Below are 72,089 nucleotides of genomic sequence, written 5' to 3' on the forward strand. Positions count from 1 at the left end.
AATGGTTCAAATCATAGACAGTAAGATGAGTCAATCTTCTTGTACTTAAGTCGACATTGTCCTGTTTTATTTAAATCCGATGCAATTTCTGTGTTTCATCGTCAATAACAAGGTCCAAGGGATACAGTAAACCTAGAGTGAAGCTTCGGAATCTATAACTAGTGTCAAAGGAATGGTTCGAAAGATAGACAGTAAGAGGAGTCAGTCTTCTTGTACTTAATTCGGCAATGTGCCATTTGTATTTAATTCCGACGCAATTTCTGTGTTTCATCGTCAACAAGAACGTCAGAGGGATACAGTAAATCAGAAGTGAAGCATCAGAGTCTATAACTAGTGTCACAGGAATGGTTCAAAACATAGTCAGTAAGAAGAGTCAGTCTTCTTGTACTAAAGTCTGCATTGTGCCTTTTGTATTTAATTCCGATGCAATTTCTGTATTTCATCGTCAATAAGAAGGTCCAAGGGATACAGTAAATCTGGAGTGAAGCATCAGAATCTATAAGTAGTGTCACAGGGATGGTTCAAACATAGACAGTAAGAAGAGTCAGTATTCTTGTACTTAAGTCGGCATTGTGCCTTTTGTATTTAATTCCGATGTAATTTCTGTGTTTCATCTTCAATAAGAAGGTCTTAGGGATACAGTAAACGTGAAGTGAAGCATCAGAGTCTATAACTAGTGTCACAGGAATGGTTCAAATCATAGACAGTGGCAAGAGTCAGTGTTCTTGTACTTAAGTCGGCATTGTGCCTTTTGTATTTAATTCCGATGCAATCTTTGTGTTTCATCTTCAATAAGAAGTTCCGAGCGATACAGTAAACCGGAAGTGAAGCATCAGAGTCTATAACTAGTGTCACAGGAATGGTTCAAAACATAGTCAGTAAGAAGAGTCAATCTTCTTGTACTTAAGTCGGCATTGTGCCTTTTGTATTTAATTCCGATGCAATTTCTGTGCTTCATCGTCAATAAGAAGGTCCAAGGGATACAGTAAACCTGAAGTGAAGCATCGGAATCTATAACTAGTGTCACAGGAATGGTTCAAATCATAGACAGTGGCAAGAGTCAGTGTTCTTGAACATAAGTCGGCATTGTGCATTTTCTATTTAATTCCGAAGCAACTTCTGTGTTTCATCGTCAATAAGAAGGTCAAAGGGACACGGTGAACCTTAAGTGAAGCCTCGGAATCTATAACTAGTGTTTCAGGAATGGTTCAAGGCACAGTCAGTAAGAAGAGCCAGTCTTCTTGTACTTAAGCCGGCATTGTGGCTTTTGTATTTATTTCCGATGCAATTTCTGTGTTTCATCGTCAATAAGAAGATCCAAGGGATACAGTAAACATGGAGTGAAGCATCGGAATCTGTAACTAGTGTCACAGGAGTGGTTCAAAACATAATCAGTAAGAAGAGTCAGTCTTCTTGTACTAAGTCGGCATTGTGCCTTTTGTATTTAATTCCGATGCAATTTCTGTGTTTCATCGTCAATAAGAAGATCCAAGGGATACAGTAAACCTGGAGTGAAGCATCGGAATCTGTAACTAGTGTCACAGGAGTGGTTCAAAAGATAGTCAGTAAGAAGAGTCAGTATCCTTGTACTTAAGTCGGCATTGTGCCTTTTGTATTTAATTCCGATGCAATTTCTGTGTTTCATCTTCAATAAGACGGTCCTACGGATACAGTACACCTGAAGTGTAGCTTCAGAGTCTGTAATTGGTGTCACAGGAATTGTTCAAAACATAGTCAGTAAGAAGAGTCAGTCTTCTTGTACTTATGTCGGCATTGTGCCTTTTGTATTTAATTCCGATGCAATTTCTGTGTTTCATCGTCAATAATAAGGGAAGAGGGATACAGTAAACCTGAAGTGAAGCACCGGAATCTATAACTAGTGTCACATGAATGGTTCAAAACATAGTCAGTAAGAAGTGTCAGTCTTCTTGTACTTAAGTCGCCATTGTGCCTTTTGTATTTAATTCCGATGCAATTTCTGTGTTTCATCGTCAATAAGAAGGTCCAAGGGATACAGTAAAGCTGGAGTGAAGCATCAGATCTATAGCTCGTGTCACATGAATGGTTCAAAACATAGACAGTAAGAAGAGTCTGTCCTCTTGTACTAAATCCGGCATTGTGCCTTTTGTATTTAATTCCGATGCAATTTATGTGCTTCATCGTCAATAAGAAGGTCAGAGGGATGCAGTAAACTTGAAGTGAAGCATCAGAATCTATAACTAGTGTCACAGGAATGGTTCAAAACATAGTCAGTAAGAAGAGTCAGTCTTCTTGTAGATATGTCAGCATTGTGCCTTTTGTATTAAATTCCGATGCAATTTCTGTGTTTCATTGTCAATAAGAAGGTCCAAGGGGTACAGTAAACCTGGAGTGAAGCATCGGAATCTATAAGTAGTGTCACAGGGATGGTTCAAACATAGACAGTAAGAAGAGTCAGTATTCTTGTACTTAAGTCGGCATTGTGCCTTTTGTATTTAATTCCGATGTAATTTCTGTGTTTCATCTTCAATAAGAAGGTCTTAGGGATACAGTAAACGTGAAGTGAAGCATCAGAGTCTATAACTAGTGTCACAGGAATGGTTCAAATCATAGACAGTGGCAAGAGTCAGTGTTCTTGTACTTAAGTCGGCATTGTGCCTTTTGTATTTAATTCCGATGCAATCTTTGTGTTTCATCTTCAATAAGAAGTTCCGAGCGATACAGTAAACCGGAAGTGAAGCATCAGAGTCTATAACTAGTGTCACAGGAATGGTTCAAAACATAGTCAGTAAGAAGAGTCAATCTTCTTGTACTTAAGTCGGCATTGTGCCTTTTGTATTTAATTCCGATGCAATTTCTGTGCTTCATCGTCAATAAGAAGGTCCAAGGGATACAGTAAACCTGAAGTGAAGCATCGGAATCTATAACTAGTGTCACAGGAATGGTTCAAATCATAGACAGTGGCAAGAGTCAGTGTTCTTGAACATAAGTCGGCATTGTGCATTTTCTATTTAATTCCGAAGCAACTTCTGTGTTTCATCGTCAATAAGAAGGTCAAAGGGATACGGTGAACCTTAAGTGAAGCCTCGGAATCTATAACTAGTGTTTCAGGAATGGTTCAAAGCACAGTCAGTAAGAAGAGCCAGTCTTCTTGTACTTAAGCCGGCATTGTGGCTTTTGTATTTATTTCCGATGCAATTTCTGTGTTTCATCGTCAATAAGAAGATCCAAGGGATACAGTAAACATGGAGTGAAGCATCGGAATCTATAACTAGTGTCACAGGAGTGGTTCAAAACATAATCAGTAAGAAGAGTCAGTCTTCTTGTACTAAGTCGGCATTGTGCCTTTTGTATTTAATTCCGATGCAATTTCTGTGTTTCATCGTCAATAAGAAGATCCAAGGGATACAGTAAACCTGGAGTGAAGCATCGGAATCTGTAACTAGTGTCACAGGAGTGGTTCAAAAGATAGTCAGTAAGAAGAGTCAGTATCCTTGTACTTAAGTCGGCATTGTGCCTTTTGTATTTAATTCCGATGCAATTTCTGTGTTTCATCTTCAATAAGACGGTCCTACGGATACAGTACACCTGAAGTGTAGCTTCAGAGTCTGTAATTGGTGTCACAGGAATTGTTCAAAACATAGTCAGTAAGAAGAGTCAGTCTTCTTGTACTTATGTCGGCATTGTGCCTTTTGTATTTAATTCCGATGCAATTTCTGTGTTTCATCGTCAATAAGAAGGTCAGAGGGATACAGTAAACCTGAAGTGAAGCATCGAAATCTATAACTAGTGTCACATGAATGGTTCAAAACATAGTCAGTAAGAAGTGTCAGTCTTCTTGTACTTAAGTCGCCATTGTGCCTTTTGTATTTAATTCCGATGCAATTTCTGTGTTTCATCGTCAATAAGAAGGTCCAAGGGATACAGTAAAGCTGGAGTGAAGCATCAGATCTATAACTCGTGTCACATGAATGGTTCAAAACATAGACAGTAAGAAGAGTCTGTCCTCTTGTACTAAATCCGGCATTGTGCCTCTTGTATTTAATTCCGATGCAATTTATGTGCTTCATCGTCAATAAGAAGGTCAGAGGGATGCAGTAAACTTGAAGTGAAGCATCAGAATCTATAACTAGTGTCACAGGAATGGCTCAAAACATAGTCAGTAAGAAGAGTCAGTCTTCTTGTACATATGTCAGCATTGTGCCTTTTGTATTAAATTCCGATGCAATTTCTGTGTTTCATTGTCAATAAGAAGGTCCAAGGGGTACAGTAAACCTGGAGTGAAGCATCGGAATCTGTAACTAGTGTCACAGGAATGGTTCAAGTCATAGACAGCGGCAAGAGTCAGTGTTCTTGTACTTAATACGGCATTGTGCATTTTCTATTTAATTCCGAAGCAATTTCTGTGATTCATCGTCAATAAGAAGGTCAAAGAGATACAGTGAACCTGAAGTGAAGACTCGGAATCTATAACTAGTGTCACAGGAATGGTTCAAAGCATAGTCAGTGAGAAGAGCCAGTCTTCTTGTACTTAAGTCGGCATTGTGCCATTTGTATTTAATTCCAATGCAATTTCTGTGTTTCATCGTCAATAAGAAGATCCATGGGATACAGTAAACCTGGAGTGAAGCATCAGAATCTGTAACTAGTGTCACAGGAGTGGTTCAAATCATAGTCAGTAAGAAGAGTCAGTATCCTTGTACTTAAGTCGGCATTGTGCCTTTTGTATTTAATTCCGATGCAATTTCTGTGATTCATCTTCAATAAGAAGGTCCTAAGGATACAGTACACCTGAAGTGAAGCATCAGAGTCTGTAACTAGTGTCACAGGAATGGTTCAAAACATAGTCAGTAAGAAGAGTCAGTCTTCTTGTACTTAAGTCGGCATTGTGCCTTTTGTATTTAATTTTGATGCAATTTCTGTGTTTCATCGACAATAAGATGGTCCAAGAGATACAGTAAACATGAAGTGAAGCATCGGAATCTATAACTAGTGTCACATGAATGGTTCAAATCATAGACAGTGGCAAGAGTCAGTGTTCTTGTACTTAAGTCGGCATTGTGCCTTTTGTATTTAATTCCGATGCAATTTCTGTGTTTCATCGTCAATAAGAACGTCCAAGGGATACATAAAACCTGAAGTGAAGCATCGAAATCTATAACTAGTATCACAGAAATGGTTCAAATCATAGACAGTGAGCAGAGTCAGTCTTCTTGTACTTAAGTCGGCATTGTGCAATTTGTATTTAATTCCGATGCAATTTCTGTGTTTCATCGTCAATAAGAAGGGCAGAGGGAAACAGTAAACCTGAAGTGAAGCATCGGAATCTATAACTAGTGTCACAGGAATGGTTCAAATCATAGACAGTGGCAAGAGTCAGTGTTGTTGTACTTAAGTCGGCATTGTGAATTTTCTATTTAATTCCGAAGCAATTTCTGTGTTTCATCGTCAATAAGAAGGTCAAAGGGATACAGTGAACCTGAAGTGAAGCCTCGGAATCTATAACTAGTGTCACAGGAATGGTTCAAAGCATAGTCAGTAAGAAGAGCCAGTCTTGTTGTACGTAAGTCGACATTGTGCCATTTGTATTTAATTCCAATGCAATTTCTGTGTTTCATCGTCAATAAGAAGGGCAGAGGGATACAGTAAACCTGAAGTGAAGCATTGGAATCTATAACTAGTGTCACAGGAATGGTTCAAAACATAGACAGTAGGAAGAGTCAGTCTTCTTGTACTTAAGACGGCATTGTGCGTTTTCTATTTAATTCCGATGCAATTTCTGTGTTTCACCGTCAATAAGAAGGTCCAAGGGATTCAGTGAACCCGAAGTGAAGCCTCGGAATCTATAACTAGTGTCACAGGTATGGTTCAAAGCATAGTCAGTAAGAAGAGCCAGTCTTTTTGTACTTAAGTCGGCATTGTGCCTTTTGTATTTAATTCCGATGCAATTTCTGTGTTTCACCGTCAATAAGAAGGTCCAAGGGATACAGTAAACCTGGAGTGAAGCATCGGAATCTGTAACTAGTGTCACAGGAGTGGTTTAAAACATAGACAGTAGGAAGAGTCAGTCTTCTTGTACTTAAGTCGGCATTGTGCCTTTTGTATTTAATTCCGATGCAATTTCTGTGTTTCATCTTCAATAAGACGGTCCTACGGATACAGTACACCTGAAGTGTAGCATCAGAGTCTGTAATTGCTGTCACAGGAATTGTTCAAAACATAGTCAGTAAGTAGAGCCAGTCTTCTTGTACTTAAGTCGGCATTGTGAATTTTGCATTTAATTCCGATGCAATTTCTGTGTTTCATCGTCAATAAGAACGTCCAAGGGATTCAGTAAACCTGGAGTGAAGCATCGGAATCTGTAACTAGTGTCACAGGAGTGGCTCAAAACATAGTCAGTAAGAAGAGTCGGTCTTCTTGTACTTAAGTCGCCATTGTGCCTTTTGTATTTACTTCCGATGCAATTTCTGTGTTTCATCGTCAATAAGAAGGTCTAAGGGATACAGTAAACCTGAAGTGAAGCATCAGAATCTATAACTAGTGTCACGGGAATGATTCAAATCATAGTCAGTCAGAAGAGTAAGTCTTCTTGTACTTATGTCGGCATTGTGCCTTTTGTATTTAATTCCGATGCAATTTCTGTGTTTCATCGTCAATAATGAGGGAAGAGGGATACAGTAAACCGGGAGTGAAGCATCGGAATCTGTAACTAGTGTCACAGGTGTGGTTCAAAACATAGACAGTAGGAAGAGTCAGTCTTCTTGTACTTAAGTCGGCATTGTGCCTTTTTTATTTAATTCCCATGAAATTTCTGTGTTTTATCGTCAATACGAAGGTCAGAGGGATACAGTAAACCTGAAGTGAAGCATCGGAATCTGTAAGTAGTGTCACAGGAATGGTTCAAATCAGAGACAGTAAGATGAGTCAGTCTTCTTGTACTTAAGTCGACATTGTCCTTTTTTATTTAAATCCGATGCAATTTCTGTGTTTCATCGTCAATAACAAGGTCCAAGGGATACAGTAAACCTAGAGTGAAGCTTCGGAATCTCTAACTAGTGTCAAAGGAATGGTTCGAAAGATAGACAGTAAGAGGAGTCAGTCTTCTTGTACTTAATTCGGCAATGTGCCATTTGTATTTAATTCCGACGCAATTTCTGTGTTTCATCGTCAACAAGAACGTCAGAGGGATACAGTAAATCAGAAGTGAAGCATCAGAGTCCATAACTAGTGTCACAGGAATGGTTCAAAACATAGTCAGTAAGAAGAGTCAGTCTTCTTGTACTAAAGTCGGCATTGTGCCTTTTGTATTTAATTCCGATGCAATTTCTGTATTTCATCGTCAATAAGAAGGTCCAAGGGACACAGTAAATCTGGAGTGAAGCATCAGAATCTATAAGTAGTGTCACAGGGATGGTTCAAACATAGACAGTAAGAAGAGTCAGTATTCTTGTACTTAAGTCGGCATTGTGCCTTTTGTATTTAATTCCGATGTAATTTCTGTGTTTCATCTTCAATAAGAAGGTCTTAGGGATACAGTAAACGTGAAGTGAAGCATCAGAGTCTATAACTAGTGTCACAGGAATGGTTCAAATCATAGACAGTGGCAAGAGTCAGTGTTCTTGTACTTAAGTCGGCATTGTGCCTTTTGTATTTAATTCCGATGCAATCTTTGTGTTTCATCTTCAATAAGAAGTTCCGAGCGATACATTAAACCGGAAGTGAAGCATCAGAGTCTATAACTAGTGTCACAGGAATGGTTCAAAACATAGTCAGTAAGAAGAGTCAATCTTCTTGTACTTAAGTCGGCATTGTGCCTTTTGTATTTAATTCCGATGCAATTTCTGTGCTTCATCGTCAATAAGAAGGTCCAAGGGATACAGTAAACCTGAAGTGAAGCATCGGAATCTATAACTAGTGTCACAGGAATGGTTCAAATCATAGACAGTGGCAAGAGTCAGTGTTCTTGAACATAAGTCGGCATTGTGCATTTTCTATTTAATTCCGAAGCAACTTCTGTGTTTCATCGTCAATAAGAAGGTCAAAGGGATACGGTGAACCTTAAGTGAAGCCTCGGAATCTATAACTAGTGTTTCAGGGATGGTTCAAAGCACAGTCAGTAAGAAGAGCCAGTCTTCTTGTACTTAAGCCGGCATTGTGGCTTTTGTATTTATTTCCGATGCAATTTCTGTGTTTCATCGTCAATAAGAAGATCCAAGGGATACAGTAAACATGGAGTGAAGCATCGGAATCTGTAACTAGTGTCACAGGAGTGGTTCAAAACATAATCAGTAAGAAGAGTCAGTCTTCTTGTACTAAGTCGGCATTGTGCCTTTTGTATTTAATTCCGATGCAATTTCTGTGTTTCATCGTCAATAAGAAGATCCAAGGGATACAGTAAACCTGGAGTGAAGCATCGGAATCTGTAACTAGTGTCACAGGAGTGGTTCAAAAGATAGTCAGTAAGAAGAGTCAGTATCCTTGTACTTAAGTCGGCATTGTGCCTTTTGTATTTAATTCCGATGCAATTTCTGTGTTTCATCTTCAATAAGACGGTCCTACGGATACAGTACACCTGAAGTGTAGCTTCAGAGTCTGTAATTGGTGTCACAGGAATTGTTCAAAACATAGTCAGTAAGAAGAGTCAGTCTTCTTGTACTTATGTCGGCATTGTGCCTTTTGTATTTAATTCCGATGCAATTTCTGTGTTTCATCGTCAATAATAAGGGAAGAGGGATACAGTAAACCTGAAGTGAAGCACCGGAATCTATAACTAGTGTCACATGAATGGTTCAAAACATAGTCAGTAAGAAGTGTCAGTCTTCTTGTACTTAAGTCGCCATTGTGCCTTTTGTATTTAATTCCGATGCAATTTCTGTGTTTCATCGTCAATAAGAAGGTCCAAGGGATACAGTAAAGCTGGAGTGAAGCATCAGATCTATAACTCGTGTCACATGAATGGTTCAAAACATAGACAGTAAGAAGAGTCTGTCCTCTTGTACTAAATCCGGCATTGTGCCTTTTGTATTTAATTCCGATGCAATTTATGTGCTTCATCGTCAATAAGAAGGTCAGAGGGATGCAGTAAACTTGAAGTGAAGCATCAGAATCTATAACTAGTGTCACAGGAATGGCTCAAAACATAGTCAGTAAGAAGAGTCAGTCTTCTTGTACATATGTCAGCATTGTGCCTTTTGTATTAAATTCCGATGCAATTTCTGTGTTTCATTGTCAATAAGAAGGTCCAAGGGGTACAGTAAACCTGGAATGAAGCATCGGAATCTGTAACTAGTGTCACAGGAATGGTTCAAGTCATAGACAGCGGCAAGAGTCAGTGTTCTTGTACTTAATACGGCATTGTGCATTTTCTATTTAATTCCGAAGCAATTTCTGTGATTCATCGTCAATAAGAAGGTCAAAGAGATACAGTGAACCTGAAGTGAAGACTCGGAATCTATAACTAGTGTCACAGGAATGGTTCAAAGCATAGTCAGTGAGAAGAGCCAGTCTTCTTGTACTTAAGTCGGCATTGTGCCATTTGTATTTAATTCCAATGCAATTTCTGTGTTTCATCGTCAATAAGAAGATCCATGGGATACAGTAAACCTGGAGTGAAGCATCAGAATCTGTAACTAGTGTCACAGGAGTGGTTCAAATCATAGTCAGTAAGAAGAGTCAGTATCCTTGTACTTAAGTCGGCATTGTGCCTTTTGTATTTAATTCCGATGCAATTTCTGTGATTCATCTTCAATAAGAAGGTCCTAAGGATACAGTACACCTGAAGTGAAGCATCAGAGTCTATAACTAGTGTCACAGGAATGGTTCAAAACATAGTCAGTAAGAAGAGTCAGTCTTCTTGTACTTAAGTCGGCATTGTGCCTTTTGTATTTAATTTTGATGCAATTTCTGTGTTTCATCGACAATAAGATGGTCCAAGAGATACAGTAAACATGAAGTGAAGCATCGGAATCTATAACTAGTGTCACATGAATGGTTCAAATCATAGACAGTGGCAAGAGTCAGTGTTCTTGTACTTAAGTCGGCATTGTGCCTTTTGTATTTAATTCCGATGCAATTTCTGTGTTTCATCGTCAATAAGAACGTCCAAGGGATACATAAAACCTGAAGTGAAGCATCGAAATCTATAACTAGTATCACAGAAATGGTTCAAATCATAGACAGTGAGCAGAGTCAGTCTTCTTGTACTTAAGTCGGCATTGTGCAATTTGTATTTAATTCCGATGCAATTTCTGTGTTTCATCGTCAATAAGAAGGGCAGAGGGAAACAGTAAACCTGAAGTGAAGCATCGGAATCTATAACTAGTGTCACAGGAATGGTTCAAATCATAGACAGTGGCAAGAGTCAGTGTTGTTGTACTTAAGTCGGCATTGTGAATTTTCTATTTAATTCCGAAGCAATTTCTGTGTTTCATCGTCAATAAGAAGGTCAAAGGGATACAGTGAACCTGAAGTGAAGCCTCGGAATCTATAACTAGTGTCACAGGAATGGTTCAAAGCATAGTCAGTAAGAAGAGCCAGTCTTGTTGTACGTAAGTCGACATTGTGCCATTTGTATTTAATTCCAATGCAATTTCTGTGTTTCATCGTCAATAAGAAGGGCAGAGGGATACAGTAAACCTGAAGTGAAGCATTGGAATCTATAACTAGTGTCACAGGAATGGTTCAAAACATAGACAGTAGGAAGAGTCAGTCTTCTTGTACTTAAGACGGCATTGTGCGTTTTCTATTTAATTCCGATGCAATTTCTGTGTTTCACCGTCAATAAGAAGGTCCAAGGGATTCAGTGAACCCGAAGTGAAGCCTCGGAATCTATAACTAGTGTCACAGGGATGGTTCAAAGCATAGTCAGTAAGAAGAGCCAGTCTTTTTGTACTTAAGTCGGCATTGTGCCTTTTGTATTTAATTCCGATGCAATTTCTGTGTTTCACCGTCAATAAGAAGGTCCAAGGGATACAGTAAACCTGGAGTGAAGCATCGGAATCTGTAACTAGTGTCACAGGAGTGGTTTAAAACATAGACAGTAGGAAGAGTCAGTCTTCTTGTACTTAAGTCGGCATTGTGCCTTTTGTATTTAATTCCGATGCAATTTCTGTGTTTCATCTTCAATAAGACGGTCCTACGGATACAGTACACCTGAAGTGTAGCACCAGAGTCTGTAATTGCTGTCACAGGAATTGTTCAAAACATAGTCAGTAAGTAGAGCCAGTCTTCTTGTACTTAAGTCGGCATTGTGAATTTTGCATTTAATTCCGATGCAATTTCTGTGTTTCATCGTCAATAAGAACGTCCAAGGGATTCAGTAAACCTGGAGTGAAGCATCGGAATCTGTAACTAGTGTCACAGGAGTGGCTCAAAACATAGTCAGTAAGAAGAGTCGGTCTTCTTGTACTTAAGTCGCCATTGTGCCTTTTGTATTTACTTCCGATGCAATTTCTGTGTTTCATCGTCAATAAGAAGGTCTAAGGGATACAGTAAACCTGAAGTGAAGCATCAGAATCTATAACTAGTGTCACGGGAATGGTTCAAATCATAGTCAGTCAGAAGAGTAAGTCTTCTTGTACTTATGTCGGCATTGTGCCTTTTGTATTTAATTCCGATGCAATTTCTGTGTTTCATCGTCAATAATGAGGGAAGAGGGATACAGTAAACCTGGAGTGAAGCATCGGAATCTGTAACTAGTGTCACAGGTGTGGTTCAAAACATAGACAGTAGGAAGAGTCAGTCTTCTTGTACTTAAGTCGGCATTGTGCCTTTTTTATTTAATTCCCATGAAATTTCTGTGTTTTATCGTCAATACGAAGGTCAGAGGGATACAGTAAACCTGAAGTGAAGCATCGGAATCTGTAAGTAGTGTCACAGGAATGGTTCAAATCAGAGACAGTAAGATGAGTCAGTCTTCTTGTACTTAAGTCGACATTGTCCTTTTTTATTTAAATCCGATGCAATTTCTGTGTTTCATCGTCAATAACAAGGTCCAAGGGATACAGTAAACCTAGAGTGAAGCTTCGGAATCTCTAACTAGTGTCAAAGGAATGGTTCGAAGGATAGACAGTAAGAGGAGTCAGTCTTCTTGTACTTAATTCGGCAATGTGCCATTTGTATTTAATTCCGACGCAATTTCTGTGTTTCATCGTCAACAAGAACGTCAGAGGGATACAGTAAATCAGAAGTGAAGCATCAGAGTCTATAACTAGTGTCACAGGAATGGTTCAAAACATAGTCAGTAAGAAGAGTCAGTCTTCTTGTACTAAAGTCGGCATTGTGCCTTTTGTATTTAATTCCGATGCAATTTCTGTATTTCATCGTCAATAAGAAGGTCCAAGGGATACAGTAAATCTGGAGTGAAGCATCAGAATCTATAAGTAGTGTCACAGGGATGGTTCAAACATAGACAGTAAGAAGAGTCAGTATTCTTGTACTTAAGTCGGCATTGTGCCTTTTGTATTTAATTCCGATGTAATTTCTGTGTTTCATCTTCAATAAGAAGGTCTTAGGGATACAGTAAACGTGAAGTGAAGCATCAGAGTCTATAACTAGTGTCACAGGAATGGTTCAAATCATAGACAGTGGCAAGAGTCAGTGTTCTTGTACTTAAGTCGGCATTGTGCCTTTTGTATTTAATTCCGATGCAATCTTTGTGTTTCATCTTCAATAAGAAGTTCCGAGCGATACATTAAACCGGAAGTGAAGCATCAGAGTCTATAACTAGTGTCACAGGAATGGTTCAAAACATAGTCAGTAAGAAGAGTCAATCTTCTTGTACTTAAGTCGGCATTGTGCCTTTTGTATTTAATTCCGATGCAATTTCTGTGCTTCATCGTCAATAAGAAGGTCCAAGGGATACAGTAAACCTGAAGTGAAGCATCGGAATCTATAACTAGTGTCACAGGAATGGTTCAAATCATAGACAGTGGCAAGAGTCAGTGTTCTTGAACATAAGTCGGCATTGTGCATTTTCAATTTAATTCCGAAGCAACTTCTGTGTTTCATCGTCAATAAGAAGGTCAAAGGGATACGGTGAACCTGAAGTGAATCCTCGGAATCTATAACTAGTGTTTCAGGAATGGTTCAAAGCACAGTCGTTAAGAAGAGCCAGTCTTCTTGTACTTAAGCCGGCATTGTGGCTTTTGTATTTATTTCCGATGCAATTTCTGTGTTTCATCGTCAATAAGAAGATCCAAGGGATACAGTAAACATGGAGTGAAGCATCGGAATCTGTAACTAGTGTCACAGGACTGGTTCAAAACATAATCAGTAAGAAGAGTCAGTCTTCTTGTACTAAGTCGGCATTGTGCCTTTTGTATTTAATTCCGATGCAATTTCTGTGTTTCATCGTCAATAAGAAGATCCAAGGGATACAGTAAACCTGGAGTGAAGCATCGGAATCTGTAACTAGTGTCACAGGAGTGGTTCAAAAGATAGTCAGTAAGAAGAGTCAGTATCCTTGTACTTAAGTCGGCATTGTGCCTTTTGTATTTAATTCCGATGCAATTTCTGTGTTTCATCTTCAATAAGACGGTCCTACAGATACAGTACACCTGAAGTGTAGCGTCAGAGTCTGTAATTGGTGTCACAGGAATTGTTCAAAACATAGTCAGTAAGAAGAGTCAGTCTTCTTGTACTTATGTCGGCATTGTGCCTTTTGTATTTAATTCCGATGCAATTTCTGTGTTTCATCGTCAATAATAAGGGAAGAGGGATACAGTAAACCTGAAGTGAAGCACCGGAATCTATAACTAGTGTCACATGAATGGTAAAACATAGTCAGTAAGAAGTGTCAGTCTTCTTGTACTTAAGTCGCCATTGTGCCTTTTGTATTTAATTCCGATGCAATTTCTGTGTTTCATCGTCAATAAGAAGGTCCAAGGGATACAGTAAAGCTGGAGTGAAGCATCAGATCTATAACTCGTGTCACATGAATGGTTCAAAACATAGACAGTAAGAAGAGTCTGTCCTCTTGTACTAAATCCGGCATTGTGCCTTTTGTATTTAATTCCGATGCAATTTATGTGCTTCATCGACAATAAGAAGGTCAGAGGGATGCAGTAAACTTGAAGTGAAGAATCAGAATCTATAACTAGTGTCACAGGAATGGTTCAAAAGATAGTCAGTAAGAAGAGTCAGTCTTCTTGTACTTAAGTCGGCATTGTGCCATTTGTATTTAATTCCAATGCAATTTCTGTGTTTCATCGTCAATAAGAAGATCCATGGGATACAGTAAACCTGGAGTGAAGCATCAGAATCTGTAACTAGTGTCACAGGAGTGGTTCAAAACATAGTCAGTAAGAAGAGTCAGTCTTCTTGCACTAAGTCCGCATTGTGCCTTTTGTATTTAATTCCGATGCAATTTCTGTGTTTCATCGTCAATAAGAAGATCCAAGGGATACCGTAAGCCTGGAGTGAAGCATCGGAATCTGTAACTAGTGTCACAGGAGTGGTTCAAATCATAGTCAGTAAGAAGAGTCAGTATCCTTGTACTTAAGTCGGCATTGTGCCTTTTGTATTTAACTCCGATGCAATTTCTGTGATTCATCTTCAATAAGAAGGTCCTAAGGATACAGTACACCTGAAGTGAAGCATCAGAGTCTATAACTAGTGTCACAGGAATGGTTCAAAACATAGTCAGTAAGAAGAGTCAGTCTTCTTGTACTTAAGTCGGCATTGTGCCTTTTGTATTTAATTTTGATGCAATTTCTGTGTTTCATCGTCAATAAGATGGTCCAAGAGATACAGTAAACATGAAGTGAAGCATCGGAATCTATAACTAGTGTCACATGAATGGTTCAAATCATAGACAGTGGCAAGAGTCAGTGTTCTTGTACTTAAGTCGGCATTGTGCCTTTTGTATTTAATTCCGATGCAATTTCTGTGTTTCATCGTCAATAAGAACGTCCAAGGGATACATAAAACCTGAAGTGAAGCATCGAAATCTATAACTAGTATCACAGAAATGGTTCAAATCATAGACAGTGAGCAGAGTCAGTCTTCTTGTACTTAAGTCGGCATTGTGCAATTTGTATTTAATTCCGATGCAATTTCTGTGTTTCATCGTCAATAAGTAGGGCAGAGGGAAACAGTAAACCTGAAGTGAAGCATCGGAATCTATAACTAGTGTCACAGGAATGGTTCAAATCATAGACAGTGGCAAGAGTCAGTGTTGTTGTACTTAAGTCGGCATTGTGAATTTTCTATTTAATTCCGAAGGAATTTCTGTGTTTCATCGTCAATAAGAAGGTCAAAGGGATACAGTGAACCTGAAGTGAAGCCTCGGAATCTATAACTAGTGTCACAGGAATGGTTCAAAGTATAGTCAGTAAGAAGAGCCAGTCTTCTTGTACGTAAGTCGACATTGTGCCATTTGTATTTAATTCCAATGCAATTTCTGTGTTTCATCGTCAATAAGAAGGTCCAAGGGATTCAGTGAACCCGAAGTGAAGTATCGGAATCTATAACTAGTGTCACAGGTATGGTTCAAAGCATAGTCAGTAAGAAGAGCCAGTCTTCTTGTACTTAAGTCGGCATTGTGCCTTTTGTATTTAATTCCGATGCAATTTCTGTGTTTCACCGTCAATAAGAAGGTCCAAGGGATACAGTAAACCTGGAGTGAAGCATCGGAATCTGTAACTAGTGTCACAGGAGTGGTTTAAAACATAGACAGTAGGAAGAGTCAGTCTTCTTGTACTTAAGTCGGCATTGTGCCTTTTGTATTTAATTCCGATGCAATTTCTGTGTTTCATCTTCAATAAGACGGTCCTACGGATACAGTACACCTGAAGTGTAGCATCAGAGTCTGTAATTGCTGTCACAGGATTTGTTCAAAACATAGTCAGTAAGAAGAGTCAGTCTTCTTGTACTTATGCCGGCATTGTGCCTTTTGTATTTAATTCCGATGCAATTTCTGTGTTTCATCGTCAATAAGAAGGGAAGAGGGATACAGTAAACCTGAAGTGAAGCACCGGAATCTATAACTAGTGTCACATGAATGGTTCAAAACATAGTCAGTAAGAAGTGTCAGTCTTCTTGTACGTAAGTCGACATTGTGCCATTTGTATTTAATTCCAATGTAATTTCTGTGTTTCATCGTCAATAAGAAGGGCAGAGGGATACAGTAAACCTGAAGTGAAGCATTGGAATCTATAACTAGTGTCACAGGAATGGTTCAAAACATAGACAGTAGGAAGAGTCAGTCTTCTTGTACTTAAGACGGCATTGTGCGTTTTCTATTTAATTCCGATGCAATTTCTGTGTTTCACCGTCAATAAGAAGGTCCAAGGGATTCAGTGAACCCGAAGTGAAGCCTCGGAATCTATAACTAGTGTCACAGGTATGGTTCAAAGCATAGTCAGTAAGAAGAGCCAGTCTTCTTGTACTTAAGTCGGCATTGTGCCTTTTGTATTTAATTCCGATGCAATTTCTGTGTTTCACCGTCAATAAGAAGGTCCAAGGGATACAGTAAACCTGGAGTGAAGCATCGGAATCTGTAACTAGTGTCACAGGAGTGGTTCAAAACATAGTCAGTAAGAAGAGTCAGTCTTCTTGCACTAAGTCCGCATTGTGCCTTTTGTATTTAATTCCGATGCAATTTCTGTGTTTCACCGTCAATAAGAAGGTCCAAGGGATTCAGTGAACCCGAAGTGAAGCCTCGGAATCTATAACTAGTGTCACAGGTATGGTTCAAAGCATAGTCAGTGAGAAGAGCCAGTCTTCTTGTACTTAAGTCGGCATTGTGCCATTTGTATTTAATTCCAATGCAATTTCTGTGTTTCATCGTCAATAAGAAGATCCATGGGATACAGTAAACCTGGAGTGAAGCATCAGAATCTGTAACTAGTGTCACAGGAGTGGTTCAAAACATAGTCAGTAAGAAGAGTCAGTCTTCTTGCACTAAGTCCGCATTGTGCCTTTTGTATTTAATTCCGATGCAATTTCTGTGTTTCATCGTCAATAAGAAGATTCAAGGGATACCGTAAGCCTGGAGTGAAGCATCGGAATCTGTAACTAGTGTCACAGGAGTGGTTCAAATCATAGTCAGTAAGAAGAGTCAGCATCCTTGTACTTAAGTCGGCATTGTGCCTTTTGTATTTAATTCCGATGCAATTTCTGTGATTCATCTTCAATAAGAAGGTCCTAAGGATACAGTACACCTGAAGTGAAGCATCAGAGTCTATAACTAGTGTCACAGGAATGGTTCAAAACATAGTCAGTAAGAAGAGTCAGTCTTCTTGTACTTAAGTCGGCATTGTGCCTTTTGTATTTAATTTTGATGCAATTTCTGTGTTTCATCGTCAATAAGAAGGTCCAAGAGATACAGTAAACATGAAGTGAAGCATCGGAATCTATAACTAGTGTCACATGAATGGTTCAAATCATAGACAGTGGCAAGAGTCAGTGTTCTTGTACTTAAGTCGGCATTGTGCCTTTTGTATTTAATTCCGATGCAATTTCTGTGTTTCATCGTCAATAACAACGTCCAAGGGATACATAAAACCTGAAGTGAAGCATCGAAATCTATAACTAGTATCACAGAAATGGTTCAAATCATAGACAGTGAGCAGAGTCAGTCTTCTTGTACTTCAGTCGGCATTGTGCAATTTGTATTTAATTCCGATGCAATTTCTGTGTTTCATCGTCAATAAGAAGGGCAGAGGGAAACAGTAAACATGAAGTGAAGCATCGGAATCTATAACTAGTGTCACAGGAATGGTCCAAAGCATAGTCAGTAAGAAGAGCCAGTCTTCTTGTATTTAAGTCGGCATTGTGCCTTTTGTATTTAATTTCGATGCAATTTCTGTGTTTCATCGTCAATAAGAAGGTCCAAGGGATACAGTAAACCTGGAGTGAAGCATCAGGTCTATAACTCGTGTCACATGAATGGTTCAAAACATCGACAGTAAGAAGGGTCAGTCCTTCTTGTACTTAATCCGGCATTGTTCCTTTTGTATTTAATTCCGATGCAATTTCTGTGTTTCATCGTCAATAAGAAGGTCAGAGAGATACAGTAAACTTGAAGTGAAGCATCGGAATCTATAACTAGTGTCACAGGAATGGTTCAAAACATAGTCAGTAAGAAGAGTCAGTCTTCTTATACATAAGTAGGCATTGTGCCTTTTGTATTTAATTCCGATGCAATTTCTGTGTTTCATCGTCAATAAGAAGGTCTGTGGGATACAGTAAACCCGAAGTGAAGCATCAGAGTCTATAACTAGTGTCACAGGAATGGTTCAAAACATAGTCAGTAAGAAGAGTCAATCTTCTTGTACTTAAGTCGGCAATGTGCCTTTTGTATTTAATTCCGATGCAATTTCTGTGCTTCATCGTCAATAAGAAAGTCCAAGGGATACAGTAAAAATGAAGTGAAGCATCGGAATCTATAACTAGTGTCACAGGAATGGTTCAAATCATAGACAGTGGCAAGAGTCAGTGTTGTTGTACTTAAGTCGGCATTGTGCATTTTCTATTTAATTCCGAAGCAATTTCTGTGTTTCATCGTCAATTAGAAGGTCAAAGGGATACAGTGAACCTGAAGTGAAGCCTCGGAATCTATAACTAGTGTCACAGGAATGGTTCAAAGCATAGTCAGTAAGAAGAGCCAGTCTTCTTGTACGTAAGTCGACATTGTGACATTTGTATTTAATTCCAATGTAATTTCTGTGTTTCATCGTCAATAAGAAGGGCAGAGGGATACAGTAAACCTGAAGTGAAGCATTGGAATCTATAACTAGTGTCACAGGAATGGTTCAAAACATAGACAGTAGGAAGAGTCAGTCTTCTTGTACTTAAGGCGGCATTGTGCGTTTTCTATTTAATTCCGATGCAATTTCTGTGTTTCACCGTCAATAAGAAGGTCCAAGGGATTCAGTGAACCCGAAGTGAAGCCTCGGAATCTATAACTAGTGTCACAGGTATGGTTCAAAGCATAGTCAGTAAGAAGAGCCAGTCTTCTTGTACTTAAGTCGGCATTGTGCCTTTTGTATTTAATTCCGATGCAATTTCTGTGTTTCACCGTCAATAAGAAGGTCCAAGGGATACAGTAAACCTGGAGTGAAGCATCGGAATCTGTAACTAGTGTCACAGGAGTGGTTCAAAACATAGACAGTAGGAAGAGTCAGTCTTCTTGTACTTAAGTCGGCATTGTGCCTTTTTTATTTAATTCCCACGCAATTTCTGTGTTTTATCGTCAATACGAAGATCAGAGGGATACAGTAAACCTGAAGTGAAGCATCGGAATCTGTAACTAGTGTCACAGGAATGGTTCAAATCATAGACAGTAAGATGAGTCAGTCTTCTTGTACTTAAGTCGACAGTGTCCTTTTTTATTTAATTCCGATGCAATTTCTGTGTTTCATCGTCAATAAGAAGGTCCAAGGGATACAGTAAACCTAGAGTAAAACATCGGAATCTATAACTAGTGTCACAGGAATGGTTCAAATCATAGACAGTGGCAAGAGTCAGTGTTCTTGTACTTAAGTCGGCATTGTGCATTTTCTATTTAATTCCGAAGCAACTTCTGTGTTTCATCGTCAATAAGAAGGTCATAGTGATACAGTGAACCTGAAGTGAAGCCTCGGAATCTATAACTAGTGTCACAGGAATGGTTCAAAGCATAGTCAGTAAGAAGAGCCAGTATCCTTTTACTTAAGTCGGCATTGTGCCTTTGTATTTAATTCCGATGCAATTTCATGTTTCATCTGCAATAAGATGGTCCTACGGATACAGTACACCTGAAGTGTAGCATCAGAGTCTGTAATTGGTGTCACAGGAATTGTTCAAAACATAGTCAGTAAGAAGAGTCAGTCTTCTTGTACTTATGTCTGCATTGTGCCTTTTGTATTTCATTCCGATGCAATTTCTGTGTTTCATCGTCAATAAGAAGGGCAGAGGGATACAGTAAACCTGAAGTGAAGCACCGGAATCTATAACTAGTGTCACATGAATGGTTCAAAACATAGTCAGTAAGAAGTGTCAGTCTTCTTGTACTTAAGTCGCCATTGTGCCTTTTGTTTTTAATTCCGATGCAATTTCTGTGTTTCATCGTCAATAAGAAGGTCCAAGGGATACAGTAAAGCTGGAGTGAAGCATCAGATCTATAACTCGTGTCACATGAATGGTTCAAAACATAGACAGTAAGAAGAGTCAGTCTTCTTGTACTAAATCCGGCATTGTGCCTTTTGTATTTAATTCCGATGCAATTTATGTGTTTCATCGTCAATAAGAAGGTCAGAGGGATACAGTAAACTTGAAGTGAAGCATCGGAATCTATAACTTGTGTCACAGGAATGGTTCAAAACATAGTCAGTAAGAAGAGTCAGTCTTCTTGTACATAAGTCAGCATTGTGCCTTTTGTATTTAATTCCGATGCAATTTCTGTGTTTCATCGTCAATAAGAAGGTCTGTGGGATACAGTAAACCTGAAGTGAAGCATCGAAATCTATAACTAGTGTCACAGGAATGGTTCAAAACATAGACAGAAGAAGAGTCAGTCTTCTTGTACTTAAGTCGGCATTGTGCCATTTGTATTTAATTCCGATGCAATTTCATGTTTCATCTGCAATAAGATGGTCCTACGGATACAGTACACCTGAAGTGTAGCATCAGAGTCTGTAATTGGTGTCACAGGAATTGTTCAAAACATAGTCAGTAAGAAGAGTCAGTCTTCTTGTACTTATGTCGGCATTGTGCATTTTCTATTTAATTCCGAAGCAATTTCTGTGTTTCATCGTCAATAAGAAGGTCAAAGAGATACAGTGAACGTGAAGTGAAGACTCGGAATCTATAACTAGTGTCACAGGAATGGTTCAAAACATAGTCAGTAAGAAGAGCCAGTCTTCTTGTACTTAAGTCAGCATTGTGCCTTTTGTATTTAATTCCAATGCAATTTCTGTGTTTCATCGTCAATAAGAAGATCCAAGGGATACAGTAAACCTGGAGTGAAGCATCAGAATCTGTAACTAGTGTCACAGGAGTGGTTCAAAACATAGTCAGTAAGAAGAGTCAGTATCCTCGTACTTAAGTCGGCATTGTGCCTTTTGTATTTAATTCCGATACAATTTCTGTGATTCATCTTCAATAAGAAGGTCCTAAGGATACAGTACACCTGAAGTGAAGCATCAGAGTCTATAACTAGTGTCACAGGAATGGTTCAAAGCATAGTCAGTAAGAAGAGTCTGTCTTCTTGTACTTAAGTCGGCATTGTGCATTTTGTATTTAATTTTGATGCAATTTCTGTGTTTCATCGTCAATAAGAAGGTCCAAGAAATACAGTAAACATGAGGTGAAGCATCGGAATCTATAACTAGTGTCACATGAATGGTTCAAATCATAGACAGTGGCTAGAGTAAGTGTTCTTGTACTGAAGTCGGCATTGTGCCTTTTGTATTTAATTCCGATGCAATTTCTGTGTTTCATCGTCAATAAGAACGTCCAAGGGATACATAAAACCTGAAGTGAAGCATCGAAATCTATAACTAGTATCACAGAAATGGTTCAAATCATAGACAGTGTGCAGAGTCAGTCTTCTTGTACTTAAGTCGGCATTGTGCAATTTGTATTTAATTCCGATGCAATTTCTGTGTTTCATCGTCAATAAGAAGGGCAGAGGGAAACAGTAAACCTGAAGTGAAGCATCGGAATCTATAACTAGTGTCACAGGAATAGTTCAAAATATAGACAGTAGGAAGAGTCAGTCTTCTTGTACTTAAGTCGGCATTGTGCATTTTCTCTTTAATTCCGGTGCAATTTCATTGTTTCATCGTCAATAAGAAGGTCCAAGGGATACAGTAAACCTGGAGTGAAGCATAAGATCTATAACTCGTGTCACATGAATGGTTCAAAACATCGACAGTAAGAAGAGTCAGTCTTCTTGTACTTAATCCGGCATTGTGCCTTTTTTATTTAATTCCGATGCAATTTCTGTGTTTCATCGTCAATAAGAAGGTCTGTGGGATACAGTAAACCCGGAGTGAAGCATCAGAGTCTCTAACTAGTGTCACAGGAATGGTTCAAAACATAGTCAGTAAGAAGAGTCAATCTTCTTGTACTTAAGTCGGCATTGTGCCTTTTGTATTTAATTCCGATGCGATTTCTGTGCTTCATCGTCAATAAGAAAGTCCAAGGGATACAGTAAACCTGAAGTGAAGCATCGGAATCTATAACTAGTGTCACAGGAATGGTTCAAATCATAGACAGTGGCAAGAGTCAGTGTTCTTGTACTTAAGTCGGCATTGTGCATTTTCTATTTAATTCCGAAGCAATGTCTGTGTTTCATCGTCAATAAGAAGGTCAAAGGGAGACAGTGAACCTGAAGTGAAGCCTCGGAATCTATAACTATTGTCACAGGAATGGTTCAAAGCATAGTCAGTAAGAAGAGCCAGTCTTCTTGTACTTAAGTCGGCATTGTGGCTTTTGTATTTAATTCCGATGCAATTTCTGTGTTTCATCGTCAATAAGAAGATCCAAGGGATACAGTAAACATGGAGTGAAGCATCGGAATCTGTGACTAGTGTCCCAGGAGTGGTTCAAAACATAGTCAGTAAGAAGAGTCAGTCTTGTTGTACTTAATCCGGCATTGTGCCTTTTGTATTTAGTTCCGATGCAATTTATGTGTTTCATCGTCAATATGAAGGTCAGAGGGATACAGTAAACTTGAAGTGAAGCATCGGAATCTATAACTAGTGTCACAGAAATGGTTTAAAACATAGACAGTAGGAAGAGTCAGTCTTCTTGTACTTAAGTGGGCATTGTGCCTTTTCTATTTAATTCCGATGCAATTTCTGTGTTTCATCGTCAATAAGAAGGTCCAAGGGATACAGTAAAACTGGAGTGAAGCACCGGAATCTGTAACTAGTGTCACAGGAATGGTTCAAAGCATAGTCAGTAAGAAGAGCCAGTCTTCTTGTATTTAAGTCGGCATTGTGCCTTTTGTATCTAATTTCGATGCAATTTCTGTGTTTCATCGTCAATAAGAAGGTCCAATGGATACAGTAAACCTGGAGTGAAGCATCTTAATCTGTAACTAGTGTCACAGGAGTGGTTCAAAGCACAGTCAGTAAGAAGAGCCAGTCTTCTTGTACTTAAGTCGGCATTGTGCCTATTGTATTTAATTCCGATGCAATTTCTGTGTTTCATCGTCAATAAGAAGGTCCAAGGGATACAGTAAACCTGGAGTGAAGCATCGGAATCTGTAACTAGTGTCACAGGAGTGGTTCAAAACATAGTCAGTAAGAAGAGTCAGTATCCTTGTACTTAAGTCGGCATTGTGCCTTTTGTATTTAATTCCGATGCAATTTCTGTGATTGATCTCCAATAAGAAGGTCCTAAGCATAAAGTACACCTGAAGTGAAGCATCAGAGTCCATAACTAGTGTCACAGGAATGGTTCAAAACATAGTCAGTAAAAAGACTCAGTCTTCTTGTACTTAAGTCGGCATTGTGCCTTTTGTATTTAATTTTGATGCAATTTCTGTGTTTCATCGTCAATAAGAAGGTCCAAGAGATACAGTAAACCTGAAGTGAAGCATCGGAATCTATAACTAGTGTCACATGAATGGTTCAAATCATAGACAGTGGCAAGAGTCAGTGTACTTGTACTTAAGTCGGCATTGTGCCTTTTGTAATTAATTCCGATGCAATTTCTGTGTTTCATTGTCAATATGAAGGGCAGAGGGAAACAGTAAACCTGAAGTGAAGCATCGGAATCTACAACTAGTGTCACAGGAATGGTTCAAATCATAGACAGTGGCAAGAGTCAGTGTACTTGTACTTAAGTCGGCATTGTGCCTTTTGTAATTAATTCCGATGCAATTTCTGTGTTTCATCGTCAATAAGGAGGTCAAAGAGATACAGTGAACCTGAAGTGAAGACTCGGAATCTGTAACTAGTGTCACAGGAATGGTTCAAAGCTTAGTCAGTAAGAAGAGCCAGTCTTCTTGTACTTAAGTCGGCAATGTGCCTTTTGTATTAAATTCCAATGCAATTTCTGTGTTTCATCGTCAATAAGAAGATCCAAGGGATACAGTAAACCAGGAGTGAAGCATCGGAATCTGTAACTAGTGTCACAGGAATGGTTCAAATCATAGACAGTAAGATGAGTCAGTCTTCTTGTACTTAAGTCGACAGTGTCCTTTTTTATTTAATTCCGATGCAATTTCTGTGTTTCATCGTCAATAAGAAGGTCCAAGGGATACAGTAAACCTAGAGTAAAACATCGGAATCTATAACTAGTGTCACAGGAATGGTTCAAATCATAGACAGTGGCAAGAGTCAGTGTTCTTGTACTTAAGTCGGCATTGTGCATTTTCTATTTAATTCCGAAGCAACTTCTGTGTTTCATCGTCAATAAGAAGGTCATAGTGATACAGTGAACCTGAAGTGAAGCCTCGGAATCTATAACTAGTGTCACAGGAATGGTTCAAAGCATAGTCAGTAAGAAGAGCCAGTATCCTTTTACTTAAGTCGGCATTGTGCCTTTGTATTTAATTCCGATGCAATTTCATGTTTCATCTGCAATAAGATGGTCCTACGGATACAGTACACCTGAAGTGTAGCATCAGAGTCTGTAATTGGTGTCACAGGAATTGTTCAAAACATAGTCAGTAAGAAGAGTCAGTCTTCTTGTACTTATGTCTGCATTGTGCCTTTTGTATTTCATTCCGATGCAATTTCTGTGTTTCATCGTCAATAAGAAGGGCAGAGGGATACAGTAAACCTGAAGTGAAGCACCGGAATCTATAACTAGTGTCACATGAATGGTTCAAAACATAGTCAGTAAGAAGTGTCAGTCTTCTTGTACTTAAGTCGCCATTGTGCCTTTTGTTTTTAATTCCGATGCAATTTCTGTGTTTCATCGTCAATAAGAAGGTCCAAGGGATACAGTAAAGCTGGAGTGAAGCATCAGATCTATAACTCGTGTCACATGAATGGTTCAAAACATAGACAGTAAGAAGAGTCAGTCTTCTTGTACTAAATCCGGCATTGTGCCTTTTGTATTTAATTCCGATGCAATTTATGTGTTTCATCGTCAATAAGAAGGTCAGAGGGATACAGTAAACTTGAAGTGAAGCATCGGAATCTATAACTTGTGTCACAGGAATGGTTCAAAACATAGTCAGTAAGAAGAGTCAGTCTTCTTGTACATAAGTCAGCATTGTGCCTTTTGTATTTAATTCCGATGCAATTTCTGTGTTTCATCGTCAATAAGAAGGTCTGTGGGATACAGTAAACCTGAAGTGAAGCATCGAAATCTATAACTAGTGTCACAGGAATGGTTCAAAACATAGACAGAAGAAGAGTCAGTCTTCTTGTACTTAAGTCGGCATTGTGCCATTTGTATTTAATTCCGATGCAATTTCATGTTTCATCTGCAATAAGATGGTCCTACGGATACAGTACACCTGAAGTGTAGCATCAGAGTCTGTAATTGGTGTCACAGGAATTGTTCAAAACATAGTCAGTAAGAAGAGTCAGTCTTCTTGTACTTATGTCGGCATTGTGCATTTTCTATTTAATTCCGAAGCAATTTCTGTGTTTCATCGTCAATAAGAAGGTCAAAGAGATACAGTGAACGTGAAGTGAAGACTCGGAATCTATAACTAGTGTCACAGGAATGGTTCAAAACATAGTCAGTAAGAAGAGCCAGTCTTCTTGTACTTAAGTCAGCATTGTGCCTTTTGTATTTAATTCCAATGCAATTTCTGTGTTTCATCGTCAATAAGAAGATCCAAGGGATACAGTAAACCTGGAGTGAAGCATCAGAATCTGTAACTAGTGTCACAGGAGTGGTTCAAAACATAGTCAGTAAGAAGAGTCAGTATCCTCGTACTTAAGTCGGCATTGTGCCTTTTGTATTTAATTCCGATACAATTTCTGTGATTCATCTTCAATAAGAAGGTCCTAAGGATACAGTACACCTGAAGTGAAGCATCAGAGTCTATAACTAGTGTCACAGGAATGGTTCAAAGCATAGTCAGTAAGAAGAGTCTGTCTTCTTGTACTTAAGTCGGCATTGTGCATTTTGTATTTAATTTTGATGCAATTTCTGTGTTTCATCGTCAATAAGAAGGTCCAAGAAATACAGTAAACATGAAGTGAAGCATCGGAATCTATAACTAGTGTCACATGAATGGTTCAAATCATAGACAGTGGCTAGAGTAAGTGTTCTTGTACTGAAGTCGGCATTGTGCCTTTTGTATTTAATTCCGATGCAATTTCTGTGTTTCATCGTCAATAAGAACGTCCAAGGGATACATAAAACCTGAAGTGAAGCATCGAAATCTATAACTAGTATCACAGAAATGGTTCAAATCATAGACAGTGTGCAGAGTCAGTCTTCTTGTACTTAAGTCGGCATTGTGCAATTTGTATTTAATTCCGATGCAATTTCTGTGTTTCATCGTCAATAAGAAGGGCAGAGGGAAACAGTAAACCTGAAGTGAAGCATCGGAATCTATAACTAGTGTCACAGGAATAGTTCAAAATATAGACAGTAGGAAGAGTCAGTCTTCTTGTACTTAAGTCGGCATTGTGCATTTTCTCTTTAATTCCGGTGCAATTTCATTGTTTCATCGTCAATAAGAAGGTCCAAGGGATACAGTAAACCTGGAGTGAAGCATAAGATCTATAACTCGTGTCACATGAATGGTTCAAAACATCGACAGTAAGAAGAGTCAGTCTTCTTGTACTTAATCCGGCATTGTGCCTTTTTTATTTAATTCCGATGCAATTTCTGTGTTTCATCGTCAATAAGAAGGTCTGTGGGATACAGTAAACCCGGAGTGAAGCATCAGAGTCTCTAACTAGTGTCACAGGAATGGTTCAAAACATAGTCAGTAAGAAGAGTCAATCTTCTTGTACTTAAGTCGGCATTGTGCCTTTTGTATTTAATTCCGATGCGATTTCTGTGCTTCATCGTCAATAAGAAAGTCCAAGGGATACAGTAAACCTGAAGTGAAGCATCGGAATCTATAACTAGTGTCACAGGAATGGTTCAAATCATAGACAGTGGCAAGAGTCAGTGTTCTTGTACTTAAGTCGGCATTGTGCATTTTCTATTTAATTCCGAAGCAATGTCTGTGTTTCATCGTCAATAAGAAGGTCAAAGGGATACAGTGAACCTGAAGTGAAGCCTCGGAATCTATAACTATTGTCACAGGAATGGTTCAAAGCATAGTCAGTAAGAAGAGCCAGTCTTCTTGTACTTAAGTCGGCATTGTGGCTTTTGTATTTAATTCCGATGCAATTTCTGTGTTTCATCGTCAATAAGAAGATCCAAGGGATACAGTAAACATGGAGTGAAGCATCGGAATCTGTGACTAGTGTCCCAGGAGTGGTTCAAAACATAGTCAGTAAGAAGAGTCAGTCTTGTTGTACTTAATCCGGCATTGTGCCTTTTGTATTTAGTTCCGATGCAATTTATGTGTTTCATCGTCAATATGAAGGTCAGAGGGATACAGTAAACTTGAAGTGAAGCATCGGAATCTATAACTAGTGTCACAGAAATGGTTTAAAACATAGACAGTAGGAAGAGTCAGTCTTCTTGTACTTAAGTGGGCATTGTGCCTTTTCTATTTAATTCCGATGCAATTTCTGTGTTTCATCGTCAATAAGAAGGTCCAAGGGATACAGTAAAACTGGAGTGAAGCACCGGAATCTGTAACTAGTGTCACAGGAATGGTTCAAAGCATAGTCAGTAAGAAGAGCCAGTCTTCTTGTATTTAAGTCGGCATTGTGCCTTTTGTATCTAATTTCGATGCAATTTCTGTGTTTCATCGTCAATAAGAAGGTCCAATGGATACAGTAAACCTGGAGTGAAGCATCTTAATCTGTAACTAGTGTCACAGGAGTGGTTCAAAGCACAGTCAGTAAGAAGAGCCAGTCTTCTTGTACTTAAGTCGGCATTGTGCCTATTGTATTTAATTCCGATGCAATTTCTGTGTTTCATCGTCAATAAGAAGGTCCAAGGGATACAGTAAACCTGGAGTGAAGCATCGGAATCTGTAACTAGTGTCACAGGAGTGGTTCAAAACATAGTCAGTAAGAAGAGTCAGTATCCTTGTACTTAAGTCGGCATTGTGCCTTTTGTATTTAATTCCGATGCAATTTCTGTGATTGATCTCCAATAAGAAGGTCCTAAGCATAAAGTACACCTGAAGTGAAGCATCAGAGTCCATAACTAGTGTCACAGGAATGGTTCAAAACATAGTCAGTAAAAAGACTCAGTCTTCTTGTACTTAAGTCGGCATTGTGCCTTTTGTATTTAATTTTGATGCAATTTCTGTGTTTCATCGTCAATAAGAAGGTCCCAGAGATACAGTAAACCTGAAGTGAAGCATCGGAATCTATAACTAGTGTCACATGAATGGTTCAAATCATAGACAGTGGCAAGAGTCAGTGTACTTGTACTTAAGTCGGCATTGTGCCTTTTGTAATTAATTCCGATGCAATTTCTGTGTTTCATTGTCAATATGAAGGGCAGAGGGAAACAGTAAACCTGAAGTGAAGCATCGGAATCTACAACTAGTGTCACAGGAATGGTTCAAATCATAGACAGTGGCAAGAGTCAGTGTACTTGTACTTAAGTCGGCATTGTGCCTTTTGTAATTAATTCCGATGCAATTTCTGTGTTTCATCGTCAATAAGGAGGTCAAAGAGATACAGTGAACCTGAAGTGAAGACTCGGAATCTATAACTAGTGTCACAGGAATGGTTCAAAGCTTAGTCAGTAAGAAGAGCCAGTCTTCTTGTACTTAAGTCGGCAATGTGCCTTTTGTATTAAATTCCAATGCAATTTCTGTGTTTCATCGTCAATAAGAAGATCCAAGGGATACAGTAAACCAGGAGTGAAGCATCGGAATCTGTAACTAGTGTCACAGGAGTGGTTCAAAACATAGTCAGTAAGAAGAGTCAGTATCCTTGTACTTAAGTCGGCATTGTGCCTTTTGTATTTAATTCCAATGCAATTTCTGTGATTCATCTTCAATAAGAAGGTCCAAGGATACAGTACACCTGAAGTGAAGCATCAGAGTCTATAACTAGTGTCACAGGAATGGTTCAAAACATAGTCAGTAAGAAGACTCAGTCTTCTCGTACTTAAGTCGGCATTGTGCCTTTTGTATTTAATTTTGATGCAATTTCTGTGTTTCATCGTCAATAAGAAGGTCCAAGAGATACAGTAAACCTGAAGTGAAGCATCGGAATCTATAACTAGTGTCACATGAATGGTTCAAATCATAGACAGTGGCAAGGGTCAGTATACTTGTACTTAAGTCGGCATTGTGCCTTTTGTAATTAATTCCGATGCAATGTCTGTGTTTCATCGTCAATATGAAGGGCAGAGGGAAACAGTAAACCTGAAGTGAAGCATCGGAATTTTTAACTAGTGTCACAGGAATGGTTCAAAATATAGACAGTAGGAACAGTCAGTCTTCTTGTACTTAAGTCGGCATTGTGCATTTTCTATTTAATTCCGGTGCAATTTCAGTGTTTCATCGTCAATATGAAGGTCCAAGGGATACAGTGAACCTGAAGTGAAGCCTCGGAATATATAACTAGTGACACAGGAATGGTTCAAAACATAGTCAGTAAGAAGAGTCAGTCTTCTTGTACATAAGTCGGCATTGTGCCAATTGTATTTAATTCCGATGCAATTTCTGTGTTTCATCGTCAATAAGAAGGTCTGTGGGATACAGTAAACCCGAAGTGAAGCATCAGAGTCTATAACTAGTGTCACAGGAATGGTTCAAAACATAGTCAGTAAGAAGAGTCAATCTTCTTGTACTTAAGTCGGCATTGTGCCTTTTGTATTTAATTCCGATGCAATTTCTGTGTTTCATCGTCAATAAGAAGATCCTAGGGATACAGTAAACGTGGAGTGAAGCATCGGAATCAGTAACTAGTGTCACAGGGGTGGTTCAAACATAGTCAGTAAGAAGAGCCAGTCTTCTTGAATTTAAGTCGTCATTGTGCCTTTTGTATTTAATTTCGATGCAATATCTGTGTTTCATCGTCAATAAGAAGGTCCAAGGGATACAGTAAACCTGGAGTGAAGCCCAGATCTATAACTCGTGTCACATGAATGGTTCAAAACATCGACAGTAAGAAGAGTCAGTCTTCTTGTACTTATACCGGCATTGTGCCTTTTGTATTTAATTCCGATGCAATTTCTGTGTTTCATCGTCAATAAGAAGGTCAGAGGGATACAGTAAACTTGAAGTGAAGCATCGGAATCTATAACTAGTGTCACAGGAATGGTTCAAAACATAGTCAGTAAGAAGAGTCAGTCTTCTTGTACATAAGTCGTCATTGTGCCAATTGTATTTAATTCCGATGCAATTTCTGTGTTTCATCGTCAATAAGAAGGTCTGTGGGATACAGTAAACCCGAAGTGAAGCATCAGAGTCTATAACTAGTGTCACAGGAATGGTTCAAAACATAGTCAGTAAGAAGAGTCAATCTTCTTGTACTTAAGTCGGCATTGTGCCTTTTGTATTTAATTCGGATGCAATTTCTGTGTTTCATCGTCAATAAGAAGATCCTAGGGATACAGTAAACGTGGAGTGAAGCATCGGAATCTGTAACTAGTGTCACAGGAGTGGTTCAAATATAGTCAGTAAGAAGAGTCAGTCTTCTTGTACTTAATCCGGCATTGTGCCTTTCGTATTTAGTTCCGATGCAATTTATGTGTTTCATCGTCAATAAGATGGTCAGAGGGATACAGTAAACTTGAAGTGAAGCATCGGAATCTATAACTAGTGTCACAGGAATGGTTCAAAACATAGTCAGTAAGAGGAGTCAGTCTTCTTCTACATAAGTCAGCATTGTGCCTTTTGTATTTAATTCCGATGCAATATCTGTGTTTCATCGTCAATAAGAAGGTCTGTGGGATACAGTAAACCTGAAGTGAAGCATCGAAATCTATAACTAGTGTCACAGGAAAGTTTCAATACATAGACAGAAGATGAGTCAGTCTTCTTGTACTTAAGTCGGCATTGTGCCATTTGTATTTAATTCCGATGCAATTTCTGTGTTTCATCGTCAATAAGAAGGTCAAAGAGATACAGTGAACCTGAAGTGAAGACTCGGAATCTATAACTAGTGTCACAGGAATGGTTCAAAGCATAGTCAGTAAGAAGAGCCAGTCTTCTTGTACTTAAGTCGGCATTGTGCCTTTTCTATTTAATCCCAATGCAATTTCTGTGTTTCATCGTCAATAAGAAGATCCAAGGGATACAGTAAACCTGGGGTGAAGCATCAGAATCTGTAACTAGTGTCACAGGAGTGGTTCGAAACATAGTCAGTAAGAAGAGTCAGTCTTCTTGAACTAAGTCCGCATTGTGCCTTTTGTATTTAATTCCGGTGCAATTTCTGTGTTTCATCGTCAATAAGAAAATCCAAGGGATACCGTAAGCCCGGAGTGAAGCATCAGAGTCTATAACTAGTGTCACAGGAATGGTTCAAAAATTAGTCAGTAAGAAGACTCAGTCTTCTCGTACTTAAGTCGGCATTGTGCCTTTTGTATTTAATTTTGATGCAATTTCTGTGTTTCATCGTCAATAAGAAGGTCCAAGAGATACAGTAAACCTGAAGTGAAGCATCGGAATCTATAACTAGTGTCACATGAATGGTTCAAATCATAGACAGTGGCAAGGGTCAGTATACTTGTACTTAAGTCGGCATTGTGCCTTTTGTAATTAATTCCGATGCAATGTCTGTGTTTCATCGTCAATATGAAGGGCAGAGGGAAACAGTAAACCTGAAGTGAAGCATCGGAATTTTTAACTAGTGTCACAGGAATGGTTCAAAATATAGACAGTAGGAACAGTCAGTCTTCTTGTACTTAAGTCGGCATTGTGCATTTTCTATTTAATTCCGGTGCAATTTCAGTGTTTCATCGTCAATATGAAGGTCCAAGGGATACAGTGAACCTGAAGTGAAGCCTCGGAATATATAACTAGTGACACAGGAATGGTTTCAAAACATAGTCAGTAAGAAGAGTCAGTCTTCTTGTACATAAGTCGGCATTGTGCCAATTGTATTTAATTCCGATGCAATTTCTGTGTTTCATCGTCAATAAGAAGGTCTGTGGGATACAGTAAACCCGAAGTGAAGCATCAGAGTCTATAACTAGTGTCACAGGAATGGTTCAAAACATAGTCAGTAAGAAGAGTCATTCTTCTTGTACTTAAGTCGGCATTGTGCCTTTTGTATTTAATTCCGATGCAATTTCTGTGTTTCATCGTCAATAAGAAGATCCTAGGGATACAGTAAACGTGGAGTGAAGCATCGGAATCAGTAACTAGTGTCACAGGAGTGGTTCAAACATAGTCAGTAAGAAGAGCCAGTCTTCTTGAATTTAAGTCGTCATTGTGCCTTTTGTATTTAATTTCGATGCAATATCTGTGTTTCATCGTCAATAAGAAGGTCCAAGGGATACAGTAAACCTGGAGTGAAGCCCAGATCTATAACTCGTGTCACATGAATGGTTCAAAACATCGACAGTAAGAAGAGTCAGTCTTCTTGTACTTATACCGGCATTGTGCCTTTTGTATTTAATTCCGATGCAATTTCTGTGTTTCATCGTCAATAAGAAGGTCAGAGGGATACAGTAAACTTGAAGTGAAGCATCGGAATCTATAACTAGTGTCACAGGAATGGTTCAAACATAGTCAGTAAGAAGAGTCAGTCTTCTTGTACATAAGTCGTCATTGTGCCAATTGTATTTAATTCCGATGCAATTTCTGTGTTTCATCGTCAATAAGAAGGTCTGTGGGATACAGTAAACCCGAAGTGAAGCATCAGAGTCTATAACTAGTGTCACAGGAATGGTTCAAAACATAGTCAGTAAGAAGAGTCAATCTTCTTGTACTTAAGTCGGCATTGTGCCTTTTGTATTTAATTCGGATGCAATTTCTGTGTTTCATCGTCAATAAGAAGATCCTAGGGATACAGTAAACGTGGAGTGAAGCATCGGAATCTGTAACTAGTGTCACAGGAGTGGTTCAAACATAGTCAGTAAGAAGAGTCAGTCTTCTTGTACTTAATCCGGCATTGTGCCTTTCGTATTTAGTTCCGATGCAATTTATGTGTTTCATCGTCAATAAGATGGTCAGAGGGATACAGTAAACTTGAAGTGAAGCATCGGAATCTATAACTAGTGTCACAGGAATGGTTCAAAACATAGTCAGTAAGAAGAGTCAGTCTTCTTGTACATAAGTCAGCATTGTGCCTTTTGTATTTAAGTCCGATGCAATATCTGTGTTTCATCGTCAATAAGAAGGTCTGTGGGATACAGTAAACCTGAAGTGAAGCATCGAAATCTATAACTAGTGTCACAGGAAAGTTTCAAAACATAGACAGAAGAAGAGTCAGTCTTCTTGTACTTAAGTCGGCATTGTGCCATTTGTATTTAATTCCGATGCAATTTCTGTGTTTCATCGTCAATAAGAAGGTCAAAGAGATACAGTGAACCTGAAGTGAAGACTCGGAATCTATAACTAGTGTCACAGGAATGGTTCAAAGCATAGTCAGTAAGAAGAGCCAGTCTTCTTGTACTTAAGTCGGCATTGTGCCTTTTGTATTTAATCCCAATGCAATTTCTGTGTTTCATCGTCAATAAGAAGATCCAAGGGATACAGTAAACCTGGGGTGAAGCATCAGAATCTGTAACTAGTGTCACAGGAGTGGTTCAAAACATAGTCAGTAAGAAGAGTCAGTCTTCTTGAACTAAGTCCGCATTGTGCCTTTTGTATTTAATTCCGATGCAATTTCTGTGTTTCATCGTCAATAAGAAGATCCAAGGGATACCGTAAGCCCGGAGTGAAGCATCGGAATCTGTAAATAGTGTCACAGGAGTGGTTCAAAACATAGTCAGTAAGAAGAGTCAGTATCCTTGAACTTAAGTCGGCATTGTGCCTTTTGTATTTAATTCCGATGCAATTTCTGTGATTCATCTTCAATAAGAAGGTCCTAAGGATACAGAACACCTGAAGTGAAGCATCAGAGTCTATAACTAGTGTCACAGGAATGGTTCAGAACATAGTCAGTAAGAAGAGTCAGTCTTCTTGTACTTAAGTCGGCATTGTGTCTTTTGTATTTAATTTTGATGCAATTTCTGTGTTTCATCGTCAATAAGAAGGTCCAAGAGATACAGTAAACATGAAGTGAAGCATCGGAATCTATAACTAGTGTCACATGAATGGTTCAAATCATAGACAGTGGCAAGAGTCAGTGTTCTTGTACTTAAGTCGGCATTGTGCCTTTTGTATTTAATTTCGATGCAATTTCTGTGTTTCATCGTCAGTAAGAACGTTCTAGGGATACAGAAAACCTGAAGTGAAGCATCGAAATCTATAACTAGTATCACAGAAATGTTTCAAATCATAGACAGTGAGCAGAGTCAGCCTTCTTGTACTTATGTCAGCATTGTGCAATTTGTATTTAATTCCGATGAAATTTCTGTGTTTCTTCGCCAATAAGAAGGGCAGAGGGAAACAGTAAACCTGAAGTGAAGCATCGGAAACTATAACTAGTGTCACAGGAATGGTTCAAAATATAGACAGTAGGAAGAGTCAGTCTTCTTGTACTTAAGTCGCCATTGAGCATTTTCTATTTAATTCCGGTGCAATTTCAGTTTTTCATCGTCAATAAGAAGGTCCAAGGGATACACTGAACCTGGAGTGAAGCATCTTAATCTGTAACTAGTGTCAAGGAGTGGTTCAAAGCACAGTCAGTAAGAAGAGCCAGTCTTCTTGTACTTAAGTCGGCATTGTGCCTTTTGTATTTAATTCCGATGAAATTTCTGTGTTTCATCGTCAATAAGAAGGTCCAAGGGATACAGTAAACCTGGAGTGAAGCATCAGATCTATAACTCGTGTCACATGAATGGTTCAAAACATCGACAGTAAGAAGAGTCAGTCTTCTTGTACTTAATCCAGCATTGTGCCTTTTGTATTTAATTCCGATGCAATATCTGTGTTTCATCGTCAATAAGAAGGTCTGTGGGATACAGTAAACCTGAAGTGAAGCATCGAAATCTATAACTAGTGTCACAGGAAAGTTTCAAAACATAGACAGAAGAAGAGTCAGTCTTCTTGTACTTAAGTCGGCATTGTGCCATTTGTATTTAATTCCGATGCAATTTCTGTGTTTCATCGTCAATAAGAAGGTCAAAGAGATACAGTGAACCTGAAGTGAAGACTCGGAATCTATAACTAGTGTCACAGGAATGGTTCAAAACATAGTCAGTAAGAAGAGCCAGTCTTCTTGTACTTAAGTCGGCATTGTGCCTTTTGTATTTAATCCCAATGCAATTTCTGTGTTTCATCGTCAATAAGAAGATCCAAGGGATACAGTAAACCTGGGGTGAAGCATCAGAATCTGTAACTAGTGTCACAGGAGTGGTTCAAAACATAGTCAGTAAGAAGTGTCAGTCTTCTTGAACTAAGTCCGCATTGTGCCTTTTGTATTTAATTCCGATGCAATTTCTGTGTTTCATCGTCAATAAGAAGATCCAAGGGATACCGTAAGCCCGGAGTGAAGCATCAGAGTCTATAACTAGTGTCACAGGAATGGTTCAAAACATAGTCAGTAAGAAGACTCAGTCTTCTCGTACTTAAGTCGGCATTGTGCCTTATGTATTTAATTTTGATGCAATTTCTGTGTTTCATCGTCAATAAGAAGGTCCAAGAGATACAGTAAACCTGAAGTGAAGCATCGGAATCTATAACTAGTGTCACATGAATGGTTCAAATCATAGACAGTGGCAAGGGTCAGTATACTTGTACTTAAGTCGGCATTGTGCCTTTTGTAATTAATTCCGATGCAATGTCTGTGTTTCATCGTCAATATGAAGGGCAGAGGGAAACAGTAAACCTGAAGTGAAGCATCGGAATTTTTAACTAGTGTCACAGGAATGGTTCAAAATATAGACAGTAGGAACAGTCAGTCTTCTTGTACTTAAGTCGGCATTGTGCATTTTCTATTTAATTCCGGTGCAATTTCAGTGTTTCATCGTCAATATGAAGGTCCAAGGGATACAGTGAACCTGAAGTGAAGCCTCGGAATATATAACTAGTGACACAGGAATGGTTCAAAACATAGTCAGTAAGAAGAGTCAGTCTTCTTGTACATAAGTCGGCATTGTGCCAATTGTATTTAATTCCGATGCAATTTCTGTGTTTCATCGTCAATAAGAAGGTCTGTGGGATACAGTAAACCCGAAGTGAAGCATCAGAGTCTATAACTAGTGTCACAGGAATGGTTCAAAACATAGTCAGTAAGAAGAGTCAATCTTCTTGTACTTAAGTCGGCATTGTGCCTTTTGTATTTAATTCCGATGCAATTTCTGTGTTTCATCGTCAATAAGAAGATCCTAGGGATACAGTAAACGTGGAGTGAAGCATCGGAATCAGTAACTAGTGTCACAGGAGTGGTTCAAACATAGTCAGTAAGAAGAGCCAGTCTTCTTGAATATAAGTCGTCATTGTGCCTTTTGTATTTAATTTCGATGCAACATCTGTGTTTCATCGTCAATAAGAAGGTCCAAGGGATACAGTAAACCTGGAGTGAAGCCCAGATCTATAACTCGTGTCACATGAATGGTTCAAAACATCGACAGTAAGAAGAGTCAGTCTTCTTGTACTTATACCGGCATTGTGCCTTTTGTATTTAATTCCGATGCAATTTCTGTGTTTCATCGTCAATAAGAAGGTCAGAGGGATACAGTAAACTTGAAGTGAAGCATCGGAATCTATAACTAGTGTCACAGGAATGGTTCAAAACATAGTCAGTAAGAAGAGTCAGTCTTCTTGTACATAAGTCGTCATTGTGCCAATTGTATTTAATTCCGATGCAATTTCTGTGTTTCATCGTCAATAAGAAGGTCTGTGGGATACAGTAAACCCGAAGTGAAGCATCAGAGTCTATAACTAGTGTCACAGGAATGGTTCAAAACATAGTCAGTAAGAAGAGTCAATCTTCTTGTACTTAAGTCGGCATTGTGCCTTTTGGATTTAATTCGGATGCAATTTCTGTGTTTCATCGTCAATAAGAAGATCCTAGGGATACAGTAAACGTGGAGTGAAGCATCGGAATCTGTAACTAGTGTCACAGGAGTGGTTCAAACATAGTCAGTAAGAAGAGTCAGTCTTCTTGTACTTAATCCGGCATTGTGCCTTTCGTATTTAGTTCCGATGCAATTTATGTGTTTCATTGTCAATAAGATGGTCAGAGGGATACAGTAAACTTGAAGTGAAGCATCGGAATCTATAACTAGTGTCACAGGAATGGTTCAAAACATAGTCAGTAAGAAGAGTCAGTCTTCTTGTACATAAGTCAGCATTGTGCCTTTTGTATTTAATTCCGATGCAATATCTGTGTTTCATCGTCAATAAGAAGGTCTGTGGGATACAGTAAACCTGAAGTGAAGCATCGAAATCTATAACTAGTGTCACAGGAAAGTTTCAAAACATAGACAGAAGAAGAGTCAGTCTTCTTGTACTTAAGTCGGCATTGTGCCATTTGTATTTAATTCCGATGCAATTTCTGTGTTTCATCGTCAATAAGAAGGTCAAAGAGATACAGTGAACCTGAAGTGAAGACTCGGAATCTATAACTAGTGTCACAGGAATGGTTCAAAGCATAGTCAGTAAGAAGAGCCAGTCTTCTTGTACTTAAGTCGGCATTGTGCCTTTTGTATTTAATCCCAATGCAATTTCTGTGTTTCATCGTCAATAAGAAGATCCAAGGGATACAGTAAACCTGGGGTGAAGCATCAGAATCTGTAACTAGTGTCACAGGAGTGGTTCAAAACATAGTCAGTAAGAAGAGTCAGTCTTCTTGAACTAAGTCCGCATTGTGCCTTTTGTATTTAATTCCGATGCAATTTCTGTGTTTCATCGTCAATAAGAAGGTCCAAGGGAAACCGTAAGCCCGGAGTGAAGCATCGGAATCTGTAAATAGTGTCACAGGAGTGGTTCAAAACATAGTCAGTAAGAAGAGTCAGTATCCTTGAACTTAAGTCGGCATTGTGCCTTTTGTATTTAATTCCGATGCAATTTCTGTGATTCATCTTCAATAAGAAGGTCCTAAGGATACAGAACACCTGAAGTGAAGCATCAGAGTCTATAACTAGTGTCACAGGAATGGTTCAGAACATAGTCAGTAAGAAGAGTCAGTCTTCTTGTACTTAAGTCGGCATTGTGTCTTTTGTATTTAATTTTGATGCAATTTCTGTGTTTCATCGTCAATAAGAAGGTCCAAGAGATACAGTAAACATGAAGTGAAGCATCGGAATCTATAACTAGTGTCACATGAATGGTTCAAATCATAGACAGTGGCAAGAGTCAGTGTTCTTGTACTTAAGTCGGCATTGTGCCTTTTGTATTTAATTTCGATGCAATTTCTGTGTTTCATCGTCAGTAAGAACGTTCTAGGGATACAGAAAACCTGAAGTGAAGCATCGAAATCTATAACTAGTATCACAGAAATGTTTCAAATCATAGACAGTGAGCAGAGTCAGCCTTCTTGTACTTATGTCAGCATTGTGCAATTTGTATTTAATTCCGATGAAATTTCTGTGTTTCTTCGCCAATAAGAAGGGCAGAGGGAAACAGTAAACCTGAAGTGAAGCATCGGAATCTATAACTAGTGTCACAGGAATGGTTCAAAATATAGACAGTAGGAAGAGTCAGTCTTCTTGTACTTAAGTCGCCATTGTGCATTTTCTATTTAATTCCGGTGCAATTTCAGTTTTTCATCGTCAATAAGAAGGTCCAAGGGATACACTGAACCTGGAGTGAAGCATCTTAATCTGTAACTAGTGTCAAGGAGTGGTTCAAAGCACAGTCAGTAAGAAGAGCCAGTCTTCTTGTACTTAAGTCGGCATTGTGCATTTTGTATTTAATTCCGATGAAATTTCTGTGTTTCATCGTCAATAAGAAGGTCCAAGGGATACAGTAAACCTGGAGTGAAGCATCAGATCTATAACTCGTGTCACATGAATGGTTCAAAACATCGACAGTAAGAAGAGTCAGTCTTCTTGTACTTAATCCGGCATTGTGCCTTTTGTATTTAATTCCCATGCAATTTCTGTGTTTCATCGTCAATAAGAAGGTCAGAGGGATACAGTAAACTTGAAGTGAAGCATCGGAATCTATAACTAGTGTCACAGGAATGGTTCAAAGCATAGTCAGTAAGAAGAGTCAGTCTTCTTGTACATAAGTCGGCATTGTGCCTATTGTATTTAATTCCGATGCAATTTCTGTGCTTCATCGTCAATAAGAAGGCCTGTGGGATACAGTAAACCAGAAGTGAAGCATCGAAATCAATAACTAGTGTCACAGGAATGGTTCGAAAACAGAGAAAGAAGAAGAGTCATCCTTCTTGTACTTAAGTCGGCATTGTGCCATTTGTATTTAATTCCGTTGCAATTTTGTGTTTCAGCGTCAATAAGAAGGGCAGAGGGATACAGTAAACCAGAAGTGAAGCATCGTAATCTATAACTATTGTCACAGGAATGGTTGAAAACATAGACAGTAGGAAGAGCCAGTGATCTTGTATTTAAGTCGGCATTGTGCCTTTTGTATTTAATTCCGATGCAATTTCTGTGTTTCATCGTCAATAAGAAGATCCAAGGGATACAGTAAACCTGGAGTGAAGCATCGGAATCTGTAACTAGTGTCACAGGAGTGGTTCAAAACATAGTCAGTAAGAAGAGTCAGTCTTCTTGTACTTAAGTCGGCAATGTGCCCTTTGTATTTAATTACGATGCAATTTCTGTGTTTCATCGTCAATAAGAAGATCCAAGGGATACAGTAAACCTGGAGTGAAGCATCGGAATCTGTAACTAGTGTCACAGGAGTTTTTCAAAACATAGTCAGTAAAAAGAGTCAGTATCCTTTTACTGAAGTCGGCATTGTGCATTTTGTGGTTAATTCCGATGCAATTTCTGTGTTTCATCGTCAATAAGAAGGTCCAAGAGATACAGTAAGTCTGAAGTGAAGCATCGGAATCTATAACGAGTGTCACATGAATGGTTCAAATCATAGACAGTGGCAAGAGTCAGTGTTCTTGTACTTAAGTCGGCATTGTGCCTTTTGTATTTAATTCCGATGCAATTTCTGTGTTTCATTGTCAATAAGTACGTCCAAGGGATACAGAAAACCTGAAGTGAAGCATCGAAATCTATAACTAGTATCACAGAAATGGTTCAAATCATAGACAGTGAGCAGAGTCAGTCTTCTTGTACTTAAGTCGGCATTGTGCAATTTGTATTTAATTCCGATGAAATTTCTGTGATTCATCGTCAATAAGAAGGGCAGAGGGAAACAGTAAACCTGAAGTGAAGCATCGGAATCTATAACTAGTGTCACAGGAATGGTTCAAAGTATAGACAGTAGGAAGAGTCAGTCTTCTTGTACTTAAGTCGGCATTGTGCATTTTCTATTTAATTCCGGTGCAATTTCAGTGTTTCATCGTCAATAAGAAGGTCCAAGGGATACAGTGAACCTGAAGTGAAGCCTCGGAATCTATAACTAGTGTCACAGGAATGGTTCAAAGCATAGTCAGTAAGAAGAGCCAGTCTTCTCGTATTTAAGTCGGCATTGTGCCTTTTGTATTTAATTTCGATGCAATCTCTGTGTTTCATCGTCAATAAGAAGGTCCAAGGGATACAGTAAACCTGGAGTGAAGCATCTTAATCTGTAACTAGTGTCACAGGAGTGGTTCAAAGCACAGTCAGTAAGAAGAGCCAGTCTTCTTGTACTTACGTCGGCATTGTGCCTTTTGTATTTAATTCCGATGAAATTTCTGTGTTTCATTGTCAATAAGAAGGTCCAAGGGATACAGTAAACCTGGAGTGAAGCATCTGATCTATAACTCGTGTCACATGAATGGTTCAAAACATCGACAGTAAGAAGAGTCCGTCTTCTTGTACTTAATCCGGCATTGTGCCATTTGTATTTAATTCCGATGCAATTTCTGTGTTTCTTCGTCAATAACAAGGTCAGAGGGATACAGTAAACTTGAAGTGAAGCATCGGAATCTATAACTAGTGTCACAGGAATGGTTCAAACATAGTCAGTAAGAAGAGTCAGTCTTCTGGCACATAAGTCGGCATTGTGACTTTTGTATTTAATTCCGATGCAATTTCTGTGTTTCATCGTCAATAAGAAGGTCTGTGGGATACAGTAAACCCGAAGTGAAGCATCGAAATCAATAACTAGTGTCACAGGAATGGTTCAAAACATAGACAGCAGAAGAGTCATCCTTCTTGTACTTAAGTCGGCAATGTGCCATTTGTATTTAATTCCGTTGCAATTTCTGTGTTTCAGCGTCAATAAGAAGGGCAGAGGGATACAGTAAACCTGAAGTGAAGCATCGGAATCTATAACTAGTGTCACAGGAATGGTTCAAAACATTGACAGTAGGAAGAGTCAGTCTTCTTGTACTTAAGTCGGCATTGTGCCTTTTCTATTTAATTCCGATGCAATTTCTGTGTTTCATCGTCAATAAGAAGGTCCAAGGAATACAGTAAACCTACAGTGAAGCATCGGAATCTATAACTAGTGTCAAAGGAATGGTTCAAAACATAGACAGCAAGACGAGTCAGTCTTCTTGTACTTAATTCGGCATTGTGCCACTTGTATGTAATTCCGACGCAATTTCTGTGTTTCATCGTCAATAAGCACGTCAGAGGGATACAGTAAACCTGAAGTGAAGCATCGAAGTCTACAACTAGTGTCACAGGAATGGTTCACAACATAGACAGAAAAAGAGTCAGTCTTCTTGTACTTAAGTCGGCATTGTGCCATTTGTATTTAATCCCGTTCCAATTTCTGTGCTTCAGCGTCAATAAGAAGGGCAGAGGGATACAGTAAACCTGAAGTGAAGCATCGTAATCTATAACTAGTGTCACAGGAATGGTTCAAAACATAGTCAGTAGGAAGAGTCAGTCTTCTTGTACTTAAGTCGTCATTGTGCCTTTTCTATTTAATTCCGATGCAATTTCTGTGTTTCATCGTCGATAAGAAGGTCCAAGGGATACAGTAAACCTAAAGTGAAGCATCGGAATCTATAACTAGTGTCACAGGAATGGTTCAAATCATAGACAGTGGCAAGAGTCAGTGTTCTTGTACTTAAGTCGGCATTGTGCATTTTCTATTTAATTCCGAAGCAATTTCTGTGTTTCATCGTCAATAAGAAGGTCAAAGGGACACAGTGAACCTGAAGTGAAGCCTCGGAATCTATAACTAGTGTCACAGGAATGGTTCAAAGCATAGTCAGTAAGAGGAGTCAGCCATCTTGTATTTAAGTCGGCATTGTGCCTTTTGTATTTAATTCCGATGCAATTTCTGTGTTTCATCGTCAATAAGAAGAACCAAGGGATCCAGGAAACCTGAAGTGAAGCACCAGAATAAATAAGTAGTGTCACAGGAGTGGTTCAAACATATTCAGTAAGAACAGTCAGTCTTCTTGTACTTAAGTCGGCATTGTGCCCTTTGCATTTAATTCCGATTCAATTTCTGTGTTTCATCGTCAATAAGAAGATTCAAGGGATACAGTAAACCTGGAGTGAAGCATCGGAATCTGTAACTAGTGTCACACGAGTGGTTCAAAACATAGTCAGTAAAAAGAGTCAGTATCCTTGTACTAAAGTCGGCATTGTGTATTTTGTAGTTAATTCCGATGCAATTTCTGTGTTTCATCTTCAATAAGAAGCTCCTAAGGATACAGTACACCTGAAGTGAAGCATCAGAGTCAATAACTAGTGTCACAGGAATGCTTCAAATCATAGACAGTAAGTAGAGTCAGTCTTCTTGTACTTAATTCGGCATTGTGCCTTTTTTATTTAATTCCGATGCAATTTCTGTGTTTCATCGTCAATAAGAAGGTCCAAGGGATACAGTAAACCTGGAGTGAAGCATCGGAATCTATAACTAGTGTCACAGGAGTGGTTCAAATCATAGACAGTAAGAAGAGTCAGTTTTCTTGTACTTAAGTGGGAATTGTGTCTTTTGTATTTAATTCCGATGAAATTTCTGTGTTTCATCGTCAATAAGAAGGGTAGAGGGATACAGTAAATCTGAAGGTAGGCATCGGAATCTATAACTAGTGTCACAGGAATGGTTCAAAACATAGTCAGTAAGAAGAGTCAGTCTTCTTGTACTTAAGTCGGCATTGTGCCTTTTGTATTTAATTCCGATGCAATTTCTATGTTTCATCGTCAATAAGAAGATCCAAGGGGTACAGTAAACCTGAAGTGAAGCATCAGAATCTATAACTAGTGTCACAGGAATGGTTCAAAACATAGTCAGTAAGAAGAGTCAGTCTACTTGTACTTAAGTCGGCATTGTGCCTTTTGTATTTATTTCCGATGCATTTTCGGTGTTTCATCGTCAAAAAGAAGGTCCTAGGGATACAGTAAACCTGAAGTGAACCACCGGAATCTATAACTAGTGTCACATGAATGGATTAAAGCATAGTCAGTAAGAAGAGTCAGTCTTCTTGTACTTAAGTCGCCATTGTGATTTTTGTATTTAATTCCGATGCAATTTCTGTGTTTCATCGTCAATAAGAAGGTCCAAGGGAGACAGTAAACCTGGAGTGAAGCATCGAAATCTACTACTAGTGTCACGTGAATGGTTCAAAACATAGACAGTAAGATGAGTCAGTCTTCTTGTACTTAATTCGGCATTGTCCCTTTTGTATTTAATTCCGATGCAATTTTTGTGTTTCATCGTCAATAAGAAGGTCCGAGGGATACAGTAAACCTGAAGTGAAGCACCGGAATCTATAAGTAGTGTTACAGGAATGGTTCAAAGCATAGTCAGTAAGGAGAGTCAGTCTCCTTGTACTTAAGGCGGCATTGTGCCTTTTGTATTTAATTCCGATGCAATTTCGGTGTTTGATTGTCAATAAGGAGGTCCAAGGGATACAGTAAACCAGGAGTGAAGCATCGGAATCTATAACTAGTGTCACAGGAATGGTTCAAAACATAGTCAGTAAGAAGAGTCAGTCTTCTTGTACTTAAGTCGGCATTGTGCCTTTTGTATTTAATTCCGATGCAATTTCTGTGTTTCATCGTCAATAAGAAGGTCCAAGGAATACAGTAAACCTACAGTGAAGCATCGGAATCTATAACTAGTGACAAAGGAATGGTTCAAAACATAGACAGCAAGACGAGTCAGTCTTCTTGTACTTAATTCGGCATTGTGCCACTTGTATGTAATTCCGACGCAATTTCTGTGTTTCATCGTCAATAAGCACGTCAGAGGGATACAGTAAAACTGAAGTGAAGCATCGAAGTCTATAACTAGTGTCACAGGAATGGTTCACAACATAGACAGAAAAAGAGTCAGTCTTCTTGTACTTAAGTCGGCATTGTGCCATTTGTATTTAATCCCGTTCCAATTTCTGTGCTTCAGCGTCAATAAGAAGGGCAGAGGGATACAGTAAACCTGAAGTGAAGCATCGTAATCTATAACTAGTGTCACAGGAATGGTTCAAAACATAGTCAGTAGGAAGAGTCAGTCTTCTTGTACTTAAGTCGTCATTGTGCCTTTTCTATTTAATTCCGATGCAATTTCTGTGTTTCATCGTCGATAAGAATTTCCAAGGGATACAGTAAACCTAAAGTGAAGCATCGGAATCTATAACTAGTGTCACAGGAATGGTTCAAATCATAGACAGTGGCAAGAGTCAGTGTTCTTGTACTTAAGTCGGCATTGTGCATTTTCTATTTAATTCCGAAGCAATTTCTGTGTTTCATCGTCAATAAGAAGGTCAAAGGGATACAGTGAACCTGAAGTGAAGCCTCGGAATCTATAACTAGTGTCACAGGAATGGTTCAAAGCATAGTCAGTAAGAGGAGCCAGTCATCTTGTATTTAAGTCGGCATTGTGCCTTTTGTATTTAATTCCGATGCAATTTCTGTGTTTCATCGTCAATAAGAAGAACCAAGGGATCCAGGAAACCTGAAGTGAAGCACCAGAATAAATAACTAGTGTCACAGGAGTGGTTCAAACATAGTCAGTAAGAACAGTCAGTCTTCTTGTACTTAAGTCGACATTGTGCCCTTTGCATTTAATTCCGATGCAATTTCTGTGTTTCATCGTCAATAAGAAGATTCAAGGGATACAGTAAACCTGGAGTGAAGCATCGGAATCTGTAACTAGTGTCACACGAGTGGTTCAAAACATAGTCAGTAAAAAGAGTCAGTATCCTTGTACTAAAGTCGGCATTGTGTATTTTGTAGTTAATTCCGATGCTATTTCTGTGTTTCATCTTCAATAAGAAGCTCCTAAGGATACAGTACACCTGAAGTGAAGCATCAGAGTCAATAACTAGTGTCACAGGAATGGTTCAAAACATAGACAGTAAGTAGAGTCAGTCTTCTTGTACTTAATTCGGCATTGTGCCTTTTTTATTTAATTCCGATGCAATTTCTGTGTTTCATCGTCAATAAGAAGGTCCAAGGGATACAGTAAACCTGGAGTGAAGCATCGGAATCTATAACTAGTGTCACAGGAGTGGATCAAATCATAGACAGTAAGAAGAGTCAGTTTTCTTGTACTTAAGTGGGCATTGTGTCTTTTGTATTTAATTCCGATGAAATTTCTGTGTTTCATCGTCAATAAGAAGGGTAGAGGGATACAGTAAATCATAAGGTAGGCATCGGAATCTATAACTAGTGTCACAGGAATGGTTCAAAACATAGTCAGTAAGAAGAGTCAGTCTTCTTGTACTTAAGTCGGCATTGTGCCTTTTGTATTTAATTCCGATGCAATTTCTATGTTTCATCGTCAATAAGAAGATCCAAGGGGTACAGTAAACCTGAAGTGAAGCATCAGAATCTATAACTAGTGTCACAGGAATGGTTCAAAACATAGTCAGTAAGAAGAGTCAGTCTACTTGTACTTAAGTCGGCATTGTGCCTTTTGTATTTATTTCCAATGCAATTTCGGTGTTTCATCGTCAAAAAGAAGGTCCTAGGGATACAGTAAACCTGAAGTGAACCACCGGAATCTATAACTAGTGTCACATGAATGGTTTAAAGCATAGTCAGTAAGAAGAGTCAGTCTTCTTGTACTTAAGTCGCCATTGTGATTTTTGTATTTAATTCCGATGCAATTTCTGTGTTTCATCGTCAATAAGAAGGTCCAAGGGAGACAGTAAACCTGGAGTGAAGCATCGAAATCTATTACTAGTGTCACGTGAATGGTTCAAAACATAGACAGTAAGATGAGTCAGTCTTCTTGTACTTAATTCGGCATAGTCCCTTTTGTATTTAATTCCGATGCAATTTTTGTGTTTCATCGTCAATAAGAAGGTCCGAGGGATACAGTAAACCTGAAGTGATGCACCGGAATCAATAAGTAGTGTTACAGGAATGGATCAAAACATAGTCAGTAAGGAGAGTCAGTCTCCTTGTACTTAAGGCGGCATTGTGCCTTTTGTATTTAATTCCGATGCAATTTCGGTGTTTGATTGTCAATAAGGAGGTCCAAGGGATACAGTAAACCAGGAGTGAAGCATCGGAATCTATAACTAGTGTCACAGGAATGGTTCAAAACATAGTCAGTAAGAAGAGTCAGTCTTCTTGTACTTAAGTCGGCATTGTGCCTTTTGTATTTAATTCCGATGCAATTTTTGTGTTTCATCCTCAATACGAAGGTCCAAGGTATACAGTAAACCGGGAGTGAAGCATCGGAATCTATATCTAGTGTCACAGGAATGGTTCAAAACTTAGTCAGTAAGAAGAGTCAGTCTTCTTGCACTTAAGTCGGCATTGTGCCTTTAGTATTTAATTCCGATGCAATTTCTGTGTTTCATCGTCAATAAGAAGGTCCAAGGGATACAGTAAACCTAGTGTGAAGCATCAGAATCTATAACTAGTGTCACAGGAATGAATCAAGACATAGTCAGTAAGAAGAGTCAGTTTTCTTGTACTTCAGTCGGCATTGTGCCTTTTGTATTTAATTCCGATTTAATTTCTGTGTTTCACTGTCAACAAGAAGGTCCAAGGGGTACAGTAAACCTGGAGTGAAGCATCGGAATCTATAACTAGTGTCACAGGAATGGTTCAAAGCATGGACAGGAAGTAGAGTCAGTTTTCGTGTACTTAAGTGTTCATTGTGTCTTTTGTATTTAATTCCGATGCAATTTCTGTGTATCATCGTCAATAAGAAGATCCAAGGGATATAGTAAACCTGGAATGAAGCATATGAAACTATAACTAGTGTCACAGGAATGGTTCAAATCATAGACAGTAAGTAGAGTCAGTCTTCTTGTACTTAATTTGGCATTGTGCCTTTTTTATTTAATTCCGATGCAATTTCTATGTTTCATCGTCAATAAGATGGTCCAAGGGATACAGTAAACCTGGAGTGAAGCATCGGAATCTATAACTAGTGTCACAGGAATGGTTGAAAGCATAGACAGTAAGAAGAGTCAGTTTTCTTGTACTTAAGTCGGCATTGTGCCTTTTGTATTTAATTCCGATGCAATTTCTATGTTTCATCGTCAATAAGAAGATCCAAGGGGTACAGTAAACCTGAAGTGAAGCATCAGAATCTATAACTAGTGTCACAGGAATGGTTCAAAACGTAGTCAGTAAGAAGAGTCAGTCTTCTTGTACTTAAGTCGCCATTGTGCCTTTTGTATTTAATTCCGATGCAATTTCTGTGTTTCATCGTCAATAAGAAGGTCCAAGGGAGACAGTAAACCTGGAGTGAAGCATCGAAATCTATAACTAGTGTCACATGAATGGTTCAAAACATAGACAGTAAGATGAGTCAGTCTTCTTGTACTTAATTCGGCATTGTCCCTTTTGTATTTAATACCGATGTAATTTCTATGTTTCATCGTCAATAAGAAGATCAGGGGGATACAGTAAACCTGAAGTGAGGCATCGGAATCTATAACTAGTGTCACAGGAATGGTTCAAAGCATAGTCAGTAAGAAGAGTCGGTCTTCTTGTACTTAAGTCGGCATTGTGCCATTTGTATTTAATTCCGATGCAATTTCTGTGTTTCATCGTCAATAAGAAGGTCCAAGGGGTACACTAAACCTGGAGTGAAGCATCGGAATCTATAACTAGTGACACAGGGATGGTTCAAAACATAGACAGTAAGAAGAGTCAGTATTCTTGTACTTAAGTCGGCATTGTGCCTTTTGTATTTAATTCCGATGCAATATTTGTGTTTCATCGTCAATAAGGAGGTCCGAGGGATACAGTAAACCTGAAGTGAAGCACCGGAATCTATAAGTAGTGTTACAGGAATGGTTCAAAACATAGTCAGTAAGAAGAGTCAGTCTCCTTGTACTTAAGTCGGCATTGTGCCTTTTGTATTTAATTCCGATGCAATTTCTGTGTTTCATTGTCAATAAGGAGGTCCAAGGGATACAGTAAACCTGAAGTGAAGTATCGGAATCTATAACTAGTGTCACAGGAATGGTTCAAAACATAGACAGTAGGAAGATTCAGTCTTCTTGTACTTAAGTCTGCATTGTGCCTTTTCTACTTAATTCCGATGCAATTTCTGTGTATCATCGTCAATAAGAAGGTCCAAGGGATACAGTAATCCGGGAGTGAAGCATCGGAATCTATAACTAGTGTCACAGAATGGTTCAAAACATTGACAGTAGGAAGAGTCAGTCTTCTTGTACTTAAGTCAGCATTGTGAGTTTTGTATTTAATTCCAATGCATTTTCTGTGTTTCATCGTCAATAAGAAGGTCAGAGGGATACAGTAGACCGGAAGCGAAGCATCGGAATCTATAACTAGTGTCACAGGATTGGTTCAAAGCATAAACAGTAGGAAGAGTCAGTCTTATTGTACTTAAGTTGGCATTGTGCCTTTTGTATTTTATTCCGATGCAATTTCTGTGTTTCATCGTCAATAAGAAGGTCTGAGGGAAACAGTAAAGCTGAAGTGTAGCATCGGAATCTATAACTAGTGTCACAGGAATGGTTCAAACATAGACAGTGAGAAGAGTCAGTCTTCTTGTACTTAAGTCGGCATTGTGCATTTTGTATTTAATTCCGATGCAATTTCTGTGTTTCATCGTCAATAAGAAGGTCAGAGGGATACAGTAAACCTGAAGTGAAGCATCGGAATCTAAAACTAGTGTCACAGGAATGGTTCAAATCATAGACAGTAGGAAAAGTCAGTCTTCTTTTACTTAAGTCGGCATTGTGTCTTTTGTATTTAATTCCGTTGCAATTTCTGTGTTTCATCGTCAATAAGAAGGTCAGAGGGATACAGTAAACCTGAAGTGAAGCATCGGAATCTATAACAAGTGTCACAGGAATGGTAAAAACATAGAAAGTAGGAAGAGTCAGTCTCCTTGTACTTAAGTCGGCATTGTGCTTTCTATATTTAATTCCGATGCAATTTCTGTGTTTCATCGTCAATAAGAAGGTCCAAGGGATACAGTAAACCTAGAGTGAAGCATCGGAATCTATTACTAGTGTCACAGGAATGTTTCAAAACATAGACATTAAGCAGAGTAAGTCTTCTTGTACTTAATTCGTTATTGTGCATTTTGTATTTAATTCCGACGCAATTTCTGTATTTCATCGTCAATAAGAACGTCAGAGGGATACAGTAAATCTCAAGTGAAGCATCGGAATCTATAACTAGTGTCACAGGAATGGTTCAAATCATAGTCAGTAAGAAGAGTCAGTCTTCTAGTACTAAAGTCGGCATTGTGCCTTCTGTGTTTCATCGTTAATAAGAAGGTCAGAGGGATACAGTAGACCTGAAGTGAAGCATCGGAATCTATAACTAGTGTCACAGGAATGGTTCAAAACATAGTCAGTAAGAAGAGTCAGTCAACTTGTACTTAAGTCGGCATTGTGCCTTCTGTATTTATTTCCGATGTAATTTCGGTGTTTCATCGTCAAAAAGAAGGTCCTAGGGATACAGTAAACCTGAAGTGAAGCACCGGAATCTATTTCTAGTGTCACATGAATGGTTTAAAGCATAGTCAGTAAGAAGAGTCAGTCTTCTTTTACTTAAGTCACCATTATGCCTTTTGTATTTAATTCCGATGCAATTACTGTGTTTCATCGCCAATAAGAAGGTCCAAGGGAGACAGTAAACCTGGAGTGAAGCATCGAAATCTATAACTAGTGTCACATGAATGGTTCAAAACATAGACAGTTAGATGAGTCAGTCTTCTTGTACTTAATTCGGCGTTGTCCCTTTTGTATTTAATTCCGATGCAATTTCTGTGTTTCATCGTCAATAAGAAGGTCAGAGGGATACAGTAAACCTGAAGTGAGGCATCGGAATCTAAAACTAGTGTCACAGGAATGGTTCAAAACATAGTCAGTAAGAAGAGTCAGTCTTCTTGTACTTAAGTCGGCATTGTGCCTTTTGTATTTAATCCTGATGCAATTTCTGTGTTTCATCGTCAATAAGAAGGTCCAAGGGGTACAGTAAACCTGGAGTGAAGCATCGGAATCTATAACTAGTAACACAGGGATGGTTCAAAGCATAGACAGTAAGAAGAGTCAGTCTTCTTGAACTTAAGTCGGCATTGTGCCTTTGGTATTTAATTCCGATGCAATTTCTGTGTTTCATCGTCAATAAGATGGTCCAAGGGATACAGTAAACCTGGAGTGAAGCATCAGAATCTATAACTAGTGTCACAGGAATGAATCAAAACATAGTCAGTAAGAAGAGTCAGTTTCCTTGTACTTCAGTCGGCATTGTGCCTTTTGTATTTAATTCCGATGCAATTTCTGTGTTTCATCGTCATCAAGAAGGTCTAAGGGATACAGTAAACCTGAAGTGAAGTATTGGAATCTATAACTAGTGTCACAGGAATGGTTCAAATCATAGACAGTAGGAAGAGTCAGTCTTCTTGTACTTAAGACTGCATTGTGCCTTTTCTATTTAATTCCGATGCAATTTCTGTGTATCATCGTCAATAAGAATGTCCAAGGGATACACTAATCTGGGAGTGAAGCAGCGGAATCTATAACTAGTGTCACAGGAATGGTTCAAAACATTGACAGTAGGAAGAGTCAGTCTTCTTGTACTTAAGTCGGCATTGTGCCTTTTGTATTTAATTCCGATGCAATTTCTGTCTTTCATCGTCAATAAGAAGGTCAGAGGGATACAGTAGACCTGAAGTGAAGCATCGGAATCTATAACTAGTGTCACAGGAATGGTTCAAAACATAGACAGTAGGAAGAGTCAGTCTTATTGTACTTAAGTTGGCATTGTGCCTTTTGTATTTTATTCCGATGCAATTTCTGTGTTTCATCGTCAATAAGATGGTCTGAGGGAAACAGTAATCCTGAAGTGAAGCATCGGATTCTATAACTAGTGTCACAGGAATGGTTCAAACATAGACAGCGAGAACAGTCAGTCTTCTTGTACTTCAGTCGGCATTGTGTCTTTTGTATTTAATTCCGATGCAATTGCTGTGTTTCATCGTCAATAAGAAGGTCCAAGGGATACAGTAAACCTGAAGTGAAGCATCGGAATCTATAACTAGTGTCACTGGAATGGTTCAAAGCATAGACAGTGGGAAAAGTCAGTCTTCTTGTACTTAAGTCGGCATTGTGCCTTTTGTATTTAATTCCGTTACAATTTCTGTGTTTCATCGTCAATAAGAAGGTCAGAGGGATACAGTAAACCTGAAGTGAAGCATCGGAATCTATAACAAGTGTCACAGGAATAGTAAAAACGTAGAAAGTAGGAAGAGTCAGTCTCCTTGTACTTAAGTCGGCATTGTGCCCTCTCTATTTAATTCCGATGCAATTTCTGTGTTTCATCGTCAATAAGAAGGTCCAAGGGATACAGTAAACCTGAAGTGAAGCATCGGAATCTATAACTAGTGTCACAGGAATGGTTCAAAATAGTCAGTAAGAATAGTCAGCGTTCTTGTACTGAAGTCGGCATTGTGCCTTTTGTATTTAATTCCGATGCAATTTCTGTGTTTCATCGTCAATAAGAAGGTGCAAGGGATACAGTAAACCTGCAGTGAAGCATCGGAATCTGTAACTAGCGTCACAGGAATGGTTCAAAACATAGACAGTAAGATGAGTCAGTCTTCTTGTACTTAAGTCGGCATTGTGCCTTTTTTATTGAATTCCGATGCAATTTCTGTGTTTCATCGTCAATAATAAGGTCCAAGGGATAGAGTAAACCTAGAGTGAAGCATCGGAACCTATTACTAGTGTCACAGGAATGGTTCAAAGCATAGACAGTAAGCAGAGTCAGTCTTCTTGTACTTAATTCGTTATTGTGCATTTTCTATTTAATTCCGACGCAATTTCTGTGTTTCATCGTCAATAAGAACGCCAGAGGGATACAGTAAATCTCAAGTGAAGCATCGGAATCAATAACTAGTGTCACAGGAATGAATCAAATCATAGTCAGTAAGAAGAGTCAGTCTTCTTGTACTAAAGTCGGCATTGTGCCATTTGTATTTAATTCCGATGCAATTTCTGTGTTTCATCGTCAATAAGAAGGTCCAAGGGATACAGTAAACTTAGAGTGAAGCATCGAAATCTATTACTAGTGTCACAGGAATGGTTCAAATCATAGACAGTAAGAAGAGGCAGACTTCTTGTACTTAATTCGGCATTGTGCATTTTTTATTTAATTCCGACGCAATTTCTGTGTTTCATCGTCAATAAGAACGTCAGAGGGATACAGTAAATCTGAAGTGAAGCATCGAAATCTATAACTAGTGTCACAGGAATGGTTCAAATCATGGTCTGTAAGAAGAGTCAGTCTTCTTGTACTAAAGTCGGCATTGTGCCTTTTGTATTTAATTGCGATGCAATTTCGGTGTATCATCGTCAATAAGTAGGTCCAAGGGATCCAGTAATCCTGAGTGAAGCATCGGAATCTATAACTAGTGTCACAGGAATGGTTCAAAACATAGTCAGTAAGAAGAGTCAGTCTTCTAGTACTAAAGTCGGCATTGTGCCTTTTGTATTTAATTCCGTTGTGATTTCTGTGTTTCATCGTCAATAAGAAGGTCAGAGGGATACAGTAAACCTGAAGTGAAGCATCGGAATCTATAACAAGTGTCACAGGGATGGTATAAACATAGAAAGTAGGAAGAGTCAGTCCCCTTGTACTTAAGTCGGAATTGTGCCTTCTATATTTAATTCCGATGCAATTGCTGTGTTTCATCGTCAATACGAAGGTCAGAGGGATACAGTAAACCTGAAGTGAAACACCGGAATCTATATCTAGTGTCACATGAATGGTTCAAAGCATAGTCAGTAAGAAGAGTCAGTCTTCTTGTACTTATGTCGCTATTGTGCCTTTTGTATTTAATTCCGATGTAATTTCTGTGTTTCATCGTCAACAAGAAAGTCCAAGGGATACAGTAAACCTGGAGTGAAGCATCGGAATCTATAACTAGGGTCACAGGAATGGTTCAAAGCATAGACAGTAAGAAGAGTCAGTTTTCTTGTACTTAAGTCTGCATTGTGCCTTTTCTATTTAATTCCGATGCAATTTCTGTGTATCATCGTCAATAAGAAGGTCCAAGGCATACAGTAAACCTGGAGTGCAGCATCGGAATCTATAACTAGTGTCACAGGAATGGTTCAAAGCATAGACAGTAAGAAGAGTCAGTTTTCTTGTACTTAAGTGGGCATTGTGTCTTTTGTATATAATTACGATGCAATTTCTGTGTATCATCGTCAATAAGAAGGTCCAAGGGATATAGTAAATCTGGAGTGAAGCATATGAAGCTATAACTAGTGTCACAGGAATGGTTCAAAACATATACAGTAAGTTGAGTCAGTCTTCTTGTACTTAATTCGGCATTGTGCATTTTTTATTTAATTCCGACACATTTTCTGTGTTTCATCGTCAATAAGAACGTCAGAGGGATACAGTAAATCTCAAGTGAAGCATCGGAATCTATAACTAGTGTCACAGGAATGGTTCAAAACATAGTCAGTAAGAAGAGTCAGTCTTCTTGTACTTAAGTCGGCATTGTGCCTTTTGTATTTAATTCTGATGCAATTTCTATGTTTCATCGTCAATAAGAAGATCCGAGGGGTACAGTAAACATGAAGTGAAGCATCAGAATCAACAACTAGTGTCACAGGAATGGTTCAAAACATAGTCAGTAAGAAGAGTCAGTCTTCTTGTACTTAAGTCGGCATTGTGCCTTTTGTATTTTTTTCCGATGCAATTTCGGTGTTTCATCGTCAAAAAGAAGGTCCTAGGGATACAGTAAACCTGAAGTGAAGCACCGGAATGTATAACTAGTGTCACATGAATTTTTTAAGGCATAGTCAGTAAGAAGAGTCAGTCTTCTTGTACTTAAGTCGCCATTGTGCCTTTTGTATTTAATTCCGATGCAATTTCTGTGTACTTCAGTCGGCATTGTGCCTTTTTTATTTAATTACGATGCAATTTCTGTGTTTCATCGTCAATAAGAAGGTCCAAGGGATAGAGTAAACCTAGAGTGAGGCATCGGAATCTATTACTAGTGTCACAGGAATGGTTCAAAGCATAGACAGTAAGCAGAGTCAGTTCTCTTGTACTTAATTCGTTATTGTGCATTTTGTATTTAATTCCGACGCATTTTCTGTGTTTCATCGTCAATAAGAACGTCAGAGGGATACAGTAAATCTCAAGTGAAGCATCGGAATCTTTAACTAGTGTCACAGGAATGGTTCAAAATATAGTCAGTAAGAAGAGTCGGTCTTCTAGTACTAAAGTCGGAATTGTGCCTTTTGTATTTAATTCCGATGCAATTTCTGTGTTTCATCGTCAATAAGAAGGCCAAGGGATACTGTAAACCGGGAGTGAAGCATCGGAATCTATAACTAGTGTCACAGAAATGGTTCAAAACATAGTCAGTAAGAAGAGTCAGTCTTCTTGTACTTAAGTCGGCATTGTGCCTTTTGTATTTAATTCCGATGCAATTTCTGTGTTTCGTCGTCAATAAGAGGGACCAAGGGATACAGTAAACATGGAGTAAAGCATCGGAATCAATAACTAGTGTCACAGGAATGAATCAAACATAGACAGTAAGAAGAGTCAGTCTTCTTGTACTAAAGTCGGCATTGTGCCTTTTGAATTTAATTCCGATGCAATATCTGTGTTTCATCGACAATAAGAAGGTCCAAGGGATACAGTAAACTTAGAGTGAAGCATCGGAATCTATTACTAGTGTCACAGGAATGGTTCAAAACATAGACAGTAAGAAGAGGCAGACTTCTTGTACTTAATTCGGCATTGTGCATTTTTTATTTAATTCCGACGCAATTTCTGTGTTTCATCGTCAATAAGAACGTCAGAGGGATACAGTAAATCTGAAGTGAAGCATCGGAATCTATAACTAGTGTCACAGGAATGGTTCAAAACATAGTCAGTAAGAAGAGTCGGTCTTCTAGTACTAAAGTCGGAATTGTGCCTTTTGTATTGAATTCCGATGCAATTTTTGTGTTTCATCGTCAATAAGAAGGTCCGAGAGATACAGTAAACCTGAAGTGAAGCACCGGAATCTATAAGTAGTGTTACAGGAATGGTTCAAGACATAGTCAGTAAGAAGAGTCAGTCTCCTTGTACTTAAGTCGGCATTGTGCCTTTTGTATTTAATTCCGATGCAATTTCTGTGTTACATTGTCAATATGGAGGACCAAGGGATACAGTACACCAGGAGTGAAGCATCGGAAACTATAACTAGTGTCACAGGAGTGGTTCAAATCATAGTCAGTAAGAAGAGTCGGTCTTCTAGTACTAAAGTCGGCATTGTGCCTTTTGTATTTAATTCCGATGCAATTTCTGTGTTACATTGTCAATATGGAGGACCAAGGGATACAGTACACCAGGAGTGAAGCATCGGAAACTATAACTAGTGTCACAGGAGTGGTTCAAATCATAGTCAGTAAGAAGAGTCGGTCTTCTAGTACTAAAGTCGGCATTGTGCCTTTTGTATTTAATTCCTATGCAATTTCTGTGTTTCCTCGTCAATAAGAAGGTCCAAGGGATACAGTAAACCTAGAGTGAAGCATCGGAATCTATTACTAGTGTCACAGGAATGGTTCAAAGCATAGACAGTAAGCAGAGTCAGTCTTCTTGTACTTAATTCGTTATTGTGCATTTTGTATTTAATTCCGACGCATTTTCTGTGTTTCATCGTCAATAAGAACGTGAGAGGGATACAGTAAATCTCAAGTGAAGCATCGGAATGGTTCAAAATATAGTCAGTAAGAACAGTCGGTCTTCTAGTACTAAAGTCGGCATTGTGCCTTTTGTATTTAATTCCGATGCAATTTCTGTGTTTCATCGTCAATAAGAAGGTCCAAGGGATACAGTAAACCGGGAGTGAAGCATCGGAATCTATAACTAGTGTCACAGAAATGGTTCAAACATAGTCAGTAAGAAGAGTCAGTCTTCTTGTACTTAAGTCGGCATTGTGCCTTTTGTATTTAATTCCAATGCAATCTCTGTGTTTCGTCGTCAATAAGAAGGACCAAGGGATACATTAACATGGAGTAAAGCATCGGAATCAATAACTAGTGTCACAGGAATGAATCAAACGTAGACAGTAAGAAGATTCAGTCTTCTTGTACAAAAGTCGGCATTGTGATTTTTGTATTTAATTCCGATGCAATTTCTGTGTTTCATCGACAATAAGAAGGTCCAAGGGATACAGTAAACTTAGAGTGAAGCATCGGAATCTATTACTTGTGTCACAGGAATGGTTCAAAACATAGACAGTAAGAAGAGGCAGACTTCTTGTACTTAATTCGGCATTGTGCATTTTTTATTTAATTCCGACGCAATTTCTGTGTTTCATCGTCAATAAGAAGGTCAGAGGGATACAGTAGACCTGAAGTGAAGCATCGGAATCTATAACTAGTGTCACAGGAATGGTTCAAAGCATAGACAGTAGGAAAAGTCAGTCTTCTTGTACTTAAGTCGGCATTGTGCCTTTTGTATTTAATTCCGTTGCAATTTCTGTGTTTCATCGTCAATAAGAAGGTCAGAGGGATACAGTAAACCTGAAGTGAAGCATCGGAATCTATAACAAGTCTCACAGGAATAGTAAAAACATTGAAAGTAGGAAGAGTCAGTCTCCTTGTACTTAAGTCGGCATTGTGCCTTCTCTATTTAATTCCGATGCAATTGCTGTGTTTCATCGTCAATAAGAAGGTCCAAGGGATACAGTAAACCTGAAGTGAAGCATCGGAATCTATAACTAGTGTCACAGGAATGGTTCAAAACATAGTCTGTAAGAAGAGTCAGTCTTCTTGTACTAAAGTCGGCATTGTGCCTTTTGTATTTAATTGCGATGCAATTTCGGTGTTTCATCGTCAATAAGTAGGTCCAAGGGATCCAGTAAACCTGAAGTGAAGCATCGGAATCTATAACTAGTGTCACAGGAATGGTTCATAACATAGTCAGTAAGAAGAGTCAGTCTTCTTGTACTTAAGTCGGCATTGTGCCTTTTGTATTTAATTCCGATGCAATTTCTGTGTTTCATCGTCAATAAGAAGGTCCAAGGGGTACAGTAAACCTGGAGTGAAGCATCGGAATCTATAACTAGTGACACAGGGATGTTTCAAAACATAGACAGTAAGAAGAGTCAGTATTCTTGTACTTAAGTCGGCATTGTGCCTTTTGTATTAAATTCCGATGCAATTTTTGTGTTTCATCGTCAATAAGAAGGTCCGAGGGATAGAGTAAACCTGAAGTGAAGCACCGGAATCTATAAGTAGTGTTACAGGAATGGTTCAAAACATAGTCAGTAAGAAGAGTCAGTCTCCTTGTACTTAAGTCGGCATTGTGCCTTTTGTATTTAATTCCGATGCAATTTCTGTGTTACATTGTCAATATGGAGGACCAAGGGATACAGTAAACCAGGAGTGAAGCATCGGAAACTATAACAAGTGTCACAGGAATGGTTCAAAACATAGTCAGTAAGAAGAGTCAGTTTCTTGTACTTAAGTCGGCATTGTGTCTTTTGTATTTAATTCCGATGCAATTTTTGTGCTTCATCCTCAATACGAAGATCCAAGGGATACAGTAAACCTGGAGTGAAGCATCAGAATCTATAAGTAGTGTCACAGGAATGAATCAAAACATAGTCAGTAAGAAGAGTCAGTTTTCTTGTACTTCAGTCGGCATTCTGCCTTTTGTGTTTAATTCCGATGCAATTTCTGTCTTTCATCGTCAACAAGAAGGTCCAAGGGATACAGTAAACCTGAAGTGAAGTATCGGAATCTATAACTAGAGTCACAGGAATGGTTAAAACATAGACAGTAAGAAGAGTCAGTCATCTTGTACTTAAGTCTGCATTGTGCATTTTCTATTTAATTCCGATGCAATTTCTGTGTATCATCGTCAATAAGAAGAGCAAAGGGATACAGTAATCTTTGAGTGAAGCAGCGGAATCTATAACTAGTGTCACAGGAATGGTTCAAAGCATTGACAGTAGGAAGAGTCAGTCTTCTTGTACTTAAGTCGGCATTGTGCCTTTTGTATTTAATTCCGATGCAATTTCTGTGTTTCATCGTCAATAAGAAGGTCAGAGGGATACAGTAGACCTGAAGTGAAGCATCGGAATCTATAACTAGTGTCACAGGAATGGTTCAAAGCATAGACAGTAGGAAAAGTCAGTCTCCTTGTACTTAAGTCGGCATTGTGCCTTTTGTATTTAATTCCGTTGCAATTTCTGTGTTTCATCGTCAATAACAAGGTCAGAGGGATACAGTAAACCTGAAGTGAAGCATCGGAATCTATAACAAGTGTCACAGGAATAGTAGAAACATTGAAAGTAGGAAGAGTCAGTCTCCTTGTACTTAAGTCGGCATTGTGCCTTCTCTATTTAATTCCGATGCAATTGCTGTGTTTCATCGTCAATAAGAAGGGCCAAGGGATACAGTAAACCTGAAGTGAAGCATCGGAATCTATAACTAGTGTCACAGGAATGGTTCAAAGCATAGTCAGTAAGAAGAGTCAGTGTTCTTGTACTTAAGTCGGCATTGTGCCTTTTGTATTTAATTCCGATGCAATTTCTGTGTTTCATCGTCAATAAGAAGGTGCAAGGGATACAGTAAACCTGCAGTGAAGCATCGGAATCTGTAACTAGCGTCACAGGAATGGTTCAAAGCATAGACAGTAAGATGAGTCAGTCTTCTTGTACTTAAGTCGGCATTGTGCCTTTTTTATTTAATTACGATGCAATTTCTGTGTTTCATCGTCAATAAGAAGGACCAAGGGATAGAGTAAACCTAGAGTGAAGCATCGGAATCTATTACTAGTGTCACAGGAATGGTTCAAAGCATAGACAGTAAGCAGAGTCAGTCTTCTTGTACTTAATTCGTTATTGTGCATTTTGTATTTAATTCCGACGCATTTTCTGTGTTTCATCGTCAATAAGAACGTCAGAGGGATACAGTAAATCTCAAGTGAAGCATCGGAATCTTTAACTAGTGTCACAGGAATGGTTCAAAATATAGTCAGTAAGAAGAGTCGGTCTTCTAGTACTAAAGTCGGTATTGTGCCTTTTGTATTCAATTCCGATGCAATTTCTGTGTTTCATCGTCAATAAGAAGGTCCAAGGGATACAGTAAACCGGGAATGAAGCATCGGAATCTATAACTAGTGTCACAGAGATGGTTCAAAACATAGTCAGTAAGAAGAGTCAGTCTTCTTGTACTTAAGTCGGCATTGTGCCTTTTGTATTTAATTCCGATGCAATTTCTGTGTTTCGTCGTCAATAAGAAGGACCAAGGGATACAGTAAACATGGAGTAAAGCATCGGAATCAATAACTAGTGTCACAGGAATGAATCAAACATAGACAGTAAGAAGAGTCAGTCTTCTTGTACTAAAGTCGGCATTGTGCCTTTTGTATTTAATTCCGATGCAATTTCTGTGTTTCATCGACAATAAGAAGGTCCAAGGGATACAGTAAACTTAGAGTGAAGCATCGGAATCTATTACTAGTGTCACAGGAATGGTTCAAAGCATAGACAGTAAGAAGAGGCAGACTTCTTGTGCTTATTCGGCATTGTGCATTTTTTATTTAATTCCGACGCAATTTCTGTGTTTCATCGTCAATAAGAAGGACAGAGGGATACAGTAAACCTGAAGTGAAGCATCGGAATCTATAACAAGTGTCACAGGAATAGTAAAAACATTGAAAGTATTAAGAGTCAGTCTCCTTGTACTTAATTCAGCATTGTGACTTCTCTATTTAATTCCGATGCAATTGCTGTGTTTCATCGTCAATAAGAAGGTCCAAGGGATACAGTAAACCTGAAGTGAAGCATCCGAATCTATAACTAGTGTCACAGGAATGGTTCAAAGCATAGTCAGTAAGAAGAGTCAGTGTTCTTGTACTTAAGTCGGCATTGTGCCTTTTGTATTTAATTCCGATGCAATTTTTGTGTTTCATCGTCAATAAGAAGGTGCAAGGGATACAGTAAACCTGCAGTGAAGCATCTGAATCTAAAACTAGTGTCACAGGAATGGTTCAAATCATAGACAGTAGGAAAAGTCAGTCTTCTTGTACTTAAGTCGGCATTGTGCCTTTTGTATTTAATTCCGTTGCAATGTCTGTGTTTCATCGTCAACAAGAAGGCCAAAGGGATACAGTAAACCTAGTGTGAAGCATCAGAATCTATAACTAGTGTCACAGGAATGAATCAAGAGATAGTCAGTAAGAAGAGTCAGTTTTCTTGTACTTCAGTCGGCCATTGTGCCTTTTGTATTTAATTCCGATGTAATTTCTGTGTTTCATCGTCAACAAGAATGTCCAAGGGATACAGTAAACCTGGAGTGAAGCATCGGAATCTATAACTAGTGTCACAGGAATGGTTCAAAGCATAGACAGTAAGAAGAGTCAGTTTTCTTGTACTTAAGTCTGCATTGTGCCTTTTCTATTTAATTCCGATGCAATTTCTGTGTATCATCGTCAATAAGAAGGTCCAAGGGATACGGTAAATCTGGAGTGAATCATCGGAATCTTTAACTAGTGTCACAGGAATGATTCAAAGCATAGACAGTAAGAAGAGTCAGTTTTCTTGTACTTAAGTGGGCATTGTGTCTTTTGTATATAATTCCGATGCAATTTCTGTGTTTCATCGTCAATAAGAAGGTCCAAGAGATATAGTAAACCTGGAGTGAAGCATATGAATCTATAACTAGTGTCACAGGAATGGTCCAAAACATAGACAGTAAGTAGAGTCAGTCTTCTTGTACTTAATTCGGCATTGTGCCTTTATTATTTAATTCCGATGCAATTTCTTTGTTTCATCGTCAATAACAAGGTCCAACGGATACAGTAAACCTGGAGTGAAGCATCGGAATCTATAACTAGTGTCACAGGAATGGTTCAAAGCATAGACAGTAAGAGGAGTCAGTTTTCTTGTACTTAAGTGGGCATTGTGTCTTTTGTGTTTAATTCCGATAAAATTTCTGTGTTTCATCGTCAATAAGAAGGTCAGAGGTATACAGTAAATCTGAAGTGAAGCATCGGAATCTATAACTAGTGTCACAGGAATGGTTCAAATCATAGTCAGTAAGAAGAGTCAGTCTTCTTGTACTTAAGTCGGCATTGTGCCTTTTGTATTTAATTCCGATGCAATTTCTATGTTTCATCGTCAATAAGAAGATCCAAGGGGTACAGTAAACCTGAAGTGAAGCATCAGAATCTATAACTAGTGTCACAGGAATGGTTCAAAACATAGTCAGTAAGAAGAGTCAGTCTTCTTGTACATAAGTCGGCATTGTGCCTTTTGTATTTATTTCCGATGCAATTTCGGTGTTCATCGTCAAAAAGAAGGTCCTAGGGATACAGTAAACCTGAAGTGAAGCACCGGAATCTATAACTAGTGCCACATGAATGGTTTAAAGCATAGTCAGTAAGAAGAGTCAGTCTTCTTGTACTTAAGTCGCCATTGTGCCTTTTGTATTTAATTCCGATGCAATTTGTGTGTTTCATCGTCAATAAGAAGGTCCAAGGGAGACAGTAAACCTGGAGTGAAGCATCGAAATCTATAACTAGTGTCACATGAATGGTTCAAAACATAGACAGTAAGATGAGTCAGTCTTCTTGTACTTAATTCGGCATTGTCCCTTTTGTGTTTAATTCCGATGCAATTTCTGTGTGTCATCGTCAATAAGAAGGTCAGAGGGATACAGTAAACCTGAAGTGAGGCATCGGAATCTATAACTAGTGTCACAGGAATGGTTCAAAACATAGTCAGTAAGAAGAGTCAGTCTTCTTGTACTTAAGTCGGCATTGTGCGTTTTGTATTTAATTCCGATGCAATTTTTGTGTTTCATCGTCAATAAGAAGGTCCGAGGGATACAGTACACCTGAAGTGAAGCACCGGAATCTATAAGTAGTGTTACAGGAATGGTTCATAACATAGTCAGTAAAAAGAGTCAGTCTCCTTGTACTTAAGTCGGCATTGTGCCTTTTGTATTTAATTCCGATGCAATTTCTGTGCTTCATTGTCAATAAGGAGGTCCAAGGGATACAGTAAACCAGGAGTGAAGCATCAGATTCTATAACTAGTGTCACAGGAATGAATCAAAACATAGTCAGTAAGAAGAGTCAGTTTTCTTGTACTTCAGTCGGCATTGTGCCTTTTGTATTTAATTCCGATGCAATTTCTGTGTTTCATCGTCAATAAGAAGGTCCAAGCGATACAGTAATCCGGGAGTGAAGCATCGGAATCTATAACTAGTGTCACAGAAAGGTTCAAAACATTGACAGTAGGAAGAGTCAGTCTTCTTGTACTTAAGTCGGCATTTTGTCTTTTGTATTTAATTCCGATGCAATATCTGTGTTTCGTCGTCAATAAGAAGGGCAGAGGGATACAGTAGACCTCAAGTGAAGCATCGGAATCTATAACTAGTGTCACAGGAATGGTTCAAAACATAGTCAGTAAGAAGAGTCAGTCTTCTTGGACTTAAGTCGGCATTGTGCCTTTTGTATTTAATTCCGATGCAATTTTTGTGTTTCATCGTCAATAAGAAGGTCCGAGGGATACAGTAAACCTGAAGTGAAGCACCGGAATCTATAAGTAGTGTTACAGGAATGGTTCAAAACATAGTCAGTAAGAAGAGTCAGTCTCCTTGTACTTAAGTCGGCATTGTGCCTTTTGTATTTAATTCCGATGCAATTTCTGTGTTTCATTGTCAATAAGGAGGTCCAAGTGATACAGTAAACCAGGAGTGAAGCATCAGAATCTATAACTAGTGTCACAGGAATGGTTCAAAACATAGTCAGTAAAAAGAGTCAGTCTCCTTGTACTTAAGTCGGCATTGTGCCTTTTGTATTTAATTCCGATGCAATTTCTATGTTTCATCGTCAATAAGAAGATCCAAGGGGTAAATTAAACCTGAAGTGAAGCATCAGAATCTATTACTAGTGTCACAGGAATGGTTCAAAACATAGTCAGTAAGAAGAGTCAGTCTTCTTGTACTTAAGTCGGCATTGTGCCTTTTGTATTTATTTCCGATGCAATTTCGGTGTTTCATCGTCAAAAAGAATGTCCTAGGGATACAGTAAACCTGAAGTGAAGCACCGGAATCTATAACTAGTGCCACATGAATGGTTTAAAGCATAGTCAGTAAGAAGAGTCAGTCTTCTTGTACTTAAGTCGCCATTGTGCCTTTTGTATTTAATTCCGATGCAATTTCTGTGTTTCATCGTCAATAAGAAGGTCCAAGGGAGACAGTAAACCTGGAGTGAAGCATCGAAATCTATATCTAGTGTCACATGAATGGTTCAAATCATAGACAGTAAGATGAGACAGTCTTCTTGTACTTAATTCGGCATTGTCCCTTTTGTATTTAATTCCGATGCAATTTCTGTGTTTCATCGTCAATAAGAAGGTCAGAGGGATACAGTAAACCTGAAGTGAGGCATCGGAATCTATAACTAGTGTCACAGGAATGGTTCAAAACATAGTCAGTAAGAAGAGTCAGTCTTCTTGTACTTAAGTCGGGATTGTGCCTTTGGTATTTAATTCCGATGTAATTTCTGTGTTTTATCGTCAATAAGAAGGTCCAAGGGGTACAGTAAACCTGGAGTGAAGCATCAGAATCTATAACTAGTGTCACAGGAATGAATCAAAGCATAGTCAGTAAGAAGAGTCAGTTTTCTTGTACTTCAGTCGGCATTGTGCCTTTTCTATTTAATTCCGATGCAATTTCTGTGTTTCATCGTCAATAAGAAGGCCCAAGGGATACAGTAATCCTGGAGTGAAGCATCGGAATCTATAACTAGTGTCACAGAAAGGTTCAAATCATTGACACTAGGAAGAGTCAGTCTTCTTGTACTTAAGTCGGCATTGTGCCTTTTGTATTTAATTCCGATGCAATTTCTGTGTTTCATCGTCAATAAGAAGGTCAGAGGGATACAGTAGACCTCAAGTGCAGCGTCGGAATCTATAATTAGTGTCACAGGAATGGTTCAAAACATAGACAGTAGGAAGAGTCAGTCTTATTGTACTTAAGTTGGCATTGTGCCTTTTGTATTTCATTCCGATGCAATTTCTGTGTTTCATCGTCAATACGAAGGTCTGAGGGAAACAGTAAACCTGAAGTGTAGCATCGGAATCTATAACTAGTGACACAGGAATGGTTCAAACATAGACAGTGAGAAGAGTCAGTCTTCTTGTACTTACGTCGGCATTGTGCCTTTTGTATTTAATTCCGATACAATTTCCGTGTTTCATCGTCAATAAGAAGGTCAGAGGGATACAGTAAACCTGAAGTGAAGCATCGGAATCTATAACAAGTGTCACAGGAATGGTAAAAACATAGAAAGTAGGAAGAGTCAGTCTCCTTGTACTTAAGTCGGCATTGTGCCCTCTCTATTTAATTCCGATGCAATTGCTGTGTTTCATCGTCCATAAGAAGGTCCAAGGGATACAGTAAACCTGAAATGAAGCATCGGAATCTATAACTAGTGTCACAGGAATGGTTCAAAGCATAGTCAGTAAGAAGAGTCAGTCTTCTTGTACTTAAGTCGGCATTGTGCCTTTTGTATTTAATTCCGATGCATTTTCTGTGTTTCATCGTCAATAAGAAGGTACAAGGTATACAGTAAACCTGCAGTGAAGCTTCGGAATCTGTAACTAGCGTCACAGGAATGTTTCATAACATAGACAGTAAGATGAGTCAGTCTTCTTGTACTTAAATCGGCATTGTGCCTTTTTTATTTAATTCCGATTCAATTTCTGTGTTTCATCGTCAATAAGAAGGTCCAAGGGATACAGTAAACCTAGAGTGAAGCATCGGAATCTATTACTAGAGTCACAGGAATGGTTCAAAACATACACAGTAAGCAGAGTAAGTCTTCTTGTACTTCATTCGTTATTGTGCATTTTGTATTTAATTCCGTCGCAATTTCTGTGTTTCATCGTCAATAAGAACGTCAGAGGGATACAGTAAATCTCAAGTGAAGCATCGGAATCTATAACTAGTGTCACAGGAATGGTTCAAACATAGTCAGTAAGAAGAGTCAGTCCTCTTGTACTTAAGTCGGCATTGTGCCTTTTGTATTTAATTCCGATGCAATTTCTGTGTTTCATCGTCAATAAGAAGGTCCAACGGATACAGTAAACCTGGAGTGAAGCATCAGAATCTATAACCAATGGCACAGGAATGAATCAAAACATAGTCAGTAAGAAGAATCAGTTTTCGTGTACTTCAGTCGGCATTGTGCCTTTTGTATTTAATTCCGATGCAATTTCTGTGTTTCATTGTCAACAAGAAGTCAAGGGATACAGTAAACCTGAAGTGAAATATCGGAATCTATAAATAGTGTCACAGGAATGGTTAAAAACATAGACAGTAGGAAGAGTCAGTCTTCTTGTACTTAAGTCTGCTTTGTGCCTTTTCTATTTAATTCCGATGCAATTTCTGTGTATCATCGTCAATAAGAAGGTCTAAGGGATACAGTAATCTGAGAGTGAAGCATCGGATTCTATAACTAGTGTCACAGGAATGGTTCAAAGCTTTGACAGTAGGAAGAGTCAGTCTTCTTGTACTTAAGTCGGCATTGTGCCTTTTGTATTTAATTCCGATGCAATTTCTGTGTTTCATCGTCAATAAGAAGGTCTGAGGGAAACAGTAAACCTGAAGTGAAGCATCGGAATCTGTAACTAGTGTCACAGGAATGGTTCAAACATAGACAGCGAGAAGAGTCAGTCTTCTTGTACTTCAGTCGGCATTGTGCCTTTTGTATTTAATTCCGATGCAATTTCTGTGTTTCATCGTCAATAAGAAGGTCAGAGGGATAAAGTAAACCTGTAGTGAAGCATCGGAATTTAGAACTACTGTCACAGGAATGGTTCAAATCATAGACAGTAGGAAAAGTAAGTCTTCTTGTACTTAAGTCGGTATTGTGCCTTTTGTTTTTAATTCCGATGCAATTTCTGTGTTTCATCGTCAATAAGAAGGTCAGAGGGATGCAGTAAACCTGAAGTAAAGCATCGGAATCTACAACAAGTGTCACAGGAATGGTAAAAACATAGAAAGTAGGAAGAGTCAGTCTCCTTGTACTTAAGTCGGCATTGTGCCTTCTCTATTTTATTCCGATGCAATTGCTGTGTTTCATCGTCAATAAGAAGGTCCAAGGGATACAGTAAACCTGAAGTGAAGCATCGGAATCTATAACTAGTGTCACAGAAATGGTTCAAATCATAGTCAGTAAGAAGAGTCAGTCTTCTTGTACTTAAGTCGGCATTGTGCCTTTTGTATTTAATTCCGATGCAATTTCGGTGTTTCGTCGTCAATAAGATGGACCAAGGGATACAGTAAACATGGAGTGAAGCATCGGAATCTATAACTAGTGTCACAGGAATGGTTCAAACATAGTCAGTAAGAAGAGTCAGTCTTCTTGTACTTAAGTCGGCATTGTGCCTTTTGTATTTAATTCCGATGCAATTTCTGTGTTTCATCGTCAATAAGAAGGTCCAACGGATACAGTAAACCTGGAGTGAAGCATCAGAATCTATAACCAATGTCACAGGAATGAATCAAAACATAGTCAGTAAGAAGAATCAGTTTTCGTGTACTTCAGTCGGCATTGTGCCTTTTGTATTTAATTCCGATGCAATTTCTGTGTTTCATTGTCAACAAGAAGTCAAGGGATACAGTAAACCTGAAGTGAAATATCGGAATCTATAAATAGTGTCACAGGAATGGTTAAAAACATAGACAGTAGGAAGAGTCAGTCTTCTTGTACTTAAGTCTGCATTGTGCCTTTTCTATTTAATTCCGATGCAATTTCTGTGTATCATCGTCAATAAGAAGGTCTAAGGGATACAGTAATCTGAGAGTGAAGCATCGGAATCTATAACTAGTGTCACAGGAATGGTTCAAAGCTTTGACAGTAGGAAGAGTCAGTCTTCTTGTACTTAAGTCGGCATTGTGCCTTTTGTATTTAATTCCGATGCAATTTCAGTGTTTCATCGTCAATAAGAAGGTCTGAGGGAAACAGTAAACCTGAAGTGAAGCATCGGAATCTGTAACTAGTGTCACAGGAATGGTTCAAACATAGACAGCGAGAAGAGTCAGTCTTCTTGTACTTCAGTCGGCATTGTGCCTTTTGTATTTAATTCCGATGCAATTTCTGTGTTTCATCGTCAATAAGAAGGTCAGAGGGATAAAGTAAACCTGTAGTGAAGCATCGGAATTTAGAACTACTGTCACAGGAATGGTTCAAATCATAGACAGTAGGAAAAGTAAGTCTTCTTGTACTTAAGTCGGTATTGTGCCTTTTGTTTTTAATTCCGATGCAATTTCTGTGTTTCATCGTCAATAAGAAGGTCAGAGGGATGTAGTAAACCTGAAGTAAAGCATCGGAATCTACAACAAGTGTCACAGGAATGGTAAAAACATAGAAAGTAGGAAGAGTCAGTCTCCTTGTACTTAAGTCGGCATTATGCCTTCTCTATTTTATTCCGATGCAATTGCTGTGTTTCATCGTCAATAAGAAGGTCCAAGGGATACAGTAAACCTGAAGTGAAGCATCGGAATCTATAACTAGTGTCACAGAAATGGTTCAAATCATAGTCAGTAAGAAGAGTCAGTCTTCTTGTACTTAAGTCGGCATTGTGCCTTTTGTATTTAATTCCGATGCAATTTCGGTGTTTCGTCGTCAATAAGATGGACCAAGGGATACAGTAAACATGGAGTGAAGCATCGGAATCAATAACTAGTGTCACAGGAATGAATCAAACCATAGTCAGTAAGAAGAGTCAGTCTTCTTGTACTAAGGTCGGCATTGTGCCTTTTGTATTTAATTCCGATGCAATTTCTGTGTTTCATCGTCAATAAGAAGGTCCAAGGGATACAGTAAACTTAGAGTGAAGCATCGGAATCTATTACTAGTGTCACAGGAATGGTTCAAAACATAGACAGTAAGAAGAGGCCGACTTCTTGTAGTTAATTCGGCATTGTGCATTTTTTATTTAATTCCGACGCAATTTCTGTGTTTCATCGTCAATAAGAACGTCAGAGTGATACAGTAAATCAGAAGTGAAGCATCGGAATGTATAACTAGTGTCACAGGAATGGTTCAAAACATAGTCTGTAAGAAGAGTCAGTCTTCTTGTACTAAAGTCGGCATTGTGCCTTTTGTATTTAATTGCGATGCAATTTCGTTGTTTCATCGTCAATAAGTAGGTCCAATGGATCCAGTAAACCAGAAGTGAAGCATCGGAATCTATAACTAGTGTCACAGGAATGGTTCAAAAATAGACAGTGAGAAGAGTCAGTCTTCTTGTACTTAAGTCGGCATTGTGCCTTTTGTATTAAATTCCGACGCAATTTCTGTGCTTCATCGTCAATAAGAAGGTCCAAGGGATACAGGAAACCGGGAGTGAAGCATCGGAATCTATATCTAGTGTCACAGGAATGGTATAAACATAGAAAGTAGGAAGAGACAGTCTCCTTGTACTTAAGTCGGCATTGTGCCTTCTCTATTTAATTCCGATGCAATTGCTGTGCTTCATCGTCAATAAGCAGGTCCAAGGGATACAGTAAACCTGAAGTGAAGCATCGGAATCTATAACTAGTGTCACAGGAATGGTTTAAAGCATAGTCAGTAAGAAGAGTCAGTCTTCTAGTACTAAAGTCGGCATTATGCCGTTTGTATTTAATTCCGATGCAATTTCTATGTTTCATCGTCAATAAGAAGGTCCAAGGGATACAGGAAACCGGGAGTGAAGCATCGGAATCTATAACTAGTGTCACAGAAATGGTTCAAAACATAGTCAGTAAGAAGAGTCAGTCTTTTTGTACTTAAGTCGGCATTGTGCCTTTTGTATTTAATTCCGATGCAATTTCTGTGTTTCGTCGTCAATAAGAAGGACCAAGGGATACAGTAAACGTGGAGTGAAGCATCGGAATCAATAACTAGTGTCACAGGAATGAATCAAACATAGTCAGTAAGAAGAGTCAGTCCTCTTGTACTAACGTCGGCATTGTGCCTTTTGTATTTAATTCCGGTGCAATTTCTCTGTTTCATCGTCAATAAGAAGGTCCAAGGGATACAGTAAACGTAGAGTGAAGCATCGGAATCTATTACTAGTGTCACAGGAATGGTTCAAAACATAGACAGTAAGAAGAGGCAGTCTTCTTGTACTTAATTCGGCATTGTGCATTTTTTATTTAATTCCGACGCAATTTCTGTGTTTCATCGTCAATAAGAACGTCAGATGGATACAGTAAATCTGAAGTGAAGCATCGGAATCTATAACTAGTGTCACAGGAATGGTTCAAAACATAGTCAGTAAGAAGAGTCAGTCTTCTTGTACAAAAGTCGGCATTGTGCCTTTTGTATTGAATTCCGATGCAATTTCGGTGTTTCATCGTCAATAAGTAGGTCCAAGGAATCCAGTAAACCTGAAGTGAAGCACCGGAATATATAACTAGTGTCACAGGAATGGTTCAAAACATAGTCAGTAAGAAGAGTCGCCTTCTTGTACTTAATTCGGCACTGTGCCTTTTGTATTTAATTCCGTTGCAATTTCTGTGTTTCATCGTCAATATGAAGGTCAGAGGGATACAGTAAACCTGAAGTGAAGCATCGGAATCTATGACTAGTGTCACAGGAATGGTAAAAACATAGAAAGTAGGAAGAGTCAGTCTTCTTGTACTTAAGTCGGCATTTCGCCTTCTCTATTTAATTCCGATGCAATTTCTGTGCTTCATCGTAAATAAGAAGGTCCAAGGGATACCGTAAACCTGGAGTGAACCATCGGAATCTGTAACTAGTGTCACAGGAATGGCTCAAATCGTAGACAGTAAGAAGAGTCAGTCTTCTTGTACTTCTCTCGCTATTGTGCCTTTTGTATTTAATTTCGATGCAATTTCTGTGTTTTATCGTCAATAAGAAGGTCAGAGGGATATAGTAAATCTGAAGTGAAGCATCGGAATCTATAACTAGTGTCACAGGAATGGTTAAAATCATAGTCAGTAAGAGGAGTCAGTCTTCTTGTACTTAAGTCGGCATTGTGCCTTTGTTATTTAATTCCGATGCAATTTCTATGTTTCAGCGTCAATACGAACGTCCAAGGGATACAGTAAACCTGATGTGAAGCTTCAGAATCTATTACTAGTGTCACAGGAATGGTACAAAACATAGTCAGTAAGAAGAGTCAGTCTTCTTGTACAAAAGTCGGCATTGTGCCTTTTGTATTTTATTCTGATGCAATTTCGGTGTTTCATCGTCAATAAGTAGGTCCAAGGGATCCAGTAAACTTGAAGTGAAACACCGGAATCTATAACTAGTGTCACATGAATGGTTCAAAGCATAGTCAGTAAGAAGAGTCAGTCTTCTTGTACTTCTCTCGCTATTGTGCCTTTTGTATTTAATTTCGATGCAATTTCTGTGTTTTATCGTCAACAAGAAGGTCCAAGGGATACAGTAAACCTGAAGTGAAGTATCGGAATCTATAACTAGTGTCACAGGAGTGGTTCAAAACATAGACAGTAGGAAGAGTCAGTCTTTTTGTACTTATGTCTGCATTGTGCCTTTTCTATTTAATTCCGATGCAATTTCTGTGTTTCATCGTCAATAGGAAGGTCCAAGGGATACAGTAAACCGGGAGTGAAGCATCGGAATCTATAACTAGTGCCACAGGAATGGTTCAATCATAGACAGTAGAAAGAGTCACTCTTCTTGTACATAAGTCGGCATTGTGCCTTTTGTATTTAATTCCGATGCAATATCTGTGTTTCATCGTCAATAAGAAGGTCAGAGGGATACAGTAGACCTGAAGTGAAGCATCGGAATCTATAACTAGTGTCACAGGAATGGTTCAAAGCATAGACAGTAGGAAGAGTCAGTCTTATTGTACTTAAGTCGGCATTGTGCCTTTTGTATTAAATTTCGATGCAATTTCTGTGCTTCATCGTAAATAAGAAGGTCCAAGGGATACAGTAAACCAGGAGTGATTCATCGGAATGTATAACTAGTGTCACAGGAATGGTTCAAATCATAGACAGTAAGAAGCGTCAGTCCTCTTGTACTTAAGTCGGCATTGTCCCTTTTGTATTTAATTCCGTAGCAATTTCAGTGTTTCATCGTCAATAAGAAGGTCAGAGGGATACTGTAAACCTGAAGTGAAGCATCGGAATCAACAACTAGTGTCACAGGAATGGTAAAAACATAGACAGTAGGAAAAGTCAGTCTTCTTGTACTTACGTCGGCATTGTGCCTTCTCTATTTAATTCCGATGCAATTGCTGTGTTTCGTCGTCAATAAGAAGGTCCATGGGATACAGTAAACCTGAAGTGAAGCATCGGAATCTATAACTAGTGTCACAGGAATGGTTCAAATCATAGTCAGTTAGAAGAGTCAGTGTTCTTATACTTATGTTGGCATTGTGCCTTTTGTATTTAATTCCGATGAAATTTCTGTGTTTGTTCGGCAATAAGAAGGTCCAAGGGATACAGAAAACCTGCAGTGAAGCATCAGAATCTGTAACTAATGTCACAGGAATGGTTCAAAACATACACAGTAAGATGAGTCAGTCTTCTTGTACTTAAGTCGGCATTGTGCCTTTTTTATTTAATTCCAATGCAATTTCTGTGTTTCATCGTCAATAAGAAGGTCCAAGGGAT

Source organism: Schistocerca piceifrons, unplaced genomic scaffold (genome assembly GCF_021461385.2).
Source record: "Schistocerca piceifrons isolate TAMUIC-IGC-003096 unplaced genomic scaffold, iqSchPice1.1 HiC_scaffold_1544, whole genome shotgun sequence".
NCBI lineage: Eukaryota > Metazoa > Arthropoda > Insecta > Orthoptera > Acrididae > Schistocerca > Schistocerca piceifrons.